The sequence below is a fragment of the Pleuronectes platessa genome, chromosome 24 (genome assembly GCF_947347685.1).
Source record: "Pleuronectes platessa chromosome 24, fPlePla1.1, whole genome shotgun sequence".
Lineage (NCBI taxonomy): Eukaryota > Metazoa > Chordata > Actinopteri > Pleuronectiformes > Pleuronectidae > Pleuronectes > Pleuronectes platessa.
Genome location: NC_070649.1, coordinates 4,281,195 through 4,353,283, shown reverse-complemented (window position 1 = coordinate 4,353,283; position 72,089 = coordinate 4,281,195). Strand labels below are relative to the sequence as shown.

General features: G+C 43.9%; 2 protein-coding genes across 2 annotated transcripts; both read right to left on the bottom strand.

The window, feature by feature from the left end:
• Positions 1 to 18,740: 18,740 nt before the first annotated feature.
• On the bottom strand, positions 18,741 to 62,937 carry ptgfrnb (prostaglandin F2 receptor inhibitor b). The gene is made up of 15 exons (XM_053417400.1): positions 62,515 to 62,937; positions 57,833 to 57,945; positions 57,284 to 57,542; positions 51,677 to 52,084; positions 49,080 to 49,496; positions 42,559 to 42,705; positions 42,302 to 42,462; positions 42,020 to 42,140; positions 39,895 to 40,114; positions 39,627 to 39,814; positions 35,695 to 35,814; positions 23,136 to 23,322; positions 22,899 to 23,017; positions 22,756 to 22,806; positions 18,741 to 21,537 (listed from the first exon to the last, which is right to left on the bottom strand). Exons 1-15 carry the CDS (start codon positions 62,564 to 62,566, stop codon positions 21,425 to 21,427), a joined length of 2,676 nt encoding a protein of 891 aa, XP_053273375.1. The 5' UTR covers positions 62,567 to 62,937; the 3' UTR covers positions 18,741 to 21,424.
• Positions 62,938 to 65,641: 2,704 nt separating this feature from the next.
• Positions 65,642 to 71,803, bottom strand: si:ch211-132g1.1 (T-cell surface antigen CD2). Its single transcript, XM_053417416.1, has 9 exons — positions 71,656 to 71,803; positions 70,825 to 70,913; positions 68,619 to 68,930; positions 68,441 to 68,517; positions 68,152 to 68,317; positions 67,388 to 67,438; positions 67,142 to 67,219; positions 66,337 to 66,659; positions 65,642 to 66,229 (listed from the first exon to the last, which is right to left on the bottom strand). The coding sequence occupies exons 2-9, from the start codon at positions 70,904 to 70,906 to the stop codon at positions 66,143 to 66,145; spliced, it is 1,176 nt and encodes a 391-aa protein (XP_053273391.1). The 5' UTR covers positions 70,907 to 70,913; positions 71,656 to 71,803; the 3' UTR covers positions 65,642 to 66,142.
• Between the last annotated feature and the right edge of the window lie 286 nt (positions 71,804 to 72,089).

Sequence of the window (72,089 nt, the reverse complement as noted above, 5' to 3'; positions counted from 1 at the left end):
CAGTTGCTATAGCGAGTGGAGAAAGTGAGGCAGCTGACAAACTTGAGAAAGGCGGATGACTTTGTGACCTCGGCAAACACACTCCTGACAGCACTGTGTGTGTCTGTGTGTGTGTGTGTGTGAACCAGAGGAAAAATAAAAGACAAAGAGAGACCTTTTGGGTTGCAACACAAAGTTATGGAAGAGGAATCCAAAGAATAAAGATCTATTTCACTGCTACAGCTCAAACGAGCTAAATCATTTACTAGCTTGTCTGTACTGCAGCACATCAGCACAGCTTGAGCAGAAGCATGAAAAACATATTGCACAGCCAAATCGTGGTTAAACAGCAGGACAGCGCAGTTGGTCTCTTATCGCCCCCTGCTGGCAATATGCTTGGCGATTGCTGCAATTTTGGGCGAACATCATACTTGTATTTGAAGTCGTAAATCAATCAAATATAAACACACAGCAGTGGAAGTTCTCCTTAACAATAACTAAACCCTTAAACACACCTTAGAACAAGAATTAAATGGAATGGGCCATATTTTTGTTTGATAAGGGTTTATATAAAAAAACACTCCTCATGTCGGTGTCTGGGTTTGACTGACAGCAGCAGAACAAAGAAACAAACTCAACACACCTGCACTGTACCATGTCACCCATGTATAGACAGTGGTGTTAGAGAGAAAGGAGCAAATCAGAAGCATTTAAACTCAGAAGTATTTAGTCTTTAACAGATTTTACCAATAAAGCCAAGGGGTGATTGCCTGTATCAAAACATGGTCACCATCTAGGTTTTTTTTGGATGGTCTCAAAAACCTTTGCTCCAGGACTAGTGGGGGCCGCGGGGCGTCCTGTGCACCCTCTGGCTCTGCTGGTGGAGCTCATGCACACTGCCCGGACTCTGTGGTGCTGTGGTCGGGCCGTGTGCACCAAGGCTCGGGCCGGAGTGCAGCCGCAGCTTCCTTGGCGAAGTCTCGCAAAACTACATATTGCTTTTTTTTCAATCATCAACTTTTCCCCCCTCCATTTCCCTTTTGGGGGCTTCGTAAATGGCATTCCATTGGACTACTAATTAAAACTAGGGGGCACCATCATGAAACCCAAAACATAACAGATATAAATATATCCCCCTTTCTTCACTTAACTGGGTCAGGGTACACACAGTAGTAGAGGCCTAAGAGATCATCAACATACTTTGATCTTTAATAACCTCTCCGTACACAAACTGCACATTCAAATCTTAGTAGATGGAGCCTGTGGAACCGGCGGAACAAAGAATGGTCTGCTCCCTGATAGGCAGCCTGTAGAAATCTTACCTGGAGGAGGAAAGAAGCACATTAAAACACTATAAACACCTTATTTTCTGTTATTTGTTAACAGTGTTAATTTCGTTGACGAAAACTATGACGAAAAATATATTCGTTAACAAACTTTTTTCCATGACGAAGATGTAACGAATACGGATCTTTGAAAATAAAAACTATGACTAAATCTATTTTAACTTTCGTTGACGAGACGAGACGAAAATGTTGGTGGTTGACTAAGACTCACATAATTTTTCTAAACATCATCGTATGAGGCCGTCATGAAGTATCAGGAGCGGGAGAGTGAGTGTGTGTGTCTGTGTGTGTGCCCCAGATAGCGCACCGGTCCCGAGGCTCCGCCCCCTGCCCTGATCACTCACTCAGAGACACAAGATCAGAGCTCGTACACGTGCAGAAGCCGCTCAGTGACTGACTGATTGTTGACAGTGGAAACAGTGAAAACACAGAGTTTCTCTGGTCTCAGCTGATCAGAGATCAGCGCAGCAGCTTCTTGATCAGAGCAGAAGCTGCAGCTGGTTTGTACCGAGCTTCAGTTTCTGTGTCCGCCTCCAGCCTGACCTGCTCTCACTTTTGGTTTTCACATTTAAAACTAAATATGTATTTTAAGCTATTAGGCTGCAGCTATATGTTTTATTTATTTCAAAATAGGGTTCTTCTTATTTCATACATTTCCCACAAATATTGGGAGGACTCAAATAGCCCTACATAGTTCTGTGTTTAATTTATTTCAAAGTAGACCTACACTTGCCTTTGTATTTTCTTCTCTTCATAAGTGTTCGGTGTTTTCCTTTGTTGTAACAGGTAAAAATAGCAATAAAATGTCAAGAGTTTTCTTTATTGTCCTTCTATAATTTCGTAAAAGCAGCAAACTATAGTTTAGTATAGTATAACTTTATATTAAACTTTATTAGCTTTGTTATCAAACATGTTTTGTGGCTCCAGACAAATTTTATTCGGGGGAAGAGGGGGCAAAATTACTCTTTTGAAAGTGAAAGGTTGCCAACCCCTGCTATAGACTTATGCCGGTAGGGATATCTAATGGACAACTTACTGCAAGCTAGACTATTATGCAGTTTTAGACACAACACAGGGTCCCTGGGCCTGAGAAGGGAAGAAAAGGAGTTTAATGTGGCAATTAAATGTGACTAAAACTAATCTAAAATGTAATTAGTTTTCGTCGACTAAAACTAGACTAAAACTAAGAAGGATAAAAATGACTAAATGTGACTAAAACTAATATGCATTTTCGTCAAAAGACTAAGACTAAATCAAAAATAGCTATATTATATTATATTATGCTTGGGAGGCAGCAGTTTGAAAGTAGCTATTTTAAAGCATTTAATATGCGAAAAAAACCCACTTCCTCCGTCTGCTTTTGGATACATTATAAAATTATAATTCTTCTAGGTTGAAACATGATAGGTTCCCTGTGACAACAACAGCTGAAGTCTCATGATTTTACACTGGATTTAACCGCCGTCACTGAGTGGCCAGCAGTGAATGATGTTGGAGTGCAGGTTTCTGTGCAGTATGAGAAAAGAAAGACAGATCGCCATTTCTTGGATGATCTGACTAACAGGGATACACCAACTCAGTTAGTATAATTATTTTTAGTTACATTATAATAACCAGTCTCCATGTGATGGTTACACAATTTTCAGGCAAAACGATGCAACACTTAAAAATTCATGTGCTCGGGCCCGCTCAGTGCTGCTTTGCAGTCCTAAAATTTTTAGAAATTGTATTTATATTTGTCTTTATTTTCAGTCATCACATGCCTTGAACAATCTCAAGCTAAGTTTAATTGTAAATATCTTTGCAATAAATTTATTTCATCATTCAGAATTCCAGGAAATCCTCAATACATTTTTGTATCACTACCCTTCTAAGGCACAACATGGGTCAAAAAATGACCCGTATTCATTTCACACGTTATTTCATGCATGGCTGTGCTTCTTTGCTATATCTTTTAAAATCTATTTATTTAATAATTTAATATTACAAAGTAGTCATTAAAATATCTTGTTTTTGATTACCACAAATCATTATTTTCATTATCTCTGCTTCATTTTTTAACAAAAATAGTGTTTGTATTACTACATCAAGTTTACACACATGGGTCAAAAATAATCCATGTATGCAAGTGTGAATTTGATAGGAACCTTTCATTTGTAAATGTTTCTAGTTAGGAACATGTTTACTGTGGACAACTTTTCATATGCCACACACTTGTAAGAACTACTTGTCAGAACAAAACGGGCTGCTTTTGCACATCTGATTCATGTAAGTCTTATTTTACAATTGTTTTACCCAAGAAAATATTTGATATCTTGTGAAAAAATTACAGCACATAACATTTGAACATTACTTCCCTCTACTGTTGAAAAAGAGAAATATGTCCAATATTATTAGCTATGTTAGCTAATTTCAGCTCGGGCCCTAAATAGAACAGTATTCTGTATTCTGTATACTTTATCAACTGATAGTTGAAATTATTATTTAGATTTTCTTTGTCCACAGTGTTAGTATGGCTCGTCACAGTCATTCCAGATTAACAGCTGAAATGGTCGTAGAGATGCTAAATGAAGAACAGGATGAAGATGAAGCAATTCTTGATCCTGATTCGGAGTCTGACATCTCTGGTGCTGATAACCTAGAGTAGACTATGTGCGACAGGGTCAAGCTGGAGTTGTGGGCATGTCTAGAAATCAAACTATCTTAGATGAAGAAGACTCCTTGGATGAGATCAAAGACTCGTCTGATGAGTCCTCTGAAGAGGAATCTCTGACCCAGGCCAATAGACTGAGTAAAAAGGGGTCTTACTGGAATGAGCATCCCCCCACTAAGGGCAGAGCAAGAAGCCACAACATCCTGAGGAGCTGCCCAGGACCTGCATCTGCTTCAACAACAGTTTCACCGAAAGATGCCTGGGATTTATTTATTAGTGACAACATCATTGAGGAGGTTCTGAAATGCACCAATTTAGAGGGACAAAGAGCAGCAGCAGCAGCAAATGAAAAAGAGTGGAGATGCGTTGACAAAGTAGAATTCATGGCCTTTATTTGTTTCTTTGGTCCAAATAACTGCTAAAATAATAATTTTTAACAAAATCATTATTACAGTATGTCTTTTTTTTAAATCACACTCGCATACCTGGGTCATTTTTGACCCATGTGTGTAAACTTGATGTAAAAATACAAAACATATTGTAGTTCATAAATTGAGAAAGATAAAATGAAAATAATGATTTGTGGTAAACAAAAACAAGATTTTTAATGAATACTTTGAATATTAAATGATGAAATTAATTGATTTCCAAAAGTATAGCAAAGAACTACTCAGCCGTGCATGAAATAACATTGTAGGTCAATAAGGGTCATTTTTTACCCATGTTGTGCCTTTAGAAGGGGTGTGCATAGCTTGTGTATCAAAGGATTAAAGGGAAGTTTTAACCTATAACATTAAGGTAAATTCTAACATCATAAAGAACTATAAATTATAAAAAAAGGAGAGTAAGAATCGATTAGACATATCAACAAACTGCTAGCAACAAACAGTTGGACTTACTTTTGTTTAACTTTTCATAGCAGCAAAAATGTCAGCCAAAGACATTCCTTGCAACACATATAGGGTTCTGAAGCAACTAGGATCAGGGGGTTTTGGTAAAGTGTTCAAGTGCATTACATTAGACACCAAGGAGATAGTTGCTGTGAAGGTCATTCCCAAAAAATTTGGGTGGTATGCTGAAAATGAGTTGAAGGCTCTTACGCAACTCAGGAAGCATGGACGACATGAGAACATAGTCAGCCTTAACAGGCATTTCGTAACCAAGGAAAGTTATATACTTGAATTTGAAAAGCTTGACATGACCCTTGATGATTTAATCATTGAGACTGGTAGGCCACTGTATCTGAATGAGATTCAAGAAGTCACACAACAGATAATAGTGGCTCTCATCACTCTCAGCAGAATACGTATGGTACATCTGGACATCAAGCCAGACAACATAATGTTGGTTGACCATAAACGCTGGCCGTTCAAGGTGAAGCTGATAGATTTTGGTTTGGCTTTTTCTGTCGAAAATCTGACCACTGGCTACAAAATACAGACCCTTGATTATAGGGCCCCTGAAGTCATTCTGGGCCTCCCTCTTACTGAGGCTGTAGACATTTGGTCTCTTGGCTGTATAGTAGCCTTCATGTTCTTTGGCAAAGACTTTTATTCAGCAAGGTGTGAATTTGATCGAATTAGAGAAATGGTGCGCTTGCAAGGCCGGCCAGAGGACAAACTGCTGAATTCTGGAATTTACAGCAAAAACTTTTTTTTTCACAACGTCCAATCAGTTTCATGGGAGCTACTTGAACAGTGTAACTGTCATGTCAATGGTCATTCAACGACCCACAAGGTACACCCTTCTTTAATGTTTAAAAGTCTTGATGAGATAGTAAAGGATCGCCCGAAAACTACTGAACATGAGGACATGCCAGCCTTTGTAAACCTTTTCAAGCAGATGATGGAAGTAGATCCGGAAAAAAGAATCACCATAGAAAATGCTCTTTGGCATAATTTTTTTGAAAGAAAACATTTTTTGGGAAATTGTGACTTGACCCAACAAGGAAGATTCGATAGAGAAACCTGTATTACCACCAATGAGGAAAGCAGACTAGAGGAGCCAGCAGTGAAGTCTAAGTTAAAGTCCCCAATTCACATGAAAGAAGCATCAAATACTAACTTGGATGACTCACATTCAGTTAAGGAAGAATCTGCCGCTTGCACCAGTAAGGAGTGCACATTGACAAAACCACCAGTGAAACCCAAGAGCAGGGTAACGTTCATTGTGCAGAGTGAAGGAGCATCGACTACTAAAGTCGCTGATGCACTTTCCAATCATGAAAAAATTGCTGCTTACATCAAACCTCTATCCAGTCTGAAGAAAGCACCAGAGAAACCTAAGCGTAATGGAAAGTCCAGGATTCACATGAAAAAAGCATCAAATACTAACTTGGATGACTCACATTCAGTTAAGGAAGAAACTGCCACTTGCACCAGTAAGGAGTGCACATTGACAAAACCACCAGTGAAACCCAAGAACAGGGTAACGTTCATTGTGCAGAGTGAAGGAGCATCGACTACTAAAGTCGCTGATGCACTTTCCAATCATAAAAAAACTGCTGCTTACATCAAACCTCTATCCAGTCTGAAGAAAGCACCAGCTAAATCTAAGCACAAGGGGAAGTCCAGAATTCTCATGAAAGAAGCAGCAAATACTAACTTGGATGCCTCACATCCAGTTCAGGAAGAATCTGCTGCTTGCACCAGTAAGGAGTTCAGACTGAAGAAACCACCAGTGAAACCCAAGAACAATGCAAAGTCTACTACGCGCATTGAAGTAGCATCCTCTACCAAATACGAGGATTCACTTTCAGATCATAAAGAAACTACTGCTTCCATAAATGCTGAAGGCAACCTGAAGAAAGCACCAGAGAAACCTAAGCGCAATGGAAAGTCCAGAGTTCACATGAAAGAAGCAGCCAATACTAACTTGGATGACTTGCATTCAGTTCAGGAAGAAACTGCCACTTGCACCAGTAAGGAATGCAGACTGATGAAACCACCAGGGAAAGTCAAGACCAAGGCAAAGTCTACTACGCGCACACTGAAGAAACCAGCAGTGAAACCCAAGAACGAGGCAAAGTCTACTACACGCATTGAGGTAGCATCCTCTACCAAATCCGAGGATTCACTTTCAGAACATAATGAAATTACTGCTTCCATCAATGCTGAAGGAAATCTGCAGAAAGCACCACAGAAAACTAAGCGCAATGGAAAGTCCAGAATTCAAATGAAAGAAACATCCAACACTGAATTCAATAAGTCACTAGCAGATCACAAAGACACGGCTGCGTTCATCAAAGATGTATCCAGTCTGAAGAAAAAACCAATGCAACCTAAGCACAAGGAAAAGTCCAGAATACACGTGAAAGAAGCATCCGAAATTAAATTCGATGAGTGCAGACAGAAAACGTCACAAAAGAAACCAAAGTGCAAGGCACGTTTGAAGGGTGTTTTCATGAAGATTCAGCGATTTTTCCAATCCCGCTTCACGTGTTTTAAGTCGTAGCAGATCAGATCTGATTGAAGACAAAGGAGAGCTTCCTGGACTCAGCCTCCCAGACTCATTCACAACTTCACAGCTAGGTGTGAAACATGCCCCTGGATCCAACTTACGGCTACTGTTGGTCACTGTGTGGTCGTTATTAATAATGACTTATCAATGATGAGCTATTATTGAGATGTTTATTCATTCAGTCATTCATATTGGCTATAGGACAAAAGAGATATGCGGTCAGGATTGTGCTACAAATGTATATTCCCATCTATTGTTCACCAATACTATGTCCCAACACTGCTAAAACATTCTGAAAGGCAGCCCCTGAAGAGCCTACCTTATGGCTTCAGCATGAGCAGCCACGGCACAGTCTTGCCAGATGCACAACAGCAGAAGCCACAAACCAGCAAGATCGCCTCACTGGACTTCGCGAAGAGCACCAAACGGACACACCCCTCTCTGTTCCCATGGACTGTTAACAAATCTGGACTAGTTAGTTAAAATAAACAAAAACTTTTATTTAATTAGTGTGATTTTTATAAGTTTGATTGATATTGCTTTGATATTTTGGTAATAAAAGCGTCACTGACAGAGGTGTCAAAAGTATTCACATTCATTACTCAAGTAGGAGTATAGATACTAGGGTTTAAAAAGACTTCTATAGAAGTTGAAGTATCAACTCAAGCTTTGTACTTAAGTAAAAGTGTAAAAGTACTGGTTTCAAAACTACTTAAAGTATAAAAGTGAAAGTAATGTAAGGGGAATGCCACATTATTGCCTGAAGTGGCCCACATATACCTGGGTTAAGATCAGTGAAAGATTGAGAAGATATCAACATTTGACCATACTTCTAACGTTGATTTTAGATTTATTCTCATTTGAGTTCCTGATGAAATGCTTTACCTTTTGATGGCATCATAAATTAAATCATAGAAAAGGGACGCTCCTAAGAACTGCAGAACTTACCAGAGAAAAGTCCCATTATTAAGTTTTCTTCAGTATCAGAGTAATCCAGTGATTGTTCTCCAGTGGCACTGCACTGGTTACTGGAACTCTCATTAACATTTCTCCTCTGTTCATTCATCAACAGATAGGTGCCCTGAGCACGATGGAGTCAATCTGAGTCATGATGGAGATGCTCCAGTTAAGTTATATATAAGTTGTGATAGGAAGGTTTTCCAGGAGGCAGCTGTTGTGATCAACACATGAAGGATCTTCCTGAGCCTTCTCACTCACTCAGGAGGCCCAATGCTGTATGTTTATGTTCATAGCAACACGGGCTGTGACCTCAGATTCAACTGAGCGTGGCTGCAGCTGTTAAAACGATATACTGACACAACGCGGGTCACGTTCTGGGAGTTTTGTCGATGATGGAGATGCACAAATAAATCTGATAGCATGACTCACACCTTAATACTGATGGGAAATAGAATATAATACAATGGCATTACTTTTACTTGGAAATCTGTTGTACTCAGTAAATTCTTCTTCTCATCAGTGGAATTAGGTTTGTCCAGGATTCAGGCCAAGGTAAAGTTATAGAGAAAAGAAAAGAAACACACAGAGAGAGAGAGAGAGAGAGAGAGAGAGAGAGAGAGAAGTAAGAGGCCTCAGTCCAGCCTCTCTCGCTCGCTCTCAAGTTTTGCCTTTAGCGTTTTCCATTCCCCGAATGTCCCGTCTCAGTTGATTTAAATAAGGGCGTCTTATTGTCTAGGGGACATCTGATCCTCTCTCACACACACACACTTGCAAACATGCTGACACCAAACGCTAGCTCAGCTTTTTTTTTGCTTTAAAGAGAAAGAGAGAGAGAAATTGACAGATGAAGAAGAATAAACCTCATCCTTTCTTTTTCCTACTGTTTTTTCTCTGTCTTTGAAGTCACAATTGATGCATTGGACCAGCACTCAGGGCTCTTATGTAACTGTGTGTGTGTGTGTATGTGTGTGTGTGTGTGTGTGTGTGTGTGTGTGTGCGTGTTTACATGAATTTGACTTGGTAACATTGTTCTTCAAGGGCATTGTGATTCATTAAAGGCGGATTATGAAAACAATTGAATTAGAAGGGAAAGCTCCCAGTGTTTGGTCAAACTTGTATTTGCAGCTGAGAGATTCACTCCCAGCTGCAAATTTGCACAGTGCATAAATCAGCTCTGTATGAGAAGATGGATGAGGTTCTAAGATTTCCAATGAAAATATCCAAACCAGGTCCAGCCCAAATACTTCTGTGTCCCTATGTAGGAGAAAGAAGCCTTTACTGAGGTGAGGGACCATCACAAGGTCCTGATAGAGATTGTGTGGTTACTTTCGTTGGCCTGTTCTCCAGATGATAAGTTTGCTTATTTGATGAAAATGGGGGGAAATGTCTTTTTGTTGACAAAAGATGGTGGCACCAGAATTTCAGCAACAGCAAACCCAGCAATAGCTGCTTCTATCTGCCCGATTCAGCCCCACGTGGGGGAGCGTGTGTGTGTACGAAGGTTAATCCTGGGTCCAGACGGTGATCTGGACCGTCTGAGTGATGAAGGCCAGTCAGCTGCTGTATGCAGGGAGCCTGACCTCAGGCCGCCTGAATGTGTGTGGACCTAAATAACCCCCAAAGCTCCAGTGGTCACATTCACATTCATGTTTTAATGATCGAGGACATAGAGGGAAAATAAACTGTCCTGGTCACACATCAAACAGTGTGACCCCCCCCCCCCCCCCGCTGCAAACTGAACTTATTGTTCATTAACAGAATCAATCAGAGACAAGCTACTTCTCTTTAACACACACATATTGATAGATACATTAGTAGACACATAGACTGTGACACATGGCAAACTAACAAATCAAATTCTCCCCCCACACACACAGAGTTTTTTGGGCGAAAAATATGGAAGGAATTTAGAATGTCACAAAATCTCCAAGAAGCAACAAGAACGATAAGAGGTCAAAAGGTCATCCTGCAGCCACATAGTGCTGAGAAGTAAAAGCACTGAGGTAATTTGAGCTATTGAAACTGCCTACCTAATACTGTACTGGTGATATATTAGGTACTTCTATTATTAACATTATTATTAGTAGTAGTAGTAGCAGTAGTAATTATAGTAGTAGCAGTAGTAGTATTTGTATTATTTCTACTATTGATAAAACCTCTGTAAAATCATTCTGATTGCACATTGTGACATTACACAAAGAATATATATATATATATGTGTGCCTGTAAATTTGCATTATAATGTTTTGCAAATACATCGAAATGTGTTACAGAACCCGGAGGAAATATCTCCCAGTGATTCTCTCTACTGGGAGACGTTAAACCACAGTTCAGCTTCTGAAGGCAAAATACAAAAACCATGGTGCCTTCTGGGAGTTCTGGGTCGAACGTCCAGGTCTCTGAGGATCTCCGTTGCGAGGGTTATGTTTAGAACGTATCCTTGGTTTCATTCAGGAGATTGATGAAACCGTACTAAACCCTCAACTCCCAGTATATAAGACTGGTTCTACTGGGCAGCTTACTGCCTGAGGGAGTTGCTGTAAATACACGGCCAGTTGAATAAGAGCGAGAAATACTGAAGTGTGGAGATGTGACTCTGCCTCTTCTTATTATACAACCCACATGAAGACATTGAACTGAAAGGGGTTAGTGTTAGTTAGTAATGACTCTTTAAGACCAAATCAGTGATTTAAATGCAGCTAAATCCACTAAAACGAGGCGACTCATTCCAGGAGAAAATGGGCGTTAGTGTAATGAAAAATCTCCCTTGTGTTGTTTCACTCTTTGTTTATTGTGGATTTGCTCGGTGCAGCTGAAGCAGCGTCTTTCCTGTTTGCCTGCTGACCTGCAGGGATCGACCACAGAGGGAATAAGCGCGGTGACATGCCTGGATCCGCTCCGAGTGTGGAGTTAATGCAGTGTTCAATTTCCTAAGAGCCCGGTCGACAAGGGAAGGTCTCACACTGAACTATCGGTAATCAGAAGGTGTCGGTGCTGAGATAATGGGGGGCGGAATTTTCCTTTAAATTATCACATTTCTTCTATTGCCTGAAAAAATAAAAACGTTTCGAGCAACCTCTAACGTTACTTCCACGTCAGCAACAGAGAAAATACACAATCTGACTATCAGGCTCCTCTTCCATCGCTGTCTTCAAACACCAATGTCCCAAACCGACTTCCCACTGAAGGGGTGAAGCCCTACAGTTCCAGTGAATGCACGATGGATTCAAAAGAAAGGAGAAGGAGAAGCCGAGCTGCTCTTTCATTGTAAATGCAGCTGTAGGCCGTATCGGTGCCGTGTTGGAGGAGATGACCCAGGAGAGCAGGAGGAGTTCAAGCAGCACAGACATGCCAGCGTTTTAACGGGAGAGAGGAGGTTGGCGTATCTTTTACCCTGAGGCACAGTTTGACTTCTATTCTGGTGTGGTGGGGGGTGCTCCAAGATGCTGCACTTGATCACTTGCAGCCACCCGGCACTGCTGCAGAGCTCTGAAGGATTTATCAATCAATGATTTCAGTTCGTTCAGGGCAGTGTAACAGTATTATAATGCTCGACAGTGGATTGCTGAGATCTTAGGCTGCATGCATTGCCTTTGTTGGGAAAAAATAATATCGCCGAGCTTCTCTCTTCTGTCTCTGAGGTTGATTTAATGGACTTTGCTGTATTGTGAGCTCGTTCTATTGGCCGTCGCCTCAGGGCTTGTTTGGTTGGTTGACCGGTGGATCCACCACTTTGGTCCTGGAGTGAAATATCCTGACAAATATTGGACGGCGTGCCAATAAACTTTTTATGATCTAATGTGGGATTAATCCTGATGCTTCTGTGATCCCTTGACTTTTCATTAAGCACCGGCACAGTGTTGGTGTTTTTTGTTCAGAGGGGGATTGTTGAATCGGATGAAATCTCGTACAAACCATCTTAGCTATTTTTGCAAAAACCACAGAAAGACATTAATTTACATCGGAGTCCTTAAGAAGTCGATTTCATCCTCGCGATGGACCAGGTCATGTGAAGAAGAGGGACTGGGTGAAGCCGCCTGTGTCTCTCAGTGCTAAAGAGGTTAATGTAAGTTTGCCTCAGGCTGAATATGAGCATCCACAGAGCATCATAACAGCCTGATGATGGAGGGTCAGCGTGACAGTGATGGGATCCGACACTGTGTGTGTTTGTTATTACACATACATTGTTATATTGTTCCATGAGGGGTAAAGTGGAGCAGTGGAGGAAGTAGAGGAGTGGATCATAAAACATTCAGTAAAGAATACAAGTGTTGTAATGGACCCGAGGTGAAAACCAACTTTAAAGTATTTAGTATGTGTTTTAACACTTTTTTGTAGGTGTGAGAGTGAGCAACGTTTTTGTATTTCAATCATCTGTCTTCTTATTGCAGAAATCTCTGGTCTTTCTCCGGAGGTTGCAACAGGAGATTCTCAACAGGCGGCGCAGCAGGCAAAGGCCGGACGTATTCATTCTGCTGCGGAGAGCACGTGTTTTTGTTTTCAGCAGATTGAAACCGGCGTTTGCTCTAATCCCCCAAAAGTATAAGGCACCACTTACTTTGTACTCTCGAGATATTTGTTTTCCTTTTTGTGTCTCTCACGTGTTAGAAGTGTCAGCCACTCGCTTAACTCAGGTTCTCCTGAGTTGCAATAAAGGTTAATTTAATTTATCTTGAATTGAACTTGAAAATAAGTTGATTAACTGGTCTTAGTTGTAGTTTTGACAGTGAAATTACAGTTTTTTTCCTTCATGCATTACCATTGCCCTCATGTGCTGTGAGGCATGAAACCTGTCTGTGTGTGTGTGTGTGTGTGTGTGTGTGTGCGCGCGCGCGCAATGAAACAGTATTTAATGGTTGGTGATAGTGTTTGAAGTGTGACATGTTTTCTCCCCCCCGCTCTCAGGGTTTATGTGACCGTGAAATGCAGCGATTGATGCTGCGTCGACTGTGTTTGCACACAATCGCACTTGACTTGACCCACATGGCCGAGCAGAAGATGTGGGTCACGCCAGGTTAAACATATCAACGCATGTTGATGCACCGAGGAGAGACGAGGAGCACGACCACGGCTACAGCCTTAATATAATTATTTTTATATTATATCAATGTCAGATAGGGAAAATCTGAGTTTGCAGGGTGTACATTTTGCCAAAGTATGAAGTTTTAAAATCCTATTCACAGCGTCCTTAAAGTGCAAAAGCATAAATGTTCTGTGTGCAATGTTAAATTATATATTAAGTCATATCTTGAATGTTTGAAGTCGTATTTGATTATTTATCATTGGCTCACGTCTGCATCAGATCACCGAGCGCTGACACTCCAAGTCAAGTTAGACGTCCATGACGGAGGCACAGAGCATGTGAGGAGATCATGGCCGCCTGGCGACCTGAGTGCAGTGGGTCGACACTTCTGCACGACTGCGTCAGCTCCGATAAAGCGAAGAACTTCCTTTAAAATTCGATTCCTGCCGCTCTGTGTAAATCCGGGGCTGATGAGCTGCGAGGCTTTTTGAGTGATGGAGGCGATGTGTTGGCCGAGGATTACAAGGTCCAGTCAGAATTCTGTACAAGTTTACAAGTGGATGCCTTTTGCCTCTGGGTTGCCGGCTTGAATCCCTGCCTCAGTACAACCCTGAATGTGGAAAAAAAAACAACTTAAAAATCTTGTTAATAAGAATTCTAAGGTACAGTACATTTATATAATTTTTTGTGTGTTTGTTGTGTTGACCGTTTAAAACATGAACTCCAACGTGTTATCCCTATTGTGCGTGTGTTGAGTGTGCAAAAGCAGATCCACAACCACAGTCGGCAGTAAACCGCCCTGACGGCTTCAAACGACTTCAAACACGTCCACGTCGCTCTGACTTCCCTCATCCCTTCTGCCTTGATGCTCCCTCACGGGGCATCAGCTTAGATCCCCGCAGCCATGACTTACAGCTATGATGTCAATACACATTGTTGGTGATTAGCGCGAGTGCGTGGGTTGAGAGTTCCTATCAATGCTAGTTTGCACCTGTTTGAAGAGCTGGGATCATGAAATGCATTGATGACCAGGTCCACAGGGGACGTGCACTGAAGTCCGGACGTTTTTCCGGAAACTGCCACGGATACACAAATTTAAAGAAAACCAAAGAGGAGCCTTACACGTAGAAGACGTGGATGAAGATGTCAACTTGAGGGCACCTTAAACAAACACGGGGCCCTCCTTTACCTCTGTAGTGGCCCTTCATTATAGTGTTCCTCTGAGCCCTGACACTTGTAAACACTGTAAAAGTTATGCAAAGTTAAAAAGAACAACGTCAGCGCTAGAGGAATATGAGGAAGTCGAGATTTCTGAAGATTAGAGCACGAAAAACAGTTTCAAGCAACCAAATAATGAGCAGAATATGTCTCCTTTAGAAACAATAACAGACTAATAGATCTAAAGCTGAGCCCAGGAGGCAGTTCTACCACTTATTATGCCGTCTTTGATTTATCTGTCTCTAATGAGCACTAAACGAGATATTAACATTTTCAAGGGAATTTATATGCACTTGATATTTGATGCAGGAACCTTTTAGTGTTCCTTGGCACTGAAGACGGATCCCTGCCCTTCCCCTCACGGTAAAACCTTCAAACGCAGAGTTATGTTTACCAGCTGGAAGCAGAGGTAAACAGTGTGAGCAGCATCAGACGCTGCCGCCTGGACTCAGAGTGAGATATTAGCTGGCACCAGGCCACACGCAGAGAGAGAGAGAGAGATGAGGAGAGAGACAATGTGGAGTCATACTTACAGTACCAGTTATTTGTGTATACCCGGACGTGTGTGCATTGTGTGGATGTGTGCCGGGTGAAGAGCTGGAGCGGTGCCACGCTGAAGACTCAGCACCATACAAGGACAAGAAGCGCTGGAGGACCAGAGCGTCTGCAGCTCTGTGACTGATCCACACAGGTGGGGTCTGAGAGGCTGGCTTTTCAGAATAAGGCGTCTGTACAATACCGTCTGTCTGACATTTAGAGAAAGTGACTGCCACAGGAGATTGTCCGAGTCACGACGACAGGAAAACAGATCAAACAAATCTTTGTTCTAAGATATTATAATTCCTTGTGAATGTCCAATCATGTATTTTCGTCAGTGGATATCTCAATATTCAAATGAATCTCTTACGTTTTGTTCAGGGAAATAAATTAAACCTCGAGTGAAAAGATTAGAGAAAATGATTTGAAAAAATAAATTCTAATATTGACTTTAGAGATGAGAAAATCTGAATCTATGAAGCACCCGTCGAGTCCCGGTTATGAAACACACTTTTAAACACACAAGAAAGACATCAACCTTGAAAATCAAGGTTGATGTCTTTCTTTTAACAAGCAGTGGGTTATTGATCAATTCCTCAGTAAATGATCAGTTATGTTGCATCTCATCCATCACACACACACACACACACACACACACACACACACACACACACACACACACACACACACACACACACACACACACACACACACACACACACACACACACACACACACACACACACACACACACACACACACACTCCATCCCCCCCACCCAAGTGTTGACATAGTCTCCATGGTGAGGGGAAGGTGTTGACGATTCATCGCTGCATTCCGGAGCACATGCTCTCTCACACATACATTAACATTTACACTGGGGGGGGGGGGGGGGGGCTCCCTCTCTGCCCCCCCACACTAATATTTGACTGCTGAGACACAAACTCGGACACAATGCGTCCACTGGGGGAAGAAAGACTTGAGGGTGGAGCGATCCTGGACAATCCAAGGATCCAGTTTTAATAAACACAACAATGGATTTGTCGGACCCCCCCCTGCAGTGGCGCCCGTGCTGTATCCAGACCCCTTGTAAAAGCACCGTGCTGTGCAGCAGTTAAAGTGTCAGAGTTCCAGGTCATGTGACATTCTTGCCTCAACTTTTTCTGGGAAAGGTCATCCCCGCAATTTGAGTCATTAGTTCTAAGAAAGTTAAAACATCACAAAGGGCCATTTGGACAAATCTACAGTGCACTCTATTATTCTTTAAATGGAAATGATTTAAGATTTCAAACCGACACAAATTTGTCTTTCCCCATCACTCTTTTGGATTAAAGGGACTGATTTATAGTCATAACCCTTACAGTAGGCCTTATACTGTCTCTTTCAGAAGTGGGGGGGGGGTCACTTGGGCATGACAAAGCGGTGGAATTCAAACCCCGGGAGTAAGAACTAGTTACAACAAGCAGTATTTACTTTGGGCTTGGAGATTCGGGGGTCCCGAGCTTATTAAAACATGCTCTGGGGGCCTCTCTCCCTACAGTTTTCATGGCGTGAACTCAGAGAGGCTCTGTTGGTTGATGAAAGCCAGACTAGAATCACACCAGTTATAATATGCACAGCTTCAGACTCTCACATGGATAAATACACACATACGTGCTAAATTATTAAACTGCAATAAGGCTGAGGAGCTCTTAACTTGTATAATAGACACTTTGCAGTAGCATCACAGGACTTGGAGCCAAAGTGGGTAAAGACGATGCAGCTCCAGAGGATAGAGGGGAGGAGAGGACCACCAGCCAGCATGGACATCAATATTCAGACCCACGAGTCCTCACTGGTCATTACTACATTATTATCAGAGCACTCACCAGTTGGACCACACTTAAACCATCTCACCCTGAGGGAGGAAAGAATGTGCACTGGGTGGATAGCTTCACATGTATTCTACTATAGACACACTCACACATCTGCAGGTGAACAGCTGTTGATCGGTGAGTTTCCTGCACCTGAAGAATGGGCAGTGGTAGAAAACAGTAACATGACCACACTTGACATTTAAAGGTTTGAGCACAAATGACAGCGATGCTCTATTGAACTCTGACTTCTTCCCAACACAGCAGCTTACTGCTTAAACTCCTGCTTCCTGCTGTAGTGCTCCCTCCAGCGTGAAATGCTTGCGATAAGAATTTAAAAACGAGAATTACGCAAGAGAGAGAATGCATCAAACCAGTGTGTTTAAAAAGGAACTGGGAGTGTTAACAGGCAGCAGCCGGGTGTGATGGAGCCGAGGCTTCTGGCTGCTTTGGAGCTGCTGTAAACAACAGTGTTGATGACAATGAAGACGGGAGGAACGTGTCGCCTCTGGTAAACTCCGGGGAGAACAGGCGGCTTACTTCCCCCCTCCGCGCGCTGCTAAATTTTTCTGTCTGAAATTGTTGTTATGTGGAGCAACCCTCAAGCTGCAACACGTTCCGAGCCGGAGCCGGGGGTAACACAGACCAAATGTGGCATCTCCGAAACAGCAGGGGCGTACGAGTGCTGAGAGCCGCGAAAAAGAATGGAGGGCATCACACACAGAGCAGAGTCAATTAAGGAAGACAGTGGTTTCAGGTACGACAAGGCCACGTTAACAAATGATCCCAGAGCAGCACTAACACACACACTGGGAGGAAACTGGGTCAAATGGACCCTGAGAGGGAGCGAGTGCAAGTTAGAGAAGTGAGATCCAGAGCCAATCGACACTGGATCTGTCTTTTTCTCTCATCTCCATCTCATTTGGAGATGAGAGAAAAGAGAGGTGGATAGAGAGAGAGGGAGAGAGAGCTGGATGGAGAGACTGTCGTTAAAGAGGTGTAAAAAGCTGAATCCTGGAGCCGGGCCGAGGTTTTAACTCATCTGCATCTCTAATCAAGAGCGGGAGTGAGAGAGGGGACTGGTGCGATGGAGGGGGAGTGGAGAGGATGGCGATGGTGGAGGAGAAAGAGAGACTGGTGACAGAGTGAGAGGAACAGTACAAACGGACGGAAAAGAAATGCCATTAGACTAACAAGAGGATGGGAGAGACAGGGAGAGAGAGAGAGAGATGGAGCCGCCGCTTAATGTTGAATTATAAAACATTTATTCTGCGGGAACTATTTGAAGTTGTGTGTTTTTTTCTTTTTTATGTTTTGAAGCATAGAGAAACCTGATTGATGGCTTGCCCGCAGACGGAGAAGAAAACCAAACTGGCCCACATTTGTCACAAATCTCCGAGCAGGAGCTGTGATCACGACCACATCAGAGCCGCTGGAAAAACGTCTGAGCACAAAGAGGGTAAAATGTGGGCCAACAAGGACGGCGGCCATAATTAAATAACCGCGGCTTTACTCTGACTAAATCCACTGGGCCAGCAGTGACGTGCCATACAAACACTTCTGGTGGCGCTTTAGGTGAAGCCCAGTGGCGTTATGACCCGACATAGCGCCCCCTATAGGCTGCAATGTCCATTTCCAACCAACAAAAAAAAGCATTATCGAATGGAATACCGATAACACCAGGTTACAGTAATCAACATTTACAAAATGAGAACATCTTATAAATCTATTTATTTAAAAAAACATAATTCCTCACACTCATTGCGATAAAATGATCAAATGAAAAGACACTGGGGAAGCTTTGCAGTGACGTGTTCAGTGGTGCGTCAACATGCTTTAAGAGATAAAAGCCCAGAGCCCTATTATTCACCTGTGAGCTCATGTATGTGTGTTAGTGGTTAAAACCTAAATTGAATATTGCCACAGCACTAACACAGAGTGGGCTGGGTTCATGGACACCTACTGGAAGTTTCTGTCACCATCAATCAAACCAAAACACGCATATCATCAATATTTCACCAGATAATCAGAGGAATAAGCTCTAACGTCCAAGCAGCAGCACCGATCGAAGGTTTGTTCTGGTGTCCAATGTGGACGTCAGGTTTCTTCCCTTTTGAGTTGAATCAGATTGAATATATGTTTAAAATAAAGAAAAAAAGTTTGACCATACAGTCTCATATTGCTCATAAAGTTCTGATAGTTGCTTTAAACACCTTGTAAAACTATTTCAAATGCATAAAACAAAGCTCTGCCTCAGCCCAGCCGGCCAAGTACATTATATTACTGAACTAACAGGTTTAATTGGTTCCTGCTGAGTTTGAACACAAACGTCCTCACGTTGTGTGTTTATACTGGAGCTATGGGTGTGTGGGTGTGTGTGGGTGTGTGGGTGTGTGTGTGTGTGTGGTCAAACACGATACACCAGTCACCACAAGTTCATTCACTTGCCATTAAAACACTGGTGCAAGATTTCAAACACGATTTCTTTCAACTTTACCCGTTAAGTGCACTGTAATAAAAGAAAAGAAAATAATAAGGTCGAGATAAAACATCTTAATTTATTTGAAAAGTGGGCGCAGCTCGTTCTGAGCGTCGAAATCTCTGGAACCACTTACAAAAGGAACATTGTGAAAACATGTGCTTGTTTGCAGGCATTGGGTCGGGCACATGTTTAGCTTAGCTTAGCACAAAAACAGGTAAAACAGAGGGGGCCTGCTAGTCGGTGAGTAAATCAGGAGGTTATATCGTAAATGCGAGTTATTATTTCTGTATCGAATTTGTTAAAGCTGTACATGAACAAAAATGTTAGCAACAGATGGTGATTTAAAATCCTCCAACTATTTGGGGGAAAAACTATTTTTTTTCCATCTGCCACAACAAATAGTGATACCACTGCAAATTGTGAGTTTTACATTTCGGTTTGTCTATGTTTTTCCAACACATTCTAAGAACCAGATGGGCCCCTTGCTCCTGTTCTCGGTCTTTATGCTAAGCTAAGCTAACCAATCCAGACTCCGGGTGGAAAGGCCTTCAGAAAAAAATTATTTAAAAAAAGCAAATAAGCATTTTTCTGAAAATGCTGCACCAGTTCTTTTAAAAGCCAAAAGATTTTCCTGCTCAAAAACTTTCTGGTGCCGACCACACTGTCGTTACAACAGTGGCGTCTTGATCAGGTGGGGGGGGGGGTGGGGGGGTGACAGCTGGGTTTGAAAGATCTGGATGTGGGGCGCTTTGATGTCATCAAAACGAGACCCTGCAAAAAGGGGCTCGTGTTGCTCACGACTGACATCATTCCGCCTCACAAAAAAACAAAACAGTACATGCAACTCTTTGTCTCGCACACTGTAACACAGCGCTCACACACACTGTACGAAAACACAAGACTCAGGCAAAGATAACAGCTGGATACACTTTTCCGAATACCTATAAAAAGAAGAGTGCTTCTTGTTGTCGCCACTTTGAGCGGCTGTTCAAGTGTCGATCTGACAAAAGATGAACCAAGCACACCTCGGTTTGTTCACATGTTGGCACCACGTACACTATTTCTCACACACACACAACACGCACTAACTGCATATCTCCTTGTAAAGCTTAAAAATGTCTCTTGATTTAAAATCTCTTAATTTCCAAAAAACTAGAGGTGAGAATAAAGGTTTATCTTGTCCCTTGGTTAAGGAAGGAATACTCTGGGGCGGGAGTTCTAGTGCAATGCCTCTCGTGTGGGGAGAACACGTGGAGCACTTCTGTTTTGTTGGACTTAAGGCTCGGGCTGAACTAAAACATCAGCCTCCGCGAATACAAAATGACTTCAGCCGTGTGATTGAAACCCTTGTAGACACAAAGTCCAAACAAACAGGTGAAATGAAAAGCCACCTCTGTCTCTCCAACGCCCAGCTTCCCAAATTCAACAGGGTACGCTGGCGTGCCTCTGAGATCCGGGAACAGGATCAGGAAGACACTTTGCAGGAAGCCGTGGCGTTTACAGGAAATCAGAAAAAGGAAAGCATGTCGTTGTCCAGCCTGAGTGCTCCACTTGAAATCCCTAGTGGTTACAGAGGCAGCAGATGTGTAAGTGGTCCTTTATTCCCAAGTGGCAGTGATGTCTCAAAAGTCTCCTGTCCCTCCAAACTGCGGACAAGTCTCCGAGGCTACTTCCTCGGCGGTCCTTGTAAAAATAAAAGCAAACAGTCCCCTGGTCCTCCACTGCAGAGCTGATAAATCCAGAGCACCTCAGTTACGCCCCCTGTTTCCGAAGCGGCACGGCGTTTTACTCCCAACGTCCGTCCCCCGGAAACAGCTTTGTGTCCCAGAAATCGTCCACGGGCGTGTGTCTGTTGAGTGTGTGGTGCTTCCTGTGAGCGCTGCTGCAGTGGGAGGGCGCGGGGGAAAGTGTTTGTCAGTCCATCTCCAGGTCCATCAGTTTGTTGCGCGAGCGGGGAGTGTGCGTGGTGTTGCGGCAGCAGCAGTGGGCGCAGACCAGACCCAGGACCAGAGAGAAGAGGCCCACACCTACGGAAACACAACAACGTTAAGACAAAGCCAGATTCCCCCCCCCCTACTAGGAGGGTTACGGTGGCCAAGCAAATCAGCCACTAGAGGGCAGTGCAGAGGCGAAGGTGGAGGAGGTTGTGATAATGTTCCACTTGGTAAAGTATCTCGTTAAAGAGTTTGAAAATTCTTCCTCACGTCTTCTGATGGTTTCTCTTGAACTATTGGCTATACCCCCCACCCCCCCATGATTTCGTATTATAATATAATATCTAACGTGTCCTTAAATTTGCTTAATTTCCTCCAGATCCTCACCTGCACTGGGACTGAACCCTTGTCCCTTCTCTGGCTGCCTCCTCATTGCTACTGGGATGAAACTTTTAGGGACTGACTTAGAAATAAATCCTTAAAATGACTGACTCATGCTAAAAGCTGCATTTGGCCGAGGGACGGACATTTCTTATTGAATGTCCCCCAGCCAGAGTAAGCTGTATCAGGTCCCTTTCCAAAAAAAAATTCCGATGTTTTTTTTTTTTTTTCCGGCTATAAAAAGACTGATCAAATTCAGATTCTTGCAGCTGTCAGACCCGAGTCCCGAATAACAGCCCAGTCAGCGAGTGAAGTGCAGAGCAGCACAAAAGAAGAGTTGCTCCGTCCATCAGTCAGCAGTTTCAGCCGAGATGTCCAGGCTGAGGGCGAGCATCACGAGCAGTTCCATCCTGTCCCAGTGACTTTGGGGCAGGTGCCACACGCCTCTGAACAGCTGCTGCATTTAAACTAATCGTCAAACTCAACATTTGACTTATAAACTAAAGAAAAACTGTTCTGAATTCTGCATTTCCGCATATATGAAGCGGAAGTTGATAAATTGTGCCGTTGTTTTCATGACGTCTGCAGACAATCATCTACAGTAAATTCAGCATCGTAAGAAAGACACTTCTCCAGAGCTGATTTATTCTTGGCGGTCGACTGGACAGAATCCGACTTGTCAGCGTTATTTAAGGACTTTGGCAGAATCAGAGAACAAATTATTGCTCTTGAGGAATGTCCTGATTTGAGTTTTGTTTCATTCCCCTGTGTGTCTGCCTGTTTGTTTGTTCGACAGCAGGATTACGCAAAAAAAGCTACACAAAGGATTTCCTTGTGTTTAAATGCTGGCGTGGATCCGGAGAAAGGGGCGGATGCAGGAAGTCTTTAACATTGGCAGATCAAAATCAAACAAAGGAAGTGTAACATTACCTAATGAGGCCGATGCACCGTATAGAAGAGGTAACTGTAGAGAGTCCCACACTAGAGAAGAAGCAGACAGAGATAAAGTTTAGCATTTTCAACTTTTTGATGCTATTAGTGTCCCTGGTGTGAAGTGCACGCTCGCTCCTCACCAGCGAACTGGACCGTGAGGAAGATTCTGGAGGACGTCAGCTCTCCGGCTTGAGTCCAGGCTCCTGTGGAGGCCGACAGGTACCAGGGCGTGGCCACGCAGTAATACTCACCACTGTCACTGGAGACCACAAGACAAACACACACATGTTCAGACGCTGCAGTGCAACTAAGATGTGGGATAAACACTCCCGCCCACAGGGACCACAACACGTTTACCCATAAACACACACACTCACCCGTCCTGAGTGCCGAAGATGTTCATCAGGTAGGTGTGCGTGTCCCTGCGCTCGATGGCCACCTCGCTGGAGGAGTTGCGCTCCTCCGTCTTCACGATGCCGAAGCGGTCGACGCTGGCCACCTGGGTCGTGGTCTGTCCACCGCGCAGCCGCGTGAAGAACCAACGCACCTCGTACGCCAGGTCGTCTGAAAGACACCAGCGGCATCCATCAAAAACACAGCACACAGCTCCAACTATCCTCAGAATAAGTGCTTATATACATCAGTCATGTTGAAATGTAAATATGCATGAAGAAGACATTTTGGCAGATTCTGGATGTCACTGTCGGGGGGGGGGGGGGGGGGGGGGGTGATGCTTCAAAACAGGTGAAAGAAAAGACGTTATTTAGAACCAGACTCCACCCTGCGCTCCAATCTGGTCTAAATGAACCCAAAAGGCAGCCTGAGATCTGTTTCACTGGAGCTCTCCCCTCCAGCAGCATCACTTGTGAAGGAAGTGGCATGTTATCACTCCTATAATTCGAGGCATCTCCTCGTTAGCCAATCGGCACAGAGAAAAAGAGGCTCGAGCGCTTGTGTCGGTTTCTATTCGTGCAGGATGACGTCAGCCCTGAAGAGGCAGCGTTTCTCCAGGAAGCTGAAGGACGTGTTCATTCCAAACCTTTCATCTGCATCAGCTTTCATTCAGAGTTACCTATGACATTATGGAAACTGGGGAGGGGAGCGTGTTATTTTGGGATGTGACTACAGGAGAGAAGAGGAAAATAAGGAGGATCAGTGCAAACCTACAGAACAACTCCGTTAAACACTGGACATGTGTCACAAAGAGAAAGATGTAGTGACGACAAAAGAAATAAAACAGGGACCCGAGAGATTGTGATAATAGATGCAATCTTTGGAGAAGGGACGAGCAAGCTAATTATTTCCAAGAGAAAGACATGTACAGAAAAAGAGAGAGAGAGAGAGACAAGAGGCAAGAGAGACAGAGAAGCACAAACTAGTCATTAGTCTGTCAGGGAGAGAGTACGAGCACACACACACACACACACACGCACACACACACACAATGAAGCACAATGAAAACCCCATGGAGCCTTAGTCATCCTCTGTCATTTCAGAGACAAATAGAGAATACACATGAAAAAAAAAGAGAGGAACATTTGCGAACGACAATGCTGGAGAGATAAAAAAAAAAAAAGACAAATGGTGATGGAAAACAATTATGGAGGGAGATAAAAAAAAAGAGAGTGAGAGATGGAGAGATGAGGAAGAGGAGGAGGAGGGAGGATGGAGCGAGCATAATGAAGAGAACGAGTGAGGAGAAGAGTGAACGCACCCAGAGCAGAGTAATGAATCACATCTCAATCCCCCCCCCCCTCTTCACTAATGGTTTTAATATCCAAGTGCTACATCATTAAAAATCAGTAGTAGTACAACAGCAGCAGCCGCAGCAATAATAATAATAACTTAGGCCTCTGATTCAGTTTCAGGTCCCATGGTCCTGATTTCCGAAGCCCCTCAGTCTGCACATTTGCGGCACGGTCACAAATACACAATCGCCTGCTGAACGTGGGGATGGGATGGAAACCAGTGGGATCTGTGAGAGATCTGTGACCAGTTAGAGGTTGGACGAGCGGTGTTTGGATCGTGAGAAAATGTGAAGGACAGAGGAGGACGGTGGCTTTGTTTTGGGCGAGGAGGAGGAGGAGGAGGAGGAGGAGGAGGAGGAGGATGTGCCACTAACAGTTAAGTGGGGATCAACCACACAATCGTTGTTGCTATTGGCTGAGGCTGTGACATGAAGACCAATCAGCTAACAGCTCTCACCGGTGCTGATTGGTCCTCTGTGGTGCAGGTGCTCTCCCGACCCCCCCTCACTTCCACCATGACCTAATGACAACTTCAATCACACCCAAATATTGTAATATATATATAAATACTTTACATGATACAAGAAACTCAACAAAATCATCTGTACATTATATATATATGTACAAGTATACATACAAAATTAGCATCTAACCATCAATTTACTCAGCGACATTCATTAATATGACTTTACTTTAATTATCCTTTAATTCTGTATTAGATTCCACAGAAAACCTCCTTCCAAACTGTGTAAAGGACAAAACTAAAGTTTCTAAACTGCTCTTGCAGATTCCAGTGATGATTATTTCCATTTGATGCATAATTTAGAATAAGGGATGGAAACACGGTCGATACGCAGTACTCCAATTAGAGCGACAGCAGTATATTTGCAAATTCATTCTTGTCCGGCCCGTTGAATCTCTCCGCTGAGGTTTCCCTGTTAAGTCTAAATCCTTCACTTCCTGTTAGCGGAGGAGCTGGACACGGAGGACATCATTATGGCAAATCAGCTGCATCGCTTCTCAATTAGCTGGGAGGACTGGGTGTCGACTGGTGGGGCTGGGAGAAGTCGGCTAGACTGAGCGTCCAGGGAGAAAGTTCAAGATTGCAGCTCTAAACGCGACTTCAAATCTGTATTTTATATTTTCAGTGCTCAAATTCAATATCTACTGCAGAATTATTATTTAAAATCACTTTTAAACCTCCAATACTAAATAAATCTTTGTCATACTGGTAAAAATGTTATATATTTCTATTGGGAGGTAAAATCTTAATTCAAATTACATTTATCATAGTAACTTTAAAAAGCAACTTTGTAAACTCGGAGAAAAGTGACGTGAGGCCGGTGATGCAGATTCATTATGACAGTGTAGACTGGTGGGTGGGCGGGGGGGCATTTTTACTTGCAGTAGCCGAGCGCTCCATCCAGCCAACGAGGAGGAAACAGGAGGTGACACTAAGGGAGTGGGGGGGTGAACTGGCCGGCTGACCACACACACACACACACACACACACACACACCCCTCCAGACTCGCTGACCAGAATCAACTGATGAGCAAAGTTCTGACAGTGAGGGGGGGGGGGGGGAGTTAGCCGTTAACCTCCTGAGGAAAACCCACACGGCTCCTCAGTGCAACATTAAGACGCCGACTCCGCAGGGAGCAGAGATCCTCACACTCCAGCTGCAGCGATTCACCCGAAGCCGAGCACACAACTAATAATGAAACAATCGTCAATTTTCAAGTGGCTTTTTCCTCATTTCAAATCAGTTTCTGGGCAATAAAATAAATTGGTGACATCACTTTGGGTTCTAGGAAACTGTAATAGATATTATTTTTGATGATTAAATCAGTTTAATCAAACCCCTGAACAAACCCGACCCGTCCTCTACTCAGGGCTCCCACCTGCACATGCTTCAGTTCAGGAAAAACAAGCAGATCTCCTGTGTGTGTGTAAAGTGGAGGACGGCTGTGGTTCTTCACTCTAATGCAAACACAAACATGAAAGTGTCCCGTTACAATGTTGTTGGAACAGTTTGAACGTATCGCTGAAAAGATGGAAGACACCTGAGACCTAACGGGACCAGACATGTTGAAAACCATCCATCACAGTCTGCAGCCGGCCGCCCAGCTTCAACTGGGACCTGCTGTGCAATGAGGGATCATCAGCGACACTTCAAGTGTGATAAACTCAAATTTCACCTCCTATAAAAGTGGATTATTTGGATAAACTCTTGGTTTGTTTGCTGGTCAAATAGGAAACCCGGCTGTTTTAAACCAGATTCATCCTTTAAATAGATTCTATTCTCGACTTTACATTACGAGAAGTGCATTCCATAAAAGAAATTCCATTATTCTAATGACAACCCATTTTATTATATTTACTTGAACAGAGAGGAGGGGATTTATGAAAACTACTTTTAAATCCTTTCTATAATCACATCATTCACCAAACTGCCTGGCTGTCAGTGAAGACACTGTGACGTCCCGATAACACCAGGTTAGAGTCTGACACCGCCGTTAATGATCAAAGAGACATTTTGCATAATTCCACGGGACTGACGCATGAACTCCTCTTGCTTGTTTCTGCCACGATGCCAGCGTTTCCAGGGACGGGGATATAATTAGAAAGCCTCCATCCCTCGCTGTCTTTGTTCTTGACGGGGGAGCGGACGGAGAAACGAGGGAGAGGGATGGAGAGTGAGGGGGGGGGGGGATTTGAGATACTTAGCAAGTGAGGAGATTATTGTGTTTATCGCACAGCCACGGGAGGCACTTGAACGCATCTCAAACCGTATATCTTCAGGGAGCACGCCATTTCACCAGAGACACCGCCGCCCTCCCTCGTGGGAGGATCGGGTCCGTCGCCGGCGGGCTGACTCACACTCGCCCACAGCTGTTGCTCTGCTGAACGTAGACATGCAGCCGCCCTCCCCCCCCGAACAGGACCTTTCTACCCCCCCCCCCCCCCCCCACCGTGTGTGACCCCATGAACTCGCTGACTCCCACCCAACAGTCACCTCACAAGCTACAGGCTCCGTGTGCACTCTGCAGCTAAAAACCAGGAACTATAGAGAAGTGTGCGTGTTGCTCCAGACGTGTGATCGTTGTGTTGTCGTTTTTTCCAATTCTGAATGTCGTTGCATTTAGAGGACGAATGTGTGATTATCTGTGCACAAGTAATCCCTGCTACACAAAGTGACATTGAGCACGAGGCCTCAGTGTGTCCTTTCTCAATCTCTAAGTGAGGAAATGTGTGTCTATTCGTACAAGACGACATAAACACACAAACATCACGAGAGACACAGTTGGGTGCGGCCTGTGACGGAAGGCTCTTCCCCTCGCTGTTGTGTTTGGCTTTTCCAGAGCAGCTATAAACATGTCTGCCGTCGGACGTGATCAGTGACACACACTGAACTCTTCACCTGAACCCTCGGTAAATCAAGCAACGTCCACACCATGTGTTGCAGCCTGCGTTAGAGGCCTCCTCCTGGTGATCCTCAGAAATGTTAACACTAACAAATACATTTTAAAGCAACACTGCTCCTGCTAGGCTGGTATACGAATACAGCTCTATGCTACAGAGCTTTTAACCTTTTTATTTATTTTGTTATCACGGCAAAGCATCTGTGTTAAGTGAAAATCAGCCGTCAAAAGTTGTTGGTGGCCGCAGTGACTCGACTCATTAATGGAAGACAACACTGGAGTGTCGCAGCTTCACAACTGTGTCAGCCTCATGACTAACAACGCAGGTGTAGGCGCGGCAGCTTCAATGAGCGGGAGCGGCGGGTGGGTGGAGGTGGAGGTGGAGGTGGAGGTGGAGGTGGAGGCACATTGTGGTGATTGGATGGCAGCGGAGGAACTACAGTGCATCTCTAATAGAATATCTGGCTCCTGTCTGAGCTACTAAAACTAAAATGGCTGTCTGTGGAAATGAAGACGGTCTGATTGGATTTCTCTGGATTAATCCCTGGAGGAGAGTCCAAGGCGTTAAAGTGCCTGAAACACACACACGCACACAATTACCACCAGTGCTTCTAATGAAAGTGTGTGTGTGTGTGTGTGTGTGTGTGTTCTCTGCTCCATAAAGCAGCACAGCACTGGTAGAGTGGAATACTAAACACTATAAAAACACTTATCAAGTCGCGCAGAAACAAAGCAACTGGGAAGCAAAGTTTCCCTCGTTACTCGCCCAGTGCTTAAGACGACCTCTGGTAAATAAATGCAAATGTTACTGGAGATGCGTCATGTTCCAGTTGCAGATTCACGAGAGCAGATTTCAGCATTTTAAAAAGATATCTTTAAAAAAGCAGAGAGAAATCAATGTGTCTGGGTTGTTTGTGAAAACTAGTTATTTTTTAATCTATCTTCTATTAGAGTTTCATTTTTTTTTATTGGTCAAAATAAATATAAAAAAATATCGTGACCTTAAAACCTCACAGGAGCGAGTAGGCAGCCGGCGTCCATCTTGAATCTTTTCATACGGAAAGGAAGCAAACTTTTCCTTTATTACCTGAACACATCTTATCTCCACTAAAATCCTCAATTTGTTTCGAATTCCTTTAAAGTTGCATCTTCGCTCCCATTCTCTTTAACTGAAGACCTAATGGAGTGAGAATGATGGCGCCGCTCTGCCTTTCTATCGGCTCAACATTTTCAATTTGTGTTTTATTGTCACCCCGTCCTTTCCTCTCCACTTCCTGCTGCTTATACACCACCATTCGCTTTACTTATTCACAACTGCATAAACATCCAGAGCAGTCGAGATTCATACTGAACCTGAGAAGAAGAGGTACTTGTCATCTGGAAGCCACTGAATATTCAAAAAAGATTGTTTTTGACAACAGATGAATAAATAACTAGTGAATAAGTTCCCTGAAACTTTCAACTGAATGTTTATTTCATGCATCAGAGTTCGTTTGGAAGGAAACAAGGACAGGAAGTGTTTTTTTTTTTTCAAACTATAACTCAAATACTCAAATACATCTCCTTCTTCTTCAGGTGGAAAAATGCAAACTCATCTGCAGGCAATTTTCTACAGTTAAAGTCTGCAAACAATTATAGAGTCACATATAATTGTCATATTTGTATATATTAGGAATCAGGATTATGTAAGTTAATGTTCAGCCTGTTTTATTATTTATCAAAAGTTGACAGTATCTGGACAGAATCAACCAAGTCATCACTGTAATTAAATACTGTCATACTGTGAAACCGGTAATTGCTTCATCTATGGAACATGTGACGATAAGGTGTGTAGTTTTCACAAGGGTGCACACACACAACAACACACACAACAACACACAGAGAGACAAGTGTGCACATGTTTAGAAACCCTGCTGGTATTTCTCCCAGAAAAACAGGGTGCATTTTGGGAAGAATTCCTGAGTCACGACTTGGATCTAGACTCCCGGTACTGGTGCAGCTCTGAAGCCAAAAACAAACCAACACCTCAATCAATGTTGTGTTACCTAATGCAGCTTTGATTGATTTAACGCGTGTGGAGCCAATTTCAAATATCTGTCAAATGACAAGTTCTGCCTGCATCTTCACATCCCAACATCTGCAGCTGGTTTCCAGGCATCACAGCCGACAAGGAAGTGAAGCAATTACCGGTCCCATTGGAGTGAGGCGCTCACCGGCTCTTTTAAAAGCACAGGAGCAGGTGATCAACACCTGGCAAACGTAAATCTCATGGTAAACATAACGATACGTCAGTCTCTCTCCGGTTTCGCCTGCTCTACCCCTCATTTCCTCCTCGGTCTCTCTTCAGCCCCCCCCCCCCGCACTCACCAAATTACCCAGCTGTCTTTCCAAGGCCGACAGGCAGCCGTTAATTAGCCAATCTCACGCTCCGTTAGCCAGCCGCAGAGACAGAACGAGGTAGGGGAAGAATAGTTGGCGAATAGATGGAGAGAAGTGGGAGTGAGGGAAGCGGAGGGAGCGAAAGCAGATTGTTAAAGTGGAAAGAGGAGTGAATGGAGGAGGCAGTAAATGGGGGAAGAGTGGCTGGAGAACGGCGTGCAGCGTTTTCCTGAAAAGAGCGACGAGAGAGGAGAGAGGGGGAAAAAGAGCGAATTGTACCGAGGAGAATGAGGACGAGTAGCCGGAGAGGGGAGAGAGGGATGAAAGGAGGTGGGAGAGTGAAAGAAGATGAAGTGGTGAGGTGATGACAGAAAGCGACTCACTTCATTAACTGTTTCTGGTGAATTAACAGAGAGCTATATTCAAAATGAACTCACTTGTGGCAGCATAATCAGGTTAAAATCTCCACTCCAACTGAAATGAATTGCACAGGACGCCATGATTGCACAGCCTCCATTAGCACAAAGGAATGAATGATATTACTGGGGGGTGGGGGGGGAATAGAATAGCTCTGAGAATAGATAATCAGCAGCAAGTTGTTTGCTTAAACGTGTAAAACCCAAGGAAATATGAAACAAGTCACTGGTCGGACTGGGGGCGACTGGGTAGAGCAGCAGGTTTCCCATTGCCACATGCTAACACTATGGTCTTAAAGTTTTTACCGTCCACACAGTCAGACCTCATAGCTTCAGCTGCTGTTGTTGCATGCATTGCAGTTCTCTTAAGCTTGTGTACCTGTCACTCATCATCTGGTGCACGTGAGGGTGACCTTCGTGCATGTGCACCCCCCCCCCCCCCCCCATCACTGCTACAGATTGAACTAATTCTGGGGGAAACGCTGAGGTCTTGCAAAAAGGAAAAGCACTGGAGCAAGTGACTCGGACATTAGTGGTCTCACAACCAGCCGCTCTGGAAAATGATCAGAAAGTGAGTGGACTTCTGTGCACTCATGTGAATCTCTACTTTAGAGATTCTTGTTTCTTTACACGGAATCAAGATGGAAGCGTCGTGACTGACACTTGACGATCGTGGGCCTCACGGTTTCCTTTTCCTGTTTGGCTGATGCATTCTTTGGAGGCTAAAAGGAAAAAACATGTATATATGTGCGTGTGTGTGTGTGTGCGTGTGTGTGTGTGTGTGTGTGTGTGTGTGTGTGTGTGTGTGTGTGTGTGTGTGTGTGTGTGTGAGCCACTGAGGAACAAAGCTTAATTTCCTCGCTGCAGGAGCGGAATGGTGCGCTGTTATTTTAACAAGAGAATTTCAGAGCACCGACAGAAAAACACACACCAATGCATTGACAAGCCCCAAACTGTCACAGCTCCAGCTTCAAACGAGAGAGAGAGAGAGAGAGAGAGACAAATATCTGTAACGGTGATGTCATCCCTCCACCACTGATTTAAGCACTAACACACACTTCCATGACTGCAACAACATGCCAGTCATTCCAGCGGTGATGAACGCTGTGCGCCCGCACGCCGCAGCACGCTCACACGACAGCGAGGCAAAATGTAACTCAGGGGTCAAGAAACTAGCGACACCATCACACGTGTTCAAATTGTGTTCACTCACTTATTTTGCTAAATGACAACAGTGATCCAGTTCCAGAGGACGGCTCTCCACATCAACTCTTCTCTGGGAATGTAAAAACAAATCCCACTCCTCATTAACCCAGATGCTGCAGGATTCACGGATTCTTCCCACCTTCCCTTCCGGCGTGAACGAAGTGACGGCCGGAGAAAAAAATGATTGTGAACTGAAAGCAGCAAATCTTACGCGAGCCTCCGTCGACCAGCTGCTGCCCGAGGGCGGCCATGTTTCAAACTGAGAAGTGCGACTCAGTCGTTAAGTAGATTCAACGTCTCGTTTGAAACCAACAGTAATCAAATGTCTCGTCAGCTCCTTCTAGTGACGGATGGATGAGCTCAGCCGATGAACCCGTGACCGATATGGCCGGGCCTCAGTGTTAGTGAGGAAAGAAAACACAATAGTAGTTGTCAAAAACAATTAGACAAACTCGTTCGGGGGCTCAGCTCAGGTAGCGTGAGGAGTTCGGACGAGGAGCTCAGAGTCGAGAGGCGACAGTTGAGGTGTTCGGGCGACTCATCCCGATGCCTCCCGGGCGCCTTCCATAAGCGGTTTATCAGGCACACTCAACCGGGAGGAGACCCAGGGGTAGACCCAGGACTCACTGGAGGGGGGCGGGGGGGGACTACACATCCCATCTGGCCTTGGAACGCATCGGAATCCCACAGGAAGAGATGGATGTTTGCAATCACTCTGCCTAGCCTCTGATTTATCTCAGTCGCTGTCCCCCACAGCTTCATATAGGTTCCATACAGGCAGTCGCTCTGGAAATGCTCCTTGTGCCACAGCTGCAGTCGCTTGTAGGTCACACACAGACACACAAACACACTGTATTTACCTGTGGGTCAACAACAGCATGGCTAATAAAAGGCTAAAGCAGCCACCTGACTAAGAAGAGAGGAATAATGAGGGATATTTTATGTGCGGGTGTGTTTCGCCCATCATAAATACAAGCTGCAACAGGAGAGCTGTTTGCAGCCATCTCTAAGGAATGCACACGCACAAACACACACACACACACACACACAGTTGGTCAACATTCTCAATGATTCCTGAAGCTGCCTTATTGTGTCAGAACAATGAGCTACAAGGAGGTGAAGGAGGACGCAATCTACCACTCATTTGTACAGACATTCACACGCACACACACACAGACGCACACACAGAATACACTAAGGGACAAAGGTGTGTAATATTCTGTTACACCACACAAAGTCTCTCCGTGTGTGTGTGTGTTCTAAGAGCACCCGAGGAAGTGAAGCCTTCCAAATGGAGCCGACACGTCAGCGCCGCACCTTTGTGTACACGTCACTCGATACCAGTTTGCTAATCGGTCTATTCACCTGCTGTCGTCGTACACACTCGTGACACACTGTCGCTCTCTGTGTCTGAGAAACCAAATATCTAATCGCCCTGCGCCTCCGAGCTCCACTGTGGTACCGAAAAAGAAAAAAAAACTTTTAAATACACATCAGCTCTGTTGCAGTGGGTGACCCGTTCCCTCGCAAGGATCATAAACACGAGCGGTTCATTTCAAGTCAGTCCCACAGTCACCGACTCTGAAGGAAATTCACTGAGCTGGTTTTAAAAACAAAGCTGTGGATGTATGTGAGCTGTTTTGACAGATTTAGAAGACAGACAAACATACATACTCTGTTTGGGTTATTTGTTGATGAAGAAACATTTAAAACCCGTCAGCCGTTTCCTTCACATGTGTATTTATAGACCTTATAATTAATTCTGTGTCAAGAAACACATTGCTTCAGAAAAACGAAAAAACAACTATGAATTCAACTGCCTCCACGGTAGAGACAATTTGCCTCTGGGCACAACAGCATAAGAGGGTCCCACCAACCCCCCCCCCCCCCCCCCCCGCCCTGTTCCTCTGTTGGCTCTTTGCAGGTTCACCGCTGAACGCTATTGGATGAAACCGCACCAGAACTAACATTAAAAGAGACAGATCTAAATCCTGCAAGATTGGTTTTCCTCAACAGAAATTAAAACATCATAAAATGTCATGAAAAAGCATCAAAGCAAACACACGTTGCAGGTTTTACTGTCCAGCTGGCAAACACACTGCAGTCAGTGTGCAGCTGTTTTCAGTACACAATGAACCAAACCCTCCAGACACTCAAACGTTGATGCAACAGTCTCAGATTCAGACGGATGAGGAAATGAGACAAGTTTGGTTCCTAAGATTAGTTCCTTAAAATGTCATGGCACCCGATTAAAAGGAGAATAAAGATCTCTGGTTCCATCGTTCCTTGAATGTTCTTTGAAGGGTGTTTTGTTTTCCTACGTTCATTTATATGGAATCTTTTTCAGATGGTTTCAGGACACATGTCACTATAGGTTGGAATATAAAACTTACACAACTTCTATAAATGTGTTCGGTGCTAAAAATAACAATCACACAATATATTCATGAATTACTTCTGTATTTTCTTCCTTCCTCTAGTGAACATGTTCATGCGCAACTCTGCCCTCAGCTGTGATACTGAGGGTGTGTGTGTGTGTGTGTGTGTGGGGGGGGGGGGGGTTCTTCCCATGGTGCAGCTGTCTGTGCGCACACGCTCCACAACCTCCAACGCACCGATCCCTGCAGCGTTTCACTCTTAAGTGTTTATGTATGGGCATACATTACAGGCAGGCATGCATATGTACACAAGCACACTGCTGCCAAGACACAGGTGCAATGAAATGTGCTCTCATATGTCCGAACACTGCAGGAGACAGGGTTCCACTCTGCATGTGTTCTGCACACACAAACACACAATGAGGGAGGAGGTCTGCGATGTGCCTTATCTGCTCCCTATGTGGACGAAAGGTTGAAAACACATGTTGGACGGGGAAAGAAAGATGCACAGAGAGGAAGAGGAGGGGAAGAAACGGTGACAGATGGAGAGAGGGCGGTGTTGAGCGACGCGTGATGTCATGCGACACGTTTAAGTTAAAGGGTATGGAGCGACGAGGAAGAGGAGGGGGGAGGACAGAAGATGGATGGGTGTTTGCATAGTGGGGGGGGGGGGGGGGGGGGGGGGGGGGGGGGGGTTAGAGAGAGGGAGCAATAGATTAATGGAGAGAAGAGGGGGGGAGAGGTCTAAAAAAAAATCTAAATCTGAAATGATCCATTGTTGGTTTAAAAATATTGATTAGTGCAGCTTTAAGTCTATTTAGCTGCTAATGGTTCAGTTTTTATTATTCACCTGAGGTGAAGTCATCATGTTTTTGAATTATTTCTACATTAATCTGATTAGATGCAGCCGCGATCTGAGAATAATACGGTTTAGAATGGAAGCGTTATTATTCTCACCTACAGTAAAATGTATCACCAGTGTTTCCAGCGGCAAACACACACAGTTAAGAAAACAAAAGCATTTACAGTAGTTGTGTGTGTGTTAAGAGCACGAGTGAGAGAAGCTTATTTTTCATCTGTACAACTATTTGAAATGCAGGAGTCACATCATTCTTATTAGCAGCACTGCTGACAGGTTGGCAGGTGCAGAACACAGCACAAGTACAAAGAGTGTGTATGAGTGTGTGTGTGCAGCTACTTTTACTCACGTTTGTGTGTAAAAGAAAATGAAAAGTTCAGACAACACAAGAGAAAGACAGAGACAGTGAGTGATTGTGATTTGTAGGGTAAGAAAGCAAACATCTGTATGTTGTCTACCTCTCTGTGTGTGTGTGTGTGTGTGTGTGTGTGTGTGTGTGTGTGTGTGTGTGTGTGTGTGTACCGTACCTTGTGTCGCACCGGTCTTTGGTGAGGATCCAGAGACGCTGAGCGAGCACTCCATCTTGGCTGTTCTCGACGGATACACACTGGTGTCGTCTGATTGGATGGCGATGGTGAAGGACGGGCCTGCAACAGCAGCACATGAGCTGGAATCAGCTTTACTCCACAAACACATTGGACGCAGGCAGCAAACATCAGAGAAACCGAGAGTGAGATGAGAAGGACTCGTTTAAAACACAGGCCGCTTTTCAACCTGCACACAAACCAACTCTGCTTTCATGTCCCCGAGGAGCTGGAGAAAACAGCTGTGGTGTCGATATAAATAGATTAAAGAACGTTCACATACAGTCAGTGGTTAGGGAGAGGTTTATCAATAAGATATATGTGGTCCGCAGTATAGCTCATAAAGCTGCCCTCCTCCGTGTTAGCAGAAGGGACAAGGACCCAAATTAGGTAGTTCTCCGGATGCTACTGAGTCAAGGCTGCTAATATTCTTCTCTTGTCTGTAAAACTTGAAATGAACAAATTGATGTCATCAAGTCCGTTTGTTTCAGGGTGCAAACGTTGCCGCAGCCATGTTATGTGGTTTCCTGTGTGGGGATAGTTTCGAGTCGTCTCTGGTAACATTTAAGTTGCTCTGACAGTTTTATCCCCCCCGCCAACAACGCTGCATTACTCACACTGTCATGTGCGAGCGAGGCGCTGTAAAATGCACGCTCTCGTAAACGCCATGTGGACGGACATAAAACATGCTGGTTCGGTCTCGGCCTCTCGGTGAGCAGAGAGTGAGTCAATCAGTCAAACAGGAGCGTTCAAGAAACACTTGAGAGGGTTCAGGCTCCAGATGAGTCACCAAGCCGATATTTACATTTGGGCTGCTGCGGCCCGGGAGGTAGAGCGGGACGTCCACTCATCAGAGGCTTGTGGGTTTTTTCCCAGACCCCCTCGTGTGTAAGACGAAGTATCCTTGAGCAAGACACTGAAGCCCAAGGACAGAAACCTCCGTCTGTCTCCATATTTGTACCTAACGTTGAGCATTGATGAGCCTTTAAGACATTTGAAAACCACTTTATTAATAGTCTATTAACAATTTCAATAAATATCCATAGTTTCTTTTTCACGGGAACATATATTTACTTTGAGGTTTGTTTTGTAATCGTCACCAGCAGGTTTAGCAACTCATTTATTTATTTTATTTTCACTTTCTACAACTAGAGTCTTTTATTTTTTTGTCTTCGACCATCACAGGACATGTTTACTGTAAACTGCTCTGGGCGTCCTGCAGCAGCAGCCCCCCCCCCCCCCCCCCCCCAAACAACTTCAGGATGTTTAGGGACATAAAGTCCGTGAAGATCAGTTTAGACCCGTCGACTCCTGTACTTCACGTCACTGTAGAATAACGTCTTGTCTTTAATTTCAGTGTTTGAAACCACTTTCAAAGCTGCGTTGACTCATTAGTCTCAAAGATGAGCGATGCAGAATCTATTAACTCCTACAATAAATACTCAAACTGCATCATTGCTCCATTTCAAAGGCTGAAGATAAATGAACTGAATGAAATGACTTTTCTTTTACAATGTGGGTCTTTTATTTGGTTATTGTTCTGATATTAATGTACCAATTTCAGCACTGAATCTGTCCCTGGTCTGCTTAATTATGTATTTTGGAAATGAAAATGTAAAGAGAAAACACTGTACGTCTACAGCTGAGTAGTCCGACACGTGAAGCATGAAAAATGAAATAGATCGTGAACGAAACCGAATAGAATTTAAAAATGTCATGCAAGCCCCGACCCGTCTGGACCCCTCGGGAATCCTAACTCCAATCTACAATAACGACAGCGAGTCAAAGCCGAAGGTGGTCAAGTCAAAATATTTGGATTACACCTCCAGCTTTTGTTATTTTCAACAAAGTGGTTTAGATCATAAGACAGACCTATGGACTTTAACATTAGATCCAGGTTGAATTACAGAATTTGACTTTTTTTACACATTCACCAAAGGCTCAGTTTAAATTCCCATAGACAAGGTTGCATTTTCCCCGCGGCTACACCATATGCATGTTGCTGTTCCACCATTAAAAAAAAACAAAAAAACACTCAAACACTAAATTATTTAAAAGTAAATGTGCTGGTGAGACTTTGCATTTCCACATACGTCCTCGCAGAAGATCCCCCGTACAGGCTGCAACACCACAACACGTCTGAAACATTCAAGATACAGCTGGAACCTTGGGAGGCATGCCAGTTGCCAGCGTGCAAGTGCTCGTAACACACAAACACAAACACACACACACACACACTGCTGCTGCTTCTGTCCCCTAAGGCAAGCATAAGGGGTTCTTGCAAAAACTGGCCAGCTTGAAGCTTTAACGCTGTCAGAGTGTGTGTGTGTGTGTGTGTGTGTGTGCGTGTGTTTAGGGGTATTGCACTGTGTGGGGTCAACACAAAATGTTAAACTTGGATACACACACTTGAAAGATTACACACACAGACACACACACACACACATGCGCAAGCAGAGAGAGAAAAGAAAAGCAGCGGTGCAGATCTCTGCAGCTGGCTGATTGGCCAAAGGGCTTCACTTTGAAGATGTCCCAGAGAGGGAGGGAGGTAGAGAGGGAGACAGAGGGGGTGAGAGAGAGTGAAAGGATGGCGGAGAGAACGGGGGAGGAAAAAGCAGCGAGTGAGCGAGAGAGCGAGAGAGACGGTGAAAGAGGAAGTTTTGCTCAAGGGCTCCTGTCCTCCCCAGAGAGAGACAGACTGTCTTCCGCCTCTTTCCTTCTCAATGCACCTTCCCTGTATGTGAAAATGCAAACGCCCGCCCCCCCGCCCCGCCAAGTCAAATGTCAGAATAAAAGTTACAGACGGCAAAATATCTCAGGATGAAAAAGAGGAGCCATACACATTAAATGTTCATCTGATATTATTTGAGATTTAAAAGTGATATGATAAAAGTGAGAATGTGTTAATTAGTGAACCTTATAAGGTGCTAGTAGGGGGCTTTTTAAATTTCCACAGAGGTAGGCTAGCTGTTTCCCCCTGTTTCCAGTCTTTATGCTAAGCTAACAAGCTCCCAGTTCATCATTGGTCTTCTCTTTAATCAGATTTGTTGATGAGGCTCCATATGTTTCCTTCCTTCCTTCACATCTCCATCTTTAAATCGTCTCTTCTTCCTCTTTTCTACCTTTTTTAAACCCCCTCCGCCTCCTCTGCACCTCGCTTTGTCTTCCTCCTCGTTGTCACCTCCCTCCTCTTCCTTTCTGACGCTCCTTGTTTTTTCCTTCTCCTGTCTCGCTCTTCCCAGTCAGATCAAAGTAAGTTAAGTAGGCCAGTGGCTGTGGTGGGCGTTAAAGGGCTTAAGGTGTGTTTGTGTACATGCATCTCTATCTTTTAACGTTATTAGTGAATTTATGTTGCTTATTATTAACTGCGTGTGGGTGGAGGATGTGAGTGTATAATGTGTGAACAGAAATGCTAAATATTTCTATTTATAGACATATACTCCAGGATTTCCAGGGTAATTGCAGGAACTTAACACATATTTAGTCGCCAGTATTTGCTCAAATTGTTATGAAACGGAAGAAATGATTTGAATTAGTAAAACGGCTTGAAATTAATCATGAATTAGAAAGTAGTTCCTCAATGTTTGGTCTTTTGTCATGCTCTTTGGGCAAAGCCTGATTTCAGGAAAACTCATTAAACGAAACCAACGGCATTAAAAACAAGTGGTGAAGTAAAGAGACACTTTTAGAAACACCAGTACAGCTCAGTGATAATATTTAACTTTGACTCAAAGTAGTAAAGTGGGCAACAAATGGTTCTTTAAGTGGTTTTTCTATTTTAGATTCAGATGTGGAGGTTTATTTTGAAGCGTTACCCATGAGCCTCTGCAGTCACGACAAAAAACAGAGGAACCCAAAAACGTGCTCGGACCCACCATTTTCTTGGAAGTCGATCCTGGCTTTGTTCGACTCGGCGCTCGTGGCTTTGGTCCAGGCTTGTCCCGGCTGCTGTTTGGTCCAGGCCGTGATGTCACACCAGTAGAACCCTCGGTCGGACAGCTGGACACCAGCGAGGCGAAAGCGGAACTCTGCCAGGCCGGACTTTGTCAGAACCAAACTGTCTCTGATTGGACAGAACAGAGATGTAAGCAGACACCAGTACATTGTTGAAATGTGAATGTATAGATTTCTGTAGGTGTGTACCTCCTGTTGGGGTCAGTGGCTCCTCCGTGCTGCACGACATTATTGGGGCTGAGAGTCATGATGGTTCTCACGTTTCCCTCCAGGCTCTCCTGTGATTGGATGAGCACAGAGTAGCCCGCCTCCCCGAGGTTCTCAGTGGTCACGGTGCAGCTCATCTCGAAGGTAGCCCCTCCCACTGAGGCTTCACGGACACGTTTGGCCACGACGTTCATAGTCGGACCTGAGAACACAACCGGCCCGTCGGTTAGTCGGAGAAAACGACTTTGACAAGGACATCATTCATCCCGCCGCGGTGTCAGGAGGTGAGGAAACCCCCGACAGAGGCCGACAGGAAGTGATAGGCGATTACACTGATTCAAAACAGGCTCACATACATGGAGAGCAGTGGAGTTACATCATGGCTCAATTAACCGAGGGCAGCAAGTTCAGCGTGTGCGACTGAAATAGAGACATGTTTGTGTGCGTGTTGTGAAAAAGACAACGAGAGGTCTGTTGTTATGTGGAGGGGTTTTTCCTGTGAAGTCTGGAAACCACATCGAGACATTAGAGCTGATTCATAAAACCTAACAGTGGGGGTGCTCTGACTGGTTGGAGTCTTTTTTTTTTTTTTTTAATCATAAATGTGAGTCAAGGCTTAATTCCTTTTTTTTTTATATCTCTCCCACAATTTACTCGTTAAATTGTAGAATACGACCTTGAGTAGCAGGTTGTATGTTACGTGCAGAGATAAGGAACCATTAGAGAGAAACGGAAGTAAAAGTTGAGGAAGTCCATTGTGCATTACAGTTTTTCTCAATTGCTTTGGCTCATTTCACGAAACAGAAATGACATTCTCAGAGCTCTAAGTGCAATTGGCAAAATAGCCCATATGGTTCAGCACAACTACATAGATCACCTTCAAAAGGTCATATCTCACCCAAAACAGCAAACTCATCAGTCAAAACTAAATCCTTTTCTCATACAAATAGTCAGTGCCCCCAACATGAAAAGTCCCTTTGGCATTGTTTAAACACTACAGGTCAAAATGTTTAGATGTTTTGTCAGTATGGCAGTGGACCATAGAAATATCCTTCATGTGCACATTTCAATCTTGGCTCAGTCCTTTGACACTGAATGGTTACAGTAGATGTTTTCCTTCCAGAATATTATGTGTATCAAACAGAAAAAAGATTAATTCAAGGTTTCACATAAAATACTTTATTGAACTCATACTGCCATGGAAATTGTTACAGTAATTGCCATACATCGTGCTTACAGTAACAGAAAATGTGTATAGCACAATATACTGTCAAGCAATAAGCACATCATAACTAAAATTTGGCATAGTGAGATATGACCTTTTGAAGGTGATCTATGTAGTTGTGCTGAACCATATGGGCTATTTTGCCAATTGCACTTCGAGCTCTGAGAATGTCATTTCTGTTTCGTGAAATGAGCCAAAGCAATTGAGACAAACTGTAAACTTACTGTGTGATTGGTGATCAGATGTGTGAAACTCAACCTTGATTACTAAAGTTCTAGTTGCACCTGAAAATTAAGCCGATGATCAAAGATATCCTTATTACAGTATATACCATGATGTTTTTCATGGTATTATGTGCCTGTACGATTTTGACAGTAGAGTGAACTATTGTGCAGGTGATGATGTACACAATGAAATGATGCCAACATGTTCTGCAGAGAACAACAACTTGACTGAGAAGCAAGTCAGTTTTCACCAGCAATATATATTCAATTGGTAATTGGGCTAACTGAAGGCAATTGTACCTAACCGTTTGCAAAGGTGTGCTAAATCATTTGAAATTTGTGCAAGCTGTTGGAAATTGTACTTGTCATTGCAAGGATGTGCTAATACAATGCAATTTGATTAAAGGAATGAGATATTCCAATCTGTTGTGAACAAGTGCCCAGTGGTTTGGAGGTTTGCACGTGTTGTTTTGAGAATGTCATTTCTGTTTCGTGCAATGAGCCAAAGCAAGGGAGAAAAACTGTAATAAACTAGAGCCTGAGTAGTTTGTTTTAATGTTTAGTACAAATCGTGGTGGAGAAATTAATCAATCTACCATGCTTTTCTGAGTTGCGTTGAATTATTTTTTGTGTATTTGATCATTTGGTTCCTCCTTACGTTTGGTATCCCACTGCACAGTCACCGGTGAGCTCTTGTGCTCCGTGAGCTTCACCATGTCACCCTGGCTGCTGGTGCTCCACGCAGACACGGTGCAGGAGTACTGGCCCATGTCGATCTCCTGCAACGCAAAAGTGAAAACTCATCAGTGATCAACGCCTCAGAGTGGCTGGTTTCACTGTTAGAAGAAAGGGTTATGTTTATTCCCATTAATTGTCAAATATCTGTGAATATAAAAGTCACAAATGTTTCTGTCTGCCACTCTTTGTTGAGTTTTCCAACCTGAGTGCGGAGGATCCGCAGTTTGAACGTGTTCGGCTGGACTCGGGTCAGAGACATGGCGCCGCCCATCAGCCGGTCGGAGTACATGGACCCCGGCAGCAGGTTGCCACTTCCGTCCAGGGAGCCGATGGGATGCGGGGTCTTGGCGTCAGCTCCTCCTTCTGCAGGAGATCGGACAGATGGAAGAGTCTCAAAATGTGTCATGGCAATTCTGTTAAAGATTTAGAAACCAGCTTGGGTTAAAAAAGAAGAAGTACCTGGAAGTGCGGTGTGCTCCCAGGTGACGCCCAGTCGGCCTCCCAGGGGTACGTGGGTAATGTTGGTGACGTGGCAGGCCAGCTCTGTGGGTTCAGCCGTCACCTGGGGGTTCACCGCCGGCTCAAGGGTCAGCGTGTAGCTCGGCTCTGGAAAGAAACAACAAGAGAGATTAAAACTTTCATTTTCTAGTTTAAACTTTTATAAATGACTCGCATCCGAACGGGATCTAAGACACTTTACACAGAATCATCCACAGTGAATCCTGCTTCTTTTCCTTTCAGTGGTTCAGTCCTTAAATAGAGCTGTGTGACAGAGCCAGGCCACAAAAATAGACCTGAAATAACACTGTTAACAGTGTGAGATGAGGTGTGCGTCAGTGTTAATAGTGTGTGTGCGTGTGTGTGTGTGTGTGTGTGCATTAGGTGGGGAGGCAGGTTTTCTCAGTTAGACATCCAGATTGCACTTTTACACATCAATAAACAGGAAACACACACAAAAGATTACCACTTGCCCAACAGTGAGGCATCTGAGCCACACACACACACACGCATATAAAAGCAGTTACTGGTGTGTTATTAGTGTGTAGACGTGCCGGTACCTGCCACCAACCAACACACACACACACAAACACAGATTAAACGCTATACATACAAAGTGTGTGCATGAGCGTGTGTTTGGCAAAGGAGGGGTTTTTGCGTGATGTCAGCTGGACGTCACAGACACACACTGACTCATGCACCGTCACCATCTGCTGTGAAACGCACACACACACACACTGGATAGGAATGTGCGAAGGTTTCCTGACAAATAGCCACGTGCCTCTCGCTGTCCCTCTTTAGAGTAACCAGTCCTTACTCACGTTCAGCTGCTCCGACGCTACACAACATATAAACTGGAAGTGACTGATGTGGGTGATATGTGTGTTGAAAGTTGTGAATCCTTATAGAGCAGCTGATAACTGTAGGAACAAGTTACAGAAGAGACAGTGATCAAACTATACCTTCACCAAGGAGGTCATGCTTTCGTTTAAATAATTTTCCTGAAACTAGCTGGAGGGTCGGGACATGGGCCAAGGAAGATGATTTTTGGGCTTTGAGCCGGGGAAATAAATTATGGATGTTGGTGAAGAAAGAAAAATAAATTTGGCACATTTAGAAGTCTGCTATCTATGAATTGGTGCAATTTGGTACAACAAGAAAGAACAGAGTATCGGAGTTGTTGTTGTTGATAATATGAGACAATCCCAACGTTTACGACTTCAGCAGAGTGACTTAATGATTAAGGATGTGTGGTTTCTGTGAATATAAATATCGAAGAAAACAAATCTCATGTGAACAAAAAAAAAGTTTTAAAAAGGAAGAAAGGAGTTTTTTAAGCGAGTGTCTCGGGGAGGAAGCACGAGGGAAAATAGGTCAATGTCAATAACACAACAAACTGCTTTCATCCACGTCGCGCTGCATGTGTTCCTTTTAAGGAGCTCGTCTTAGTTGGAGACTTTGCCATGGATCTGATGGAGATTTGCCACAGACTGGTTTGTTTCCATTGTTATAGTGTCAATTTCATAATTTTAAATAATTTGGGCCTGTGTGTGTGTGTGTGTGTGTGTGTGTGTGTGTGTGTGTGTGTGTGTGTGTGTGTGTGTGTGTGTGTGTGTGTGTGTGTGTGTGTGTGTGTGTGTGTGTGTGTGATAGGAAAAGCAGATATGAATAAGCCACTCGAGCCGTTCCCTCTTTGTGTCAACACGCAGCGTCTCAGAGGACGCAGTGGAAGTACGAGCAGACACACACTGAACAGATGTTCACGCAGCATCGAACGTTACAGCTGCATGTAATCAGATTGCATGTGTGCAGGCAGATTACAGTAATCTGTTACTACCTGTGTCAGGCTTGCCGGCCGCTCTCTCTCATTATGAGACAGTCTCATTAAATCCCATTGAGAAGTGTATTCATTTCACATTCTATGAGCGAAATGTGAATCACTATTGTTTCTCAATCTCATTTTCATGCTACATGCTCCAATTCAACAAATGAGCCGAGCCTGTCACGGCTCCTGTGTGATACAAAAGATGCTAAATAATAAACACTCCAGTCACAGACGATAAACCGTCAGAAAACCACAGACTGGAGCGTCATGCCGCCGGTGGCGAGGCACAGCCGCCTTAATTTAGCTGCTTTGAATTTCACCGAAGGAGAGATTTTCACCGAGTTTAGGAAACTGCCTGAAAGCCGCAGGAAACAACTTAAACCGTTCCCTCAAGTGTGTGTGGGGGGGGAAAGGACGATGTCATACGTTTAATCCTGCAAGAAATAAAGTTGACTGAAGTTGACTCTTGTGTTCAGGCTCCCCACGCTTTTTTTTTTTCTCTTTTACATTTAAAAAACCAGGAAAGCCAATAATATACATGCACATATTCCAGGTCGATCCTTTTGTAATGTTAACGAAATGGATTCCACTAGTAACGCCAACCACCCAGCACTGGCGTCTCAGTCCCTCAAGGTGTTCCTGACATATTGCACTCACAATATGAATATGAGGTCACCATGACCTTCACCCACCCAAATCGGACCAGTTAATATGCGAGTCTAAGTGGGCCAGATAAAAAACAGCTTTGATAGGAAGCTGTGCGGATAAGAAGACCAAGTTATGTTTCTTAATATCCTTTCAACGTGGAGGAGCAGCTGGACCGCACAGGGATCCACTCTTGTTGCCGAATTCCTCATCGTGTCGTAGCGGGGGGGGGGGGGGGGGGGGGGGTCAGTCGGGCTGAAGAGGGACTCAGCTCTTCTGTTGTAAGTGTCTAAACCTGAAATCAGTCATTTCTATGTCACATTCACACACTTATCTTGAATTATATGGAGAATATTTTCATAAATATTCGGATATGCTATGAAAATTAAGATTGAAATGTCCACTGACAACGATTCCAGCTGACACAACACACACACATTCCTCTCGGCCTTGGCTACACTTCCCTTGTGTGTGCATGTTGTGGGGAGCTCTTAAATAAGTTCTCCAACTCTTTATGTGCTTCCCGGTGAGCTGAGCTTGCAGCAAAGCATCGTGGGAAGAGCGAGCAACCTCAAGGCCGCACCATCAATAGAATAGGAACCGACTGGTGGACTTAAAACACACACACACACACACACACACACACACACACACACACACACACACACACACACACACACACACACACACACACACACACACACACACACACACACACACACACACACACACACACACACACACACAGTTTGAGCTAATATTAAAAGGGGAGTGAGGATGAAATGTGAGCTGCACTCAATTAGAAATGTTGCTCTCATGGTGTGTGTTAGTGTGTGTGTGTGTGCGTCGGCAGACGCAGCATGAAGGAATTTATACCCTCAGGCAAAAATGAAGGAGTTCCACCAGTGAGAACAGCCTCATACCCCCAGTATGTGGGACAAACACACACGCACACACACAGACACACAGCGATAAAGATGGTGTTTGAAGCATGAATGTGTGTGTAGCATTTACGCTTGAGAAAGGCTTCAATTCAATTTCATTCACACACACACTGTTGTCCATTTATATGCAGATAACTTGTGCACTCCATCATCTGTAAACACAGACACACACACACACACAACGTGGCAGATATTGACGAAATGTACTTGATCATGCAGCCTGATATTTCAGCTCTCTGTGCGTGTGTGTGTGTGTGTGTGTGTGTGTGAGAATGAAGCCTGGTTGATATTTCTAAATGTAACATGGATCCTCAAGGCTTCTACAAACCTCTGTACATCTACGAGACAGGGCTGTGATTTAAACTGAAGGCTTGAGCTGACATCGCCCAACCCACTACACACACACAGACACACACACTGTTCCGTCCACAGTTTAGTTATTTGCATGTCTAGTACAGTAAATTATAGAAAACAGAAGTGACCTTATGATGATTCTCATGTTTCCTGTGAGAAAAAACTGATTTATCATCTGAAACTAGAGAGTTCGGTCTGCAGGAGTTCTTCCCAGTGGATCCTTATGGGAGATGTAGTTTCCTTATTGTATTGGAAACTGTAGACAGATTGTAGAGATGTAGAATAGAGAGAGAAATTGGTTCGTTTTGTAGAGCAGTCATATGTGCTGATGTTAGTAGTTTGATATATTCTTGAAAGTTCAACCTTTATCTTGAAGTTTGTTTAGTCAATACTTGTTTTGCACAAACAGTATGAGGTTGTAAATACTGTAAAGTACTTTCAGCGATAAACTAATCTGCTGCTGTTTCACTTTAGAAGATTTCAACTGGAAAGCAGCAGGAGCTTTTTATTGCAAAGTAGCTGTGAACACTCAGATTTATTCTCTTTGTGTCTTTGAGTTTATGAAACTTGGACAAACCTTTTGAAAAACAACTGAGGCAGTGACGGCAGAGCCAGGAAACACAGAGAGGACGAACATGAAGCTGGGACCAGTCGTCCGTTTGACTTTCCAAAGTTTGCAATGACCTTCTAATCATCACAGGTGTAACCGTGTTTATCTTCAATTGCTTTTGGTATTTCATTTGAAGTATTTATTTGCTTAATGTTTCCGAATTTCAACACCGACAAAACTGAGGGGAAGTTGGATCTTATTTAACACGAGAACAGGAAGAGGCTTCTGAATGTTTCACTTCTGAATATAGGAATAGAAAACTCAAATGATCACATTAAATAGACGACAGCAGGTTCTCAACAACATGAGACACAAATCGGATCAAATGGGTCCATTACTTTTCCATTTTAAATCAATAAATACCCATAAATACCAATTTAATTGTTGTCCCTTTGATGTCAATATAAAGAGTTTTCCAGCGAACCCTTTGAGAATATTACGAAGCACCAAAGCAAACTGGAATCTATAAATATGAATTAAGATGGTTAACTGCCACCGCCCTGGAACAGTGGCAGTTGAGCAGTAAACTTTCAGCCGAGTCGCTGTGCCAACGCCCTTCAGGGGGAATTCTCCAAAGCCTTGAATGTGCTGCTGTAGCTGAACCGAAAGCGATTATGTAACAAGTGTTTACTTATTCATTACAGTCCATTTATTTCATTAAGATGTGGGAATAGGGAGTTTGACAGAATCCACCTGCTGCTGGCTCTGTGATCAGTCGGAATCTGCAGAACCCACAGAACACGGATCTAACGGGACAGGAAGTAGAAGCTTGTGCCAACAAATAGTTCCTGAATGGAACTCCCCAGAAAACCACGTGTCACTCTCACGATTCAGGGTTCGTGAAGACTGAACAAAGAAGAAACGAGAGTTAATCGGGCGGGGATCACTTAAGGTGATGGTGGGTGGATTTAGCTTTTAGCCGTTTGCCTGTTATTGATTATTTACAGCAGAAATATGAGGCTCAACACAAAGGAATAATATCATTCTTGGCTTTGGGAACAATCGATGATACGAAAACTCATTTAAACGTCTAATTCAAGGAGAACTTTGAAAATGAAGGCGTTAGTAAGCATCTTATTATAGTTCTTTAGGAAACTATCTATTCAAGAGGAAACATACTAATTCCATGTCATGTTGGATATCCAACACTTCATCTCACGAGCCGGCTACACTCAGCTTCACAGAAATAAAAAGGGCCGCGCTGTAAAATTCACGCAGAGTGAATAAGAGATGGAGATGGAGAGGAGCAGGGAGAGAGAGAGAGACCTCCCACCACGCCAGTAATTGATTGCTGTGTCGACCGTGTTTGACACCGCCGCTCTTTAAAGGCAGGAATCAGAGCATCACACACACACATTAATACACGTACAGTACACACACACACACACACACACAGACAGAAACTATCAGCATACCCAGAGGTAGCAGAGAGCAGGAGAGGCATGACTAATCAATTGTCCTCTCAGCGGGAGTCGACAGGCTGACTAGAGGATTAAAAGAACTTCCCCTTGAGACTCCGGATTCACTGGTACACATCCACAACTCGTGAAATCATATAGACCCAAGAACGTCTTCCCCAGTGCTCTTCTTTTATCCACTGTACTGGACACCAGGATGTGTTTCCAGTCAGTGATGGGATTGATAGTTTAGTCGAGAATCGGCCGGGCTCTTTGTCGATCATTCCTCTTCATTCTCCCTCAGCAGTGGGATCTAAACAGCGAGGGGACGCGATGCAGCAGAGCAATATACAAACTCCACATGATGTGTAGGATCACATCAGGATGACTTCCCCCAGCTGCAGCCACGACACAGAAAGAAATGGATGTTTCGTGCCCTAAAGCAAAAGAGAAGCTGCAGCATGCGATTGGGAACGCTGACAGCGACTTGTCAATAAAGTATCAAGCTTGGTTTCCTGTATGTGTGGAGGCTCATTCCATTTGACATCCATATTTCATATTCAATAATTACAATTAGTAATGTTTTCTGATGTGTTTCTTCATTTTCATGAGGTCATAATCAGAGGATTTAACTCGGATCTTATACAGTTTAGGATTTTTAGAAGTTTCAGAATTCAGATCAGTTATAGATAGATGTATATACTCACTGATCTGTGACACCTTCACCATGACGGGGCTGGACCTCTTCTCGGCCGCCATGTGCCACCTCCCTCCTCCTCCGGCGCTCTTCCCTCCTTTCTCGATGAAGGCCCGCACCCGGCAGGTGTACTCCCCTGCGTCCTCCATGCTCACCCCCCTCACCCCCAGCCGGAACTCCCCGCCTCCCGTCCGCTCCAGGCTCGTCTCCCCGCGCGTCCCCTGGGCGCCGCTCGCCGACACGTTGGCGATCACCACCCCGCTGCGCTCCATGGTGACCAGGTCGCGCTCGCCGGCCAGCCAGGTCACTTCCAGGGCGAGGGCCTGCAGGTTGTCTGCCGCGACCGAGCAGAGGAGGGTCAGCGTGTCCCCGGGGGAGAGGAGCGGCGGCGTGGTGGGGGACGTGGCCTTCACACTGAGGGACTGACCTTGAGAGGACAGAGACAGAGTCAGGTCCTTCACCCTGATGTGTACAGGTGATATAGTGCATCAACAAGATCATGGCTTAACAAACAGTGACGTGGTGGTAGAATATAAAAACATCCCAACTCATTAGTAGCAGAGTGCAGTGAGCAGAGGACACACATTCAATATTTTTTAAGGTATTCTGACACAACTGATTCTAAAGTGTTATTTAAATAAAAATGATTCATCTATTGGTTCCAACAATTTTGTATTGTTAAGAACGCAGCGTTTTCCTCTGATGATTCACTCGATGAAAATAACTATTAAAAAGCACACAATGGTAAATTGTCAATTCGGATTTCATGGACGTAACAAGGATATTAATTATTATGTGGATAAAGACAGAAAACCCTCAGAGGTGTCGTGACGTCAAAGCGGACAAGATACACAAGCTCCATATTCTTAACAGACAATGTAAGTAGTCATCTATCACTGTCAGAGTCGAACTTTAAAATCCCTCTCGGAGAAAAGGAGTCCAGCAAATTAAAAACGACTGTCAGTCTTCTCCTGTGAATCTTCAACCCAACAGTCGGATCAGCGGGTTTGGATTCGGTCTCCAGCAACAACCTGTGCTGCAGTATGTGGTCGGAGAGTCTCTGTATGGTGTCTGGGAGAGGACAAAAGAGACAAAGCCCGCTCTGTTTGACTTTTCTCATCCTCTTTACTCAAGTCAGTAAGTCAATATGAACTGACCGGGTACACAATGGACCTGGGACCGAGACCTGTGTGTGAGTGTGTGCTGCTCATCTCTGGTTTCATTACAAACCACTGGGTGTGTTTTCTAACACTTAAAGAGGATACGGTAACCCAGAAAGATATAAGATATGGTGGCCACAGCAACCACGGTGAATGAGAGAGAGAGAGAGAGAGAGAGAGAGAGAGAGAGAGAGAGAGTGAGTGTGAGTGTGAGTGTGAGTGTGAGTGTGAGTGTGTGTGTGAGTGTGTGCAGGGGCCTCTCTCAGGACAGAATGAGACAGAAAGACGGACTGAGAGGGTCATGAGCCTCCCGGGACTCGGCGAGAAAAGTCTCACAGAAGAGAGGATGCAGTTTAAAAGAAAAAAGCCGACAGCCTCACAACAGAGAGAGACGACTCTCCCACGTCCCTCTCTCTCCTCTCATCCTTCATTTTCTACCCATATCCAACAGTGGCAGGGAAAATGGCAAACCCATGCAGGGAAGTAGCCTCTTTTTATCAAGAAGCCGGAAAGTGCCACTTGAAGATTATCCCTGCAGGAAAAATAATCCACAAATTCTAATTTCACTGCAGCCATCAAACCATTGCTAAGGATATGCAGGGAACCTCCGAATGCCACGTTTAAAGAGGGACTTATTAGAACGTTACACCGATTCAGGGGCAGGTTGTGCTATTTTCAGCTCGTCTCCATGTCTCCTAAACACAACCTGGGGGGGGGGATGAACGCTGGCTCGTCTACTGCTGGAACAAGAGCCTCTGGCTGGTGAAAAGCCACGAGTCCTCTTTCCCTTCTTTGTCTTGCATTAACACTATTAATTAAGTTTATTTTGGGATTTGATCCAGAGGCACAGAGGGTAGGAATCGCAATCGTTGTGTGACTCAGAGTTTTCTTCTTTTCAGGGTTAATCAGCAGCTCACATCTTTTCCAGGTGCCTCGAACAGGAACTCCGGTTTCTAATCATGGTCATGTGACTTGTTATTTTTAAGTGCAATAGAGAGAGAGAGAGAGTCACCTTCCAGCTTTACATGAGTTTAATTGTCCTTGGTACAACAACAGGAAGCTGCCTTCAATGAACAACGACTTTGTGAGGATGTCAATCGATGAGAATGAAACGTTCGCCCGCACCGTCCTGAATCTTAAACCTCCAGTGATAACAGTGAGATGCAGTCCCATCCATAGACTTCACATAAAGAAGGACGACATGCTAGTTCCTCTCGAGTGAAGCCGAAGAGGCTCGAGCGCTGGATCACTGCACAGACTGACTCCAAATGCTCCAGCTTAAGACTCAATGTCCTCATAAATATCTTTTGAGAACGTTCTGACCAAGCGACCCTTCACTTATCCCTCGAGTTTTTCACTAAAAATTTATTGAAATAAAGTTAATTTGAATCAAAATCAAACATAGATGCTTCCTCAGTGATTAATGCTGTGATCCTCTGTTTCTTACCTGTAGGAATAACTTTAACAGTCCCCATCTCTTTGGTGTTCTCCACGATTTTGATCCATTTCCCTCCACTCTCATGTGTCCACTCCGTTCCGTTGCATTCGTAGGTGCCGCCGTCCGACGTGGTCACTCTCGATATCACCAGGTCAAACTGTCCGTTCTTCCCAGGGACCAATCGGATGCCTCCGTCGGCGTAGCGCCGGGTGAACTTCGGCCCCGTCACCACTCCGCCCTGGGGCCCGAACGTCAGGACCTCCTCTGACGTGGCGCCGTTCTTCAGCGACCAGGTGACGGACAGGTAGGTGGGCTGGGTGAGCGTGCGGGTGACGCTGCAGGAGAGCGTGATGTCACTGCCCTCCGGGACCTCTGGGGGCGGGGTCTGCGGGGTGACGCTGAGGGTGTTGGGAATGACTGGCGGGAAGAAAGAGACATTAGAGGAATACATTAGTAAGACTGTAGAAGAGGAATATAACTGAACACCAAAGACAGACTGAAGACTATGTATATGGAGATAAAGTTGAGCTTTCTCTTGTTTTCTCTTCCTTCCTTTGCATTTTAAACTTTTAAATACTATAATATATATGTCAGACAGTTTTAATTGAGGTTACATGTTGGACATTTTGCAGAGAAGCTGCAGAAACATTTGAGTTAAATGCAAATCTTGTTCGTTTGTAAAACAAATACAAAAAATTACACTAGTGGTTTTTATATTTTTCTTTTTACTCCAACACTGAAGCTAATCTCTTTATTCTGCTTGATAATCAGCAGAATATTTGCATTTTCCCTCATTTTTCTTCGTCTATTCCTGAAGGTGCAATCCGAGCTGGGATCTTGTTTACTGCAGTGATCACTTTACAAAATTGGGTTATTTTCGGGGGGTGAAAAAAAAAAAAATCAGCAGAAAACAAAAGCAATGACACTACAACCTAATCAAGGTAAAAAAAAAATTTCCCTGCTCTGTTCAGCATTCATCTTCTCCACCCACCCCACTCCTCTGTGCTTTGAAGCTGAGTGGGTTAGATCTCTGTGTACATGTGGGGTATGAAGGAGCCTGAGAGGAACGTCTGATTAAATATACTGATGCGGTGAAATGGAAATTCATGCAGAGAAGAAAACTAAACATCAAAAAAAAGTTAAAAGGCGGGAAAATGGGATAATTTCAGCTAAAGTAATTATTAAATGCAGGTATTCATTGAGCGGAGTTACAGGATCATAAATAATGATGCCTCGTATGTCCACAACATGTTACATTCTAGTGAACTAATGAGCTCTTGTGATTAGACAAATTAAAATGTGTAACATCAGCCACTAGGCGACTCTCATTAAAAAATCTAGTTTGATGATGTCATGAAGCAGCGTGGCATCATGGGAGTTGCTGTTCTCATAACGACTGCTGATGAAAATCTACCTGACGCCACAAACCTTTTGGATAATGTCTCAACTAAATATATAAACCAGGTCTAGTTTTTTTTTATACATTTTAATTTTTTCATAACGACATCAATCAGTTTCGTGCTTCCTGGGAAGTAGCTGGGCTAAAGGAAGCTGCCTCTGCCTCATATTTCATATGTACATGATTTGATTGGCTCTCGCCTGCTTGAGTCTTTGTTTACACAGGGTTTTATTGGTTTCTGCTCAATTTCTGCATTCATGGTAAATGAGCAGGATTTCAGTTAAAGCCTCCCCATGCGACAGACAGTGAGGTCTAGGTTAAAGTCCGGGGATTCTTTAAATCAACACAGAGTGGCTCTCAAGGTGTCACACAGAGTGGCTCTCCTCACAAGGTCAGCGGCTGGAGGAGAGCTGAACGAGCAAACATACTGCACCAGACAAAGTCATAAATTTGTGATTGATTGTGTGTGTGTGTGTGTGTGTGTTCATAAAAGTTAATGACTTTCCTGCTCACATAGTTCACAGTGAACTCTGTCACACAGACACATTTACCTTCAGTGTTTGTTTTTGCTCTGATAATGAACAAAGTTCCTGCTCGGTTGTGACGCCCGGCCTCCCGGAAGAGCTGGAGTGTCACGTCCGAGCAGGTCGCTTTGTTTCCTCCCTCGCTATGACTCATGCAGGAGGCGGGAGGAGAACACGAGAGGAGAACACTGCCGCAGATCTTTGCTTTCACGCCGACAGCGATGAAATAAGGTTTTACCCGCGGCTTTCCACGGCAGGGAAATTAAAGAAAAAGACATTAGATGCTTTGATGAATGGCATCTGCAGCGGAGACACGGGGGGGTAACAATAAAACTAAGTGGCAGCCTCAGATTGGTTTCGGGACGACTGCTGAACACATACTGTCTCAGCTTCATCATTATCACCGACTTGTTTTGATCCTTTTCATATAGAAACACAAAATATTCCACTGCACAATTTGAAAAAGAGCTGGGTGTGTCCTCGTGATACAAACTTCACACAACTTAAAATAATAGTCGCTCTAAACTCTCCAAGTTTCATCCCAAAATACTTAATACATAAATAACGAGTGATCCGGTTTGGAAGCTAATTGTCGTCGTGTTACAAATGAGTCCAAGAGGCGACAGATGGCTGGGGATGAGGAGTACGCAGCTAAGCATTGTGGGAATTATACTGGTGCCACATTTGAATCCTGTGGGGAAAGACAGATTTGTATGTATTCAGAAGAACAAACCTCTCATCTCATCTGTAGGTTAATGAAACTTAATAAACACTGTGTTTTAAGTGGAGGTCAGATGACTAATGCTTGGTCATGAGGCAGAGCCACCTCACCGGATAGGATCACTCCCCCTTTGTGTAATGAACCTGGGCCAATGGGATCTCACAGCAGCAGTGTGTGAGCCACCAGGTCTGATTTAACTGAAATCCCACTGAAAGGTTTTCAGGCTGTAACGCACGATTAATCCCAACTTCATCCATGGTCACAGGGTTTTTCAATATCAATTCATTTTTCTCCACTCCCCTTATTCCTAAGCTGAACCAGCAGTCGACCTCAGACCAGAAGACACATGTTATAAAACCAAAATGACCGAAAAACAATTCCCCTTAATAACCTGCCAATTCTGCCCTCCCCTCTCCCCCCCCCCCCCCCATGGGAGAGAGTGCTGTGTGTGCAGGTGGGCATCCTCTAGTTAGTGCTGCTGGATAAACCACAGGGTCAGCAGTAAGTTGAAGTCCTGCGTGGACGAGACCCAAAACCAACAGGAGGAGGTCGGAGCAGAGACGTGGTCATAGGTGCACAGCAGATACTGGCTGGTGTGGTATCGACAGACACTGGATTTGACGGGGGGGGGGGGGGGGGGGGGGGGGGGGCGACAAAGGGCACAAGTGTCCCCCTCTAGTTTGAATTAACTACTCGCTGGCTGACTGTAACCTTTATCTTGGTTGTGTTCCGCTTTTTAAAATTACATCACTTTACATTTTGTAAGAGATCCCCGGGCCGTGTGATGTCTGTGTGATAGAATTGAACAATCGGCTTCAAAGATTTCCTCCTCTGGAATTCCTGACTTGTGTATATATGTATCTCTGCAAAGTGAGGCTATAAGCAGGACAGTAGTGGACACTAATAAGACGTGCAGTGGACGTCCCTGCACACAGTGGTGCTGCTGCGGGGACGTGAGCGTCTCTGGCAGATAACAAAGGCAGGACAAATAATCTGCGTTTTGCTCTATCAATTAAAATTTGCCTGAAAGGAGTTTTCAAACCCTCAGCGACCTCCACTTCTCTGGTTTCTTACATAACCAAACAGCCTCAGTGGGGCTATGGAAGCTCACTGTGTGTGTGTGTGTGTGTGTGTGTGAGAGAGAGAGTGTGTGTTTGAGTGCTGACGAACGAGGCGCACAAGTCTCGACTGGTAAAGAGCCTCAAGCACCGAATCTAACTCATCATCTCTGTTAACGACTGACTGTCTCGTGTACACACACACATACACACACACACACTCACACTTCCCAAACTGTATGATCCACATATACAAAAAACACAATCTCTCTCTCACACACAAACAGAGCTTCCTAGTTAATTCAGGTCTAAATTTAACAAGGTGTCTGGGGAGGCGCGCTGGGAAGCAGGGAGCAGCGGGAACATGATGGTGCATTACGGAGCTAACTAACCTGCTGTCAGACAATCCCTCTTTGTGACTGCATCCCTCAAATTTCAGAAACACAACAACACACACACTCGGAGAGAAGACACAGAGGGACTTGTTGTGTTTTGAGCCTCCTGCCTCTTCTGGGATCGGGTTAACAGCGGATTTAAACGAGCGCTGTCGCCCGAAATGTGCGTTTAATTAGCAACTGAATAATTATGGGGGAAGAAACCCAATTAAATTCAAAAGAAAATGCTGAGCACGAGTTTCCTCTGTTTCGCCCGTTTCTATGTCAGAAAATGAAAAATTTAAAGTGTACACAGCGCGTTCTGAGGACGGTTGGAGGAACCAGAGATGTTTCTGTATGTGGTTTCTGTCCTTAAACAGAGCAAAAGATTCCATCTATTGCTTTCGGTGAATCACAAGTGCCGGGCTTAATAGCATGTGTGGCAATATTTCAAAAATATTAATAAAAAGGATGTCCGCTCCTGCTGACTAAACATGATTCACGGTTTTACTGTTCTAACTTTGTTAAGGGCAGGGAAAGATAATGATCTGGTTAATTATTAAAAAGTCAACTCTGCCTCAAAGCACTTTTCGTTTTTACGATATTAGAGACGCGATTGTTTTTTAGTCATATAAAAGTACAAATACACAATTGTGTTTTCAGGAGAAGAGGAAGTGCTGGGTTTATTCTCCTGTATAATGATTTGACTTGTCTGGACAGTTCAATTCTACTAAAACAGGTTGTACTGGTTTTGTTGCTCTTCAGCAGCTGCTCCCATCGACACATTATGCTCTTATTCAGGTTCGTCTTTTCAATTAGGGTTTAAATGAGGCTCCAATTCAAGATATGCAGTCTAGATGCGCCTCGGAGAGTCTGAAGTAGTTTGTTGCGTGATCCAACAGGGGGCGCTCACTGGTGTTTGAGGACCACTGTTTCCTGTGGGCGAGAGTAGCTCCCTTTAACCTTTACTTTGGGTTGTTTAACACCAACGAGTGCTTTTAAGTTGAAATCTATTAGCGTCCGTATCAGAACTTTTCAGGTACTTTGAGTCTAAAGTACAAATTCGATTAGTTTAAAGTGATAAGATCGTATAACTAATTGTTTGACCATTTCCCCCCCTCTTTTTGATTTCACCCTCTGGACTGTTTTCCTTTAAATGTCAGACGATGGTATTTATATTCTCTGCTCAGAATTTGTGCTTCACGTTCCAAATCTGCGTCTCCCTGGCCTTCACTTGACACAAGCCAAGTTCTCCCACCTGACATCTGCTCCCCACCATGAGTGTGTGGACGTGTGCACAGAGTGTGTGTGAGTGTGTGAGTGTGTGTCAAAGCCAAATTTACGACTATAATCATGTAAACCCAGCCGGCGAGTGTGTGTGTGCAGGAGAATATATACATGGTCTGTAGGGCATTACTAAGTCATGGGGATGGCTGTTAAATGAACCGATGAAGCCAGCTAGCTTCAAACACATATACACTCACACACACACACACGTGTCTCAAACACAGACACACACACACACACTCCTCTCCCGTACCAATGAGCTGGACCTGAGCCTCGTAGTTGCCGCTCATGACGGAGTCCGTGCTCGGCGTCTGGCACCAGTAGAGCCCGGCGTCCAGCGCCTTCACCTCGGCTATCTTCAGATCCAGCTCGTTGTCGCTGAGCCTCACCACCGAGATGTCGCCGGACGCCACGCGCTTGCTGAACGACGGCTGGGAGTAGGTGGCGTCGAAGGTGGAGATGATCTTCAGCTTGGTCGCGCTCGCCTCCCTCGACATCACCCACTCGAAATCCTGAAAGAGGGATCATGATCATTGTATTTTCAAAGCCCTTATTGACTTCTTTGTAAGAGTTCCTATAGGATCTATTGCTACTCACAGCTATTCTGGAAGGAACTTAAAATTTGCATTAAATATCCCATTAAGATATGATTTCATGATCCATTTGCAGCTCTTTGCATGTTCTTTCAAACGTTTAAACATGTCATACTGAATATTCTCATGACAAATAAACAGCTCTCTAACTGCAAGGACTTCTAGGACCTCAAAGCACATGGTTTCTGTGGAGTCCGGTTGACAATCACCTGCTCACGAGGTCCCGAATACTCTTTGACTTCACATCGGATGGAGACCGGCTGACCCTCCACCCGGATCAGCGGACCGGGAGACACCTTCACCACTCGGGCCGAGCACCCACCTGCAGGGACGAGAGAGAACGTGAAAGAGAAAAAATGAGACTTCAGCCGGGTTTGATGGACGATGTATTGAAATCTGGAATTTCAGAAAAAGCAAAACCTCCCTGATCTATGAGCCGGCTGCACAAAAATAGAATTTGCAGGATGAATAGATTTTATTCAGTTATCATTTGGAAGGGAAATACCTTATGTGCGTGTTCCATTAGGAGCAAGATGACTAAACAGACAGACTATGATTCATCATCACCGGCCAGGTTTATAAATGGGACGTTGAGGGATGACGTTGACAGATTTGACAAACACGCTCATAAAAACGAAAAAGTCGCAATCTTGGACACGACGTCCCTGTTGCAACATACGAAACAGTGACACACACACACAGACACACAAACACACACGCAGGGCTTGTTATAACTTGACTGAACGGTATCGATAATGATGAAGATGCTGCCAGATCCTGAAGAGCGTAAAGCACACACACAAACACACACACACACTCATACACGAGAAAGAAAACAGCCGCTGGTTATGGCAGCCCTCCGGCTGATCTCAAAGACCCCCCCCCCCCCCAAAAGAACAGCAGCACACAAAGTGAGCGGGTGGCTCTCCTGACATTCCAGCTGCATGAGTGAAGCATGTAGCAGCACGGCACAGGCTGATAGAGCTTGCTTCCTGGTTCAGGCTGCAAGACCTCCCCCCCGACCCACCAGCTGAAGGTAAATTGGAGACGCTACATGCTGCTGGGGTTGTGTGGAGGAAGAATATCATCAAACTACACTAGAGCAGCTTGTTGGCAGGTAATCAGTGAGGAGGAAAAGGCCGAGCCAGGGGTCCGACCTTCACCACGAACAGGAAACTGTCAAGTGGTAAAAGTTGGCATCAGATTCGGATCCTAATCGCTGTCGGTCACAGTTACAACTCGGTGCTGTGGACTCAACCTTTTCTCCTCCGATAACAAATCCCGATCACTCAGCCCTCCAGAAAAAACAAGCCAATTCCATAACAGGACTCTCGTTAAATGTGATATTACAAACTGTCCTTCGTCTGAACAAATGTCCCCGATATGTCACAGATGGTAAATAACACACTGACCCTAGACTGTATTTACTAAAAATGGACGACATGACTGCAACATAGGACTAAGAGACCTAGCTCGATTTTGGGAACTGAACTGTGTCTTCACGCCAAGCATCAGAAAGTAGTACAAGCATTTTGGCAGCAGACCCTCGGTCACATTCTAAGTGTTATCATCCTCAGATTGAATGTGACCCAATTCAAAACAGTAATTCTTCAGCGTTTTAATTAGCCGAGAGTCTCGTGTAGAAACATAAATTTCTTCCTCGGAGCAGAAAATCTTCACCTGGACGGAGGAAGTGCTTCATAAATAAGGCTCGTGCTTGTGAGGTCCGGCGATACCCGAGCGGCTCCATCAATACTCGAGGGTTTTTTGGCGGTTGGCCTGGAGTTGTGTGTGCACGCCTGCTGAGTGTGCGCTTTTTCTGCTTTAGTAAGTCACAAGTCACGATGAAATGAGTCCCACACAAAAAGATACTGTATGTTGCCGTTTCCGATCCCCGACAGGAGCGGGCCAATGGTGCAATTTATGAGATAGACCAGAGATGGGTTGCTGGTGACGGATTGTTTGTTTGTCCGACTGCGATAATTTAACGGTGACAGCGAAGAGAAGAAGAAGAAACTCCGACGCCAAACAAGAATAACTCTTTGAATTTAATGACGGTGCGCCTGCCATACCTCAAGCTAATGGAACAAAGTGGTTTATTCAACGTCCAGTGTGAAGTGTCTGAGGTTCTTCTGCGCCGCTGAGTCATGAGTTTAACAAGGTCCGCTTCTTTCTGAATTCAAATCGCTTCCTCGAGAACATCTTTCAACATGCAAAACGCGTCTAATGCAATTTATCATCCAGCTTAAGGTGAGACAATCTATCGCTTCCTTTCCGCTCTTTGCATTTCCTTTGCTTAAAGGATGATGGCTCCATTCATCACTAAAATGAGAGACTCAAAGTTGCTGGGCCAGCAGCAGCAATAAAAAGATATGTGGTTTTTAAACTCAATTTCCAGCCGGCCTGTCCGTGTGTCTCCTGAAACAAAATACTGCTCGGCCAGCGCAGCCTGAAGGCAGGAAGGAGGTGGGATCATCCACTAGAGTCACCTCAGGCTTGAACTTTGTTCCTAAGTTGACATCGTGGAGGGGAATTGACAGCTGGTGTTAAAATGAAGAAACACACACTCTGTTCACCTCAACTGTTTTAGAGTGAATCGTCCTGAAAGAACCCGGACGACTCTCAGTGAACTTCACTGTGACGTCTTGGCCGGACCCAAAAGTCATTAAATATTTCTCAAACATAGAGGAGGGTCAGAGACTTTTGCACGACAGAGGCGGACCGCAAAATGAAATAAATGTGCTTTTGATTTCAAGTTAAAGTCGGGTGTAGTTACCTGAGCATGCATGGTGAATATAATGTGTTTAAAGCTTCCTCGTTTCATTTGAAAGGGTTTAGGTTCAGCAGGAATAAAATGTAAAAAGTATTTTCATCATTTTACCATCAATCAAAGGCGTTGCAACAGGGCAGGCAAAGAAATAAATTGCCTGGGGCCCCCGAGCTAAGAGGGGGGCCCCCAAAGAACAGCTGTTCGCAACAATTTAGTGAGAACCCCCTCAAATTCTATGTCCGGCTGTGTCGAGACAAGGCCCCACGCCACTTGTTTTATGCCAAAAGCTATTTTCACGGCCCTGTGGAAGACAAGAATGTCTATATGCTTGTGTATGATGGTGGGGGGTTTGCACTTCAACTTTGCTCATGGAGGGGGCCCCCGTCCCCCCACCCCCTAGCCAACAATCGGTGTCTCTCAGCTCAGCACAAACAAGTCGTCAGGCCTCTTCCGAGTTGCCGCACCAAAACAAAAATGGAACTTCATGGAGAAAACTGTTAAACAGGTTGCACAAGCTCACTGGTTTTGACACATTGTCAACACGACCAGTTCTGTGCTGAGGGAAACCAAATGTGGTTATGTTGGGAGGGGAAGACGAAGTGGAACCATGAGGTTTCGTCCTCTGGGGAGTCTGCACACCAGTTTGATTTTGTTTGAAGCACGAGAGTCCAAGTTGAGGGGAAGCACTTCTGCCTCTGCAGCTCCAGAACACACAGCACCCCAGGAGCGCTGAGCGATATTTGATCATCTTGCTCTGCTCTAATTTAAGCCAAGTCCCTCTCTCTCTCTCTCTCTCTCACTCTCAGTCTCTCACACACACACACACAGGAGAGAATCCACTGTTGTGCTCACAAACATATGGCAACCTCAGCAGTGGTAGGCCCTGTTTAACCTTGTTTGGCCTGGAGGGAGAAAGGAAGCTGCTGAACAAGCCTGGGTTTGTCCCAGACTGAGGTAAAATCCAGTCTAATGACTAAGCACTGGTCCTTAGGTTGAAAGCACGCTGGTGATCAGTCCCACTGGTTTCACTCTGGTATGGACGCAATTCAAATAATAAGCGTGATCATGATGGACGGTCTGGAGTGGCTTGTTATGGGACCTTGATCACCTCATGATTGGTCTTAATTGGAGCAGGGGAAGTGATGGAGGGAGGCAGTTGTGTTTTCACTTCTGTTTGATAGTTTGTTTGTGGTTGGTTTGATTGTGAACAGGATTACACAAAAACTACATCACGGATTACCACGAAACTTGGTGTATGGATGCAGTGTTGGTGCGGGAAGGGCTCATTAAATTATGGCGTGGATCCGGGTCAGGGGGCAAATCCAGGATTTTTCTTTTACTCTTTAAAGCTGCAAGAAATTGTGTTTTTCAAAATTGTCCTTGATTTCTTGCAGAATAATTCATGGATCTAGATGAGTGTGAGCAATTTGGTGCAGATCCACATAAGAATCTGGCTCCAGTAGATGTTATTGTGGTTTCATTGGGCCTCATGCTTTAATTAACCTTAAGGTAGAATATTAATTAAGCATCTCTTTAAATGACAGACTCACATTGGCTAAAACACAACTGAGCAGCTGTTACAAAACACCGAGGCAGTGCATGTAAGAGGGAAATAGCTGCAGCTCGCCCTCTCAGGGGCGGGGGAGACTTAAGCACCGAACTCCTTTTACCAACATGGCATTTTTAGCATTTTTCGCCTGTCGCCACACGCAGGAACGTCTGAGTGCGATCAAGATGCAAAGTGTCAATGTCTCGAGCCAACTCTTCAATTCGGCTTCATTCACTGAATCAAATGACACTTGTTTTCCACTTAAACCCACTTTTTTTAAACCTGCTAAACATGCCTCTGCTGACCTAGACATGCACATAGGTTGGTGGCAGCTTGGACGTTAAGGAGTTTGAAAAGTTTAAAATTTAATAAAATTGAGAGCTGCTTAATGGTTCTGACACACGCCGATGGAACCAATGGATGTTAAAGATGTGAGAATTATTTAATATGGTTTTAATCGACGCGTGTTATTGTGCTGAAATGCAAATAAACTTTAAATTGGCGTGTTTTTAAGTGAGGCGTCGGGTTGACGAGAGTTAATTGGCAAACAGCGATTAAAAAAGGTTTCTTACCGAGCGTGAAAATACAGATGATGAGTGTGAGAAGAGAATAATCCATTTTCATCCCTCGCTTCTTCCACTCTTTCCTCTTTTTCCTTCACTTTCCTCCCTCGTTCCCTTTGTCCGGAGAAATACGAGTCCTCCTCTCCCGCCGCTGCCGCTCCACTAAAACTCTCAGATGCGTGTAGTCCCCGCACCGCACCGCACACCGGGCGGAGCCGCGCAGCAAAACGGATGCCCACCGTGAGTCCCTGGATCCAGTGATCCGGATCAAGACGAGATCGCGTTTACACGATGCCCACAACACTGAACCGGTTTACTGCTGGTGCGTGTGAGTGTCTGTGGGAATGTGGGTGAGAAATGAGGAGAGAGAGAGAGAGGGAGGGAGAGAAAGAGAGAGAGTGGCCGGAAGTTAGGTGAGTGTCTGGAGGAGGAGTGGAGAGAGAGAGAGAGAGGGGGGAGACAGAGAGAGATAGGAAGGGAGAGAGAGAGAGAGGGAGAGAGAGAGAGGTGGATGTGAACCTGTCTCTATCATGTCACATGTTTCAGTGTCAGTATCTCAGATTCTGTTACTGTGTAAAATATCAGAATAATAAGAATAAAATATGCATTTTGTATTTGGAGATAGCGACAACATGCGAGTTGTGATTCTGAGACATTATTGCGGTGGCCCTGAGGTGGAAAACACAACTAGAAGCCACAAAACACCACAATAAAGAAAGATAAATAAAAAAAAACATAAGTGTATACAAGGAATAACAAAGGTTAATAATAAAAGACAACGGTAAATAGGAAAACACACCAACAAATGATAAAATACAACAAATAAGACAACACAACCATGACTTGGCTTATGTTAAAAAGCTTGTCATTAAAGGTCATTGATTCTACCACCAGTTAATGTTGCTCCTGGAACTTATAAACACACATACAATGGAAGCTATATGATCTGGGGAAAGTGAATATTTGAATTTGTATTTGGCATGAAAGTGGTTCAGTTCACATGAGGATGAGAAACCATCTTTCACTGTTTTCATCTCCTCCTGCTACAGGCTGCCGTCTTTAACGAGGCTGACACAGTCGTGTTGGCAGCTACTGTCCTGTGGTCAAACCCACGCTGGGTATTTACACAGGCCGGCCGGGTGGGGTCAAAGGTCACTGCTCAGTCAGGCTCCGCAAGCGCGCAGAGGGGTAGTGGGAGGAGCTGAGAAGTTTGGGTGTGTAGCCTCGGGGTCAAAGGTTGAAACTTCACGGGTCGTCTGCTGCGGCAATATGACTAATTTTCCCAGTGTGTGTGTGTGTGTTGTCGACTATTACTGTATGTGGCGTCTGCTGACACATAGCATCTGTTCAAACTAACACACACATACACACACCACACACACAAATTTACACACAAAGTAGTCTGAGGACATTGCATTAATATCCTTGAGACTTACTCTACTAACACTAACCTTAAACTAACCCTAACCTTAATCTAACCCTAACCTTAAACTTAACCTAACATTAATCTGAACCTATCTTAATCAGGGTTATCTAATCCTTACCCTCATTTTACCTTAACCTAAGCCTCACCTAGACGTAAACCTTACCTTAAATAAAGTTACTACTTGCTTAATCCTAACCCAAACATAACCTCAACCTAATCTTAAACTAAACCTAAGTTTAAAACTGAATGATTTACATGACGTTGTCCCCTACCATGAGTAACACCAAGATCACACACACAGACACACACACACACACACGCACACACAGTCTTATCTTTCTGCCATTACTACCCTGTCAGTTATTAACCAGATCACAGGTTCTTGCTTGTGCATCTGGTTTTAATAGAGCAACAGGCTTTTATTCTGAACCACAGACCACGTCCTCAGATAATGAGATTAGGGTTAACCCTAACCCACTTGTCACAGTGAGAATCTGACAGAGAGTCAGAGAATGATTCTTAATGTTCGGTCAAAGCTGTAAAGTGTATGAAGTGTCAAACTCTTTGATTCCACTGCAGCAAATCCAGTGTGAAAGGTGTGTGAGCGCTGGTTAAGCTCCCATGATGCAACTGCACGGTTTTCTGCAGTTATTAAGTAAGCAGAGACATGTGATGTCAACATTCAAATTTACTCTCCCTGCTAAAAAAAAATCCTACTTTTTCATGTCATTCATAGGTCGATTAAAATTTATATTTTCCATTTCTTTGCATTTCTATTTTGTTTTACAGTTCTGGTTAAAGATGAGGCCACCATGCAGAAATCCATCGAAGGTACAAATGGGAATAAAAGTCAGGATGACTCTACGTGAGAAGAATCAAAAGTCTCATCGTACATATATTAAATATAAAGACTTTTTTCCTTATTCCTTATTCTAATATTTCAACAGAAAAATCAAGCCTGAGCTTTGAGATAAAATTCTAGGAGCTACATCGCCATCTAGTGGTGGGTAATGGACCAATACAGAATCCTCTTTTTCTTCTGAGCTTCAGTGGATATTTTACCCAATGCATCTTCACATTTTTTAAAGCCATCCATTCGTCCTTCCATCCATCTTTGCATCCATCCATCCATCCATCCATCCATCCCTGCAGTTACAATAATCTGTGTAGTACCAGTTTCTCCTGCAGAAGAAAAAACCTTGTTAATGAATCCCAGTGGGAAATTGAAGCGTTCCAGCAACCAAGTCGCATTAATCATAAAATAAATGAGCTACATAAGAAGCAAAACACAATAAAAGCCATAATGAGTTTAGCTTTTTTCACACCTCCCTCATATTCTCCTCTTGTGAAACAGTTTTCTGAGAAGGGCACAGTTATTTGCAGCAGTGTGTGTGTGTGTGTGTGTGTGGCCGGGAACTAAAGTAGATTTCAAAATGATGAAATACAATAAGAGCAGCTCCGAAAAACTGTTTCTGTTTTAAAACTGCGGGGAAAGGAAAAGATCTGGTCGAAACACAAACCCCCCCCCCCCCACACACACACACACACACGCACACGATAACAATGTTGCACTCTGCAGCAGCATCTGTACCATCAACCCTCAAAACCACATACACACATTTTTGTTAAAAAGACAGGATATGTGACTGACACATGCACACTCTTCCTCCGCCGTTAGCTGCACAAGTGAAGATGACGCAGTTTGAAACATTTCAGCCGCTGTTACTTTACTGGAAAAGTCACAGCACGATTAACAGCATTTTTCCAAAAGACCTCATCGCACAGTTTCTCAATAAAAGTCCATCAACATAAGGAGGTACAGGTGGGTTCAAGACAAAAAGTACATTTCATTAGAAGAGTCATGTTCCTGTATTTGTCAAACTGAGACACAGAAATGATAAAAAAATAAACAGCATGGAGAAAATTGTTTTAAAAGTACATTAAAACTGCTGTGACTAATTGTGTCTCCAGAGGGAAGATGACACAGAGAAGAGAATAAAAACCAAATCAAATATTACACTGAGCATCTAACATAGTTCTGAAAAGGAAGAATTTAATTTTAAGGTAACATTCGCACATGGCATAAATACAGAAAGTTTGAGTTTGAGAACCTCTTTTACTTTTCGAGATTATCTGATAAAAAAACACATCCTGATGACATCATGGCGGTAGAAACAGTGACGGGTCTTCTTCTCTGACACTCACATCACGTCACACTCGTGTCCTGGGAGTCTTTGACCTGGGCTTAGGAAGAGGAGGAGCCTGCTCTTCATCTCCGTTAACATCTGCTCTGGCGTTCTGAGGAGACAGGGAAATAAAACCTGATTGTATGCTTTACTGGTAATTAGCTATGGTTCCAATGTTATCTGATGAGGCCTTGTGAAACCTCCACTTGACCCTCCTACCTGTGCAGGTCTCATGGGGCCGGGCTGGGGGTGATTGAGGGGGGGCTCTGGGGCTCTGGGACGTTGCTGTTTGGAGCGATGTTGGCGAGGACCAGTGTGGCCGGCTGGTTGTTTCTGCTGCTGCTTCTGGTCCTGGCCCTGCTGCTGGTGCTGGCCCTGATGCTGGTGCTGGCCCTGGTGCTGGTGCTGGCCCTGATGCTGGTGCTGGCCCTGGTGCTGGTGCTGGCCCTGGTGACGACGACTGGCAGGATGGCCATGCTGAGGACATTGATGGTGCTGCTGTTGCTCAGGGTTGGCCCACCTCAAGCGGAGCTCCTCCTCATCTGAGTATTAAAAGTAATGATGAGTCCAAATTTTTGTCTTTCTTGATCTTTGGCAAACATTTATAAAACCGAGGGATATTTTCTCGTTAAACTTGTGCTATGGATGTTGTGGTCATGCCAGAGTTTTGAGGATTTAGGTGCAGACCATGTATCTCAGTTTCTAAGACACACTAAACTTTAGATAGTTACCTGAACTTAAAGTGTGCTACACCCTATTGACTTAGAACTGAGGCTACATCCAAACTACAACACAGGGTGTCATGTGATGGGAGCCTGACGAATCAACAAAGCTTATATCTTAACCGAGACGACCCAATAAGCAAACAGTTGCGTCTACGTCATTATTTCCAAATATCTCTTTTCCAATCGCACATTTTGTCCAAATAGCTAAATTTTCATCATCTCACTTATCAAGTATTTATTGTGTGAAATAGTGTTAATTCTAAATTTAATAACAGACTAAACAGACGAAACAAACGTACCGATCTTCTGAGTTCTTGTTTTCCGTTTGGCCCGGACACAGCAAACGATGACGATGATTGTCAGCAGGAGAACGAGACCTGATCAGGACGGAGAATAACAGGGATGTGATTAAAACATGTGAAAATCTAAAACTGCGTCAGGTTTCATTCTTCTCAAGTTAATTCCACAGTATTTCCATTCACAACATACACAAGTATTACAATACTGACAGGTTAACATGGAACTACACAGAAGAGCAAACCTACCTCCACCACCACCCACACAGATCCAGATGAGTTGCCACATGCCGTCGGGGTCTGAAGGAGGAAAGATGGGAAGAAAAAAAATCTAATATTGATTTCATATGTTTTTGTGTCAGTTTAATAACTGGTTTTATTCAAATGACTATTTTCGTGTCAAGGGGTTCGAGTGTGTGATGGACAGTGTATCACATTTGAGGTGATTGTGCTACTGTGATAACCCAAGTAGAATAAATGAAAAGGCTGAAAGCAACACACACACACACACAAACACACGCACACACACAGAACAGCATTGTTATGTCCAAATAGTTTGATAGACGCAATAAAATTAGGGAATTAGTGAATTAGGGCTGTGATGAAGAAAAAAAAAACAGGGAGATTTCGAGAATATAGACATAACATTAAAATAATTAGGATTTATTAAAGAAGAAAGTCATAATGTTACAAGAAATCTGTCGTAATTCAGAATTAAGTCGTATTAATATGAGTAAAAAGAAAATAACCAGCAAGGACAAATTGTGCTCGCCGGGACTTCCACAAATATCACACAGATGTAAACAGCGATAACCTCACAGTCGACCACACACAACCATATCCTCCAAGAAAGAACAAACTCAGATCCCTGCACATCTTCTTATAGTCTTGCTACTCATGATAATGTGGAGCTGAAGGTTAAGCATTTCTGTATTTGTGAAACCTGTTGTACAAGATCCAGGATCTTATTTACCCCTGGGAGTGGCCCTAATATACCACAGGATAGCACTCACGTTGGCAGAGGCCAGTTACAGTTGGACTGGTTTTAGGGCCGAGGGCGTTGGATACTCTGCAACTGAAGGAATCTTTGGAATCTTTGAGCTCCAGTATCCAAACCTGACTTTTCTGTTTTTGCAGCTCTTTGTCATTCTGGAGCCAGACAAACGTGAGCCCCTCGGCCTGCGGGGTGACATATCATGAAAGGACACATTAGAGGATTATCATGAGAATTCAAATTATTAAAGTAAACCAATATGGGTTCTTATTCCCTTTTTATTGGCACGATGCTCCGTTTGCGCTCACCTTACCAACGTCGCAAGTCAGATTGACTTTTGACTTTGGGAGACAGTTAGTTTTCAATGTTGGCTGCGGGGCACGATCTGAGTCGAGAGGAGCAGATCCATCATGATTCAGAGTGGTGCTTTTTATGCAGTGTGAATATAGAGGGATGATCAGAAAGATAAAATATGTTGAAACTTACCAAGTACACATACATGTACGCTCACTAAGTTTGGTACTGATATTCCATCCCCTGTGTAAACCGTTGGGGTGTATTCCCCCGCGTTGGCTGTTTTCACATTCCTCAGAGTTAGGGATCCATTTGGAAAAAGATCATCTTTGCTCCCACTCTTGAAGTTGTACCCCCCTGCCCCGTTAGTCAGGGGTCTTCGTTCCACGATTACGACAGAGCCATGCTTCCACTTCACTCTCTCTGTGTCTTTCAGCTGGTGACCCAGAGGCACCGCGAAGGCCTCTCCTCTTGCGGCGTACCTGTCGCATTTGGGCTGAGACTCTTTGGAGGAGAGAGACAGATACACATAGAATGAGACGCTGTGAATGCCCCCATAACTGTTTTTGCAAATGTCAAAGCTTCATCTGTGGCCTGAAGCTGCTGCAGCCTCCCTCACACCTCAAACCTATGAGAGAGCAACACACACAGAGGCAGCCAGAGGAGCACAACACAAATGGTACAGGCTCTGGGGAACATGAAAGTCACCAACAACGGCTACAGCACACATTTTACTCTTCAGTCTTTGAGGAACAAAAGAGAAAAAGCTTATATGAAGTGAAGAGTCTGAAAATAATAGTTTCAAACTCAGGTTTAATGATTGAGTGATTTGAAGGAGTCTTTCTTTCCCACTCCTCAACCTGAAGGTTCTATGTTACTCTGGTGAGTGGGTGGATCAGTTCAAAGTCAATCCGTCAAACAGCTGCTGGTAACGGTGTCGGTCGCCAACTGTTCTCGGCAGAATGGTGGATTTACAGTTACAGAGATTTAAGTTGTATTTTCCGTGACATCAACTCACAGGATGTACGTACTGTGTGTGGCCAGGTCAAAAGTGAACAATTTAACAAAAGACATGAACCTCAGTGTGAAAACACCCTCAAAGGGAGTTTAAATATGCCTTAAACTTATATATTAGTAAAGATACAACAATTCTCTGCCATCACAAGCAGCGTTTATATTTTCAAAATAGGAGAAATTAAATAACTTTCACAGAAAAACAAGCTGATAATCTACAATAAAAGTAATGAAAAAGTTGCATCATTCACTTGTTAAAATTATCTTAAAACACGATAAACTTCCAGCACTGGCTCACAGTTCTTTAAGGGGCTATATGCTTTTTTAATTCCGGATCATGAAATGAAGTCGGTCAAAACCGCAGAACAGCAGGAAACAACAGACAAATGGTTGAAAGCTTCAAGTCAACGATTTCACACCTTTCTTCTGAGGCTCAGCTTCAACACCCAGCACCGAGACGTCTAGAGAGTTATGTTCAGCACAAGATGTATTCCTTCAATGCCTGAATAAAGATTAAATATTGTCTGGAGTGCTTGAAAATGTAAAAAGATTTCAACAATTTCATTATTTTTGTTTATATCGACCATCTTCACGAGACACGTCTAGAACCTCAGTTTCAAGAGATAAAAGATTTAACACTTTGAATATATAAGAACCTGTGTCTTTTTTTCATGTTTTCTACGCTCCATCCTTAACGTGGATTTATCTGTATCGTGTTTTAATTCATTTTGATTCAATGGCTAAAATCGCTGCGTTACTATAACCAGTCCCACCACATCAGAAACCAGTCTGGGCTGCAGCGGCGGCGGCACTAAGGGCCGTTTCTTTCTGTCCGAGTCGGGTTTCGAACTCGCATTCGCCCGCGCAACCATTGATAACTATAGGCTCACAAATATCAACTGAATATAGAACAAATCAGAGCATCACACAAATGAAAAAGAGAGTCCTCATCTTATTGTATATTTAAATGTCGCGTTAGAAGAACCAAATATGTCGTAACTCATTTTATTTCACCAGGAATAAAGAATATAAAATAAAAAGAAACCTCCACCCTGACATTGACCCTGACCTGTTCCCTTTGAGCAGCTGCGTTAAAGAGTTTAAAAAGGTTTTGGCCAATTTTCCTACAACTTACAAACTCCATGTTTTGAACCTGAATAGGAGGATGTTAAACATGTATATGATGTTATACATGATCCTCAGAACAAATGGGGTTGAAAACACTTACAGAGGTATATTAAAATCAAATATTCTTTGTTTGCTTATGAAAATATCACAAAAAGTGAAAGTTAAAACGTAGCAGTCAGTTTGAAATGTTCTGCGAAAGGAGAACAGGATTCAATCTATTGATCTGTTCCTCACTATGATTAAAACTGTTCAGTACCTGTGGAGGAGCTGACGGAGCAGAGCAGCAGCAGCAGAGGGACTCCAGACAAAGCAGCCATCTTCAATGTCATCCTCACCATGTTTCGGCTGAAAAGAAGAACAGCCGCTTTGCGCTATCAAGGTTATTTCCTGTCAGCGCGCGCTTTGATCATATTCATGCATGTACGTGTGCATGAATATGGTTTCTAAAGGAAGTGATCCAAGGGGCCCTATCTGCTTTCATCGCCACAGCATGAAACAATGTTAGTCTACGTTTGCTGCTTCAGGGACTAAAAATATAATCTGTGACCTCAATTTAAAGGTCATCACAACATTATCCCAAATAATTACATTTAGGTAATTTATGTTTTAGATCTCAAAGAATACAATCCAACTATGTTCTTAAATTCAACCCTTTTAATTTGGGGTCACTAAATTTATAACAAGGTTTCAAACAATTGGTTTATGTCATCTCTTCCATTTGCTCTACACTTGCTGCCCACGTTCACACATAAAGGGAAATTCAAATAGTATTTTCAACAAGTTTCCTCTTATTGTGACAACATGTCAAACAGCAAAGTCATGAGCTAACGAGTTATATAAAACATTCTTTATATCTGTGTTTCATAAGGTAAATAAAGATGTGTGGATATTTCTCTCTGAAGTTTAAAATGTGTCTCACATCTGAAAAGAAAGATTCCTTATTATCCTTATAAAACAGATTTGATGTTTATTTTTGCTTGAATGAAAAGTTTTAGTAACAACACTATCCCCAGGGAGAAACGCTTTTTACAGCCATTGTGATAAACTTTTGTCGACACTCTTTTACGTAGAAGAATAAACATCTCACCTCTGAAGCCTGGACCTCGCCCTCTCTCTCTCTGACTGCACTGGAGGCCGAGCTAGAAGCTGCCTTATCTACATCCTTTACACAGACAAGTGGCAGGTGACGTTGTGTGTTACACTCAACTCGACGAGTGCAGGGGAAATGTGGAAACATGTGGAAACATGTAGCTTTGATTAACAGCGTGTGGTTTCCCATCATATCTGAGCCAGAATGAACTGTTTAACTCCTTGCTAACTGTTTTTACTCATTAAAGACCCACTCTGGTCTTTTTGGGGGGCTGGTGGAAATGTCCGTCTCGATACATCAGCTAATATTCTTACTATTGGATCAGATATGAAGGAATCCAACTAATAGAAATTCTTAAATTTAGTAAAAGGCTGGGTAGTTTCCATTTCCTAAAGCAGCTGGGCAGTGTGGTTGACATTCGCTTGACAAAG

Coding starts and splice junctions, on each gene's coding strand:
- ptgfrnb (XM_053417400.1), bottom strand. CDS start 62,566: ATGAAAATGGATTATTCTCTTCTCACACTCATCATCTGTATTTTCACG. Junction 57,543..57,832: donor ATTCGGGACCTCGTGAGCAG/GTGATTGTCAAC, acceptor TCCCTCTTTCAG/GATTTCGAGTGGGTGATGTC. Junction 42,463..42,558: donor GGAGCACACCGCACTTCCAG/GTACTTCTTCTT, acceptor GATCTCCTGCAG/AAGGAGGAGCTGACGCCAAG.
- si:ch211-132g1.1 (XM_053417416.1), bottom strand. CDS start 70,906: ATGGTGAGGATGACATTGAAGATGGCTGCTTTGTCTGGAGTCCCTCTG. Junction 68,318..68,440: donor TGACTTGCGACGTTGGTAAG/GTGAGCGCAAAC, acceptor GTCACCCCGCAG/GCCGAGGGGCTCACGTTTGT. Junction 67,220..67,387: donor CTGTGTGGGTGGTGGTGGAG/GTAGGTTTGCTC, acceptor CGTCCTGATCAG/GTCTCGTTCTCCTGCTGACA.